Raw genomic sequence first — 72,089 nt, 5'->3', positions numbered from 1 at the left:
GCTGACTATGTGAGCAGGCTCCACTGCAGGGGCCTTCTGTAGCAGTTTGCAACAGCCTGGCAACCAATAGTTACCAGGTGAGGGAGGGAGTGTCACACTCCAGTCAGATCCTCCTAGAGGTCTGCCTTGTTGCTATCAGAGCCTCCTTGATAAATTGTTGGCTATGAGTACAGCCTCCACTCAAGACACCTGCTTCCTAGCACACAACAGCCTCTGTCTGGAGTCCTCAGCACAAAGCAGAAGTGGGGGCACCCTAACCCAAATTAATCCCAAGGGAAATTTTCCTGTTGGTGTCAGAGGCCTGAGCTATGAGGTGTGCAGGGAGGCAGGTAGAGTGCTATGGGAGAAGACTCTGCTGAAGGGGCTTTCCGTAGCAATTCACAGCCTGCTAGTCGTTGACAGTTTCTGGGTTGGGGAGGGGTTGTTATACTTCAAATGGACCCCCAGGGAGGTCTGCCTTATTGCTATCAGAGATCCCCATGTAGTAGCTTGGCTGTGGGTTGGCCTCCTCTTAAGATGCCTGATTCCTAGCACACAGCAGCCTTAGTCAGCAGTTCTCAGTGCCAACTAGAAGAGGGAGCAGATAGACCATAACTGACTCCCCAGGAGGTTTGTCCTGTTGGTTTCAGAGGCCTTAGCTATGGCGTGCACAGGGAGGCAGGTAGTGTGTTGACTTTGAGAGCAGGTTCCACTGTAAGGGGCTTCTTTAGTAATTCACAGTAAGCTTGCAGCCAGCAGTGCCTGTGTGGGGGAGATGTTGGCACACTCCAAACAGACCCACGGAGAGGTCTGTCTTGTTGATTTTAGAGCAGAAGCTTGGAGTCCTGTCTCTTTGTACAGGCAGGGGGTGTGATGGTTAGGGAAGCTGGCTCTTTTACTAGGGCCACTTCCCAGTTCATAGATTCTGGCAGCCTGCACATGGCTGGGGGGAAGGGCAGGGACAGTGGAAGAAGCAATTTTTGTACCGCGTGCAACTCATTATGGATTCATTGACTCTTGCCTATCTGTAATCCCCAACTGCTTTCCTCTGCTCTTTGATTCAGAGTCCCTCAAAGCCGAGCACTATTTCTTCATTGTATTTGTGGAGGAGTGTCAGAATGATGGTCTGTTTATGCTGCCATCTTCCCAGAATCCCATGCATACATTGGTTTCTTTAACCTCACAAAAATTACCCCACAATGACATTGAGGCTTAGAGTACTTAAATAACTTATCCAAATTCCCATGGTTAGTACGTGTGGAAGCAGAATTGTAATTCAAATAGGTTTGTTCCCAAAGTCTGGAGCCTTTCCATTACACTATGCAATCCTCAAATGTAGCTTGATTTATTATATTTCATATTTGAAGGAAGCCATCTCCAGAAAGGAGATTGGTTGTATGGAAAGACAGCTGGGGTGATGTTTAGACCAAGCCTCCATGAGGTTCCAACTCTGAGACCAAAGAGACCCCTGAAATCTCCTGATCTTTCAAAAAAGTCACGATTAATTAGCCTAACTTCAGCTTTTTTTTATGTTAGTGATAACAATCATATTAGCAATAGCTTCTTTTTATCAAGGTATTTGGCACCCTGTCACACTCTGGGTTCCCCAAAAGCAGACTCTGAGACAGGACTTGGATGCTGATAACTTTTTGAGAGATGATCCTAGGAAATACCAGCGAGGAAGTGGAGATGTGAAACAAGGAGTGGGGAAAAGGCCAAGAAAGCATGCATTAATGAGCAAGTTTATCACAGTGGGCAATTAAATTCAGTTCCACTGGGGAAGTTGGGGTATTTATCCACCACCTTCTGTCTATCATTGGTAAAAGGTTGACCTGAACACTGAAAGCTCTCATAGTGTGGGAAAAAGCCCCAGGAGAGATGCTGAGGTGCCTGAGATGGGAAACAGTCAGGGTACATGGAACTACAGCTGCAGGTGAACTCAAAGGTGACTTAGGAGATGTGTGGAGGGGAATCAATAGCATCTGCTCCATTCCTCATTCTAAAAGGAGGTTCAAAGAGTACAAGTAACTTGCTCAGGCTCACACAGCTAGTGTGGAAATTAAACCCAGGTCTGTCTGATTAACCTCAAAGCCCCTGCTCTTGATGCTACCTGAAAGCGCCTTCAAACTCATGCCACTTGTGGTGCCCCTCCCTTAACAGATCTCCTTATCACTTTGTCCCCAGGAAAATACCATCCACTGGCAAATTGGTGCTGACCCTCACAACCGACGCTTGCGAGGGGAAGGAAAATTTCGTCCGCTACCTGGAGCATGTCCAAGCCGTCATCACAGTCAACGCCAGCAGGAGAGGAGACTTGAACATCAACATGACTTCCCCAATGGGCACCAAATCCATCTTGCTGAGCCGGCGCCCAAGAGATGATGACTCAAAAGTGGGCTTTGACAAGTGGCCCTTCATGACCACGCACACTTGGGGGGAAGACGCCCGGGGAACCTGGACCCTTGAGCTGGGGTTTGTCGGCAGTACACCCCAGAGAGGGGTGCTGAAGGAGTGGACCCTGATGCTCCACGGCACCCAGAGCGCACCTTACATTGACCAGGTTGTGAGAGATTACCAGTCCAAGCTAGCCATGTCCAAGAAGGAAGAGCTGGAGGAGGAGCTGGACGAAGCTGTGGAGAGAAGCCTCAAGAGCATCCTAAGCAAGAACTAGCACCGCCGGTTGTCTGCACCACCTCCTTCCCTCCCCATCTGTGGCACCCCTCCCTAGCTCCACACTTCTGTTAGGCGCCCAGCAATGACTGTCACCCCAGACAAGTGATTCTGTCTTCTCACTCGGATGCTTCGCTCACTGTCAATGATTCCTTCATTGCAATGGAAGCAATCTTTTTTATTCTATGCCACAAATATATAGTGTTCCCACCTCACCCCCTCCATGTCCTATGTGTGACTCTAACTTCTTTACTTGTGTCATTTGAATAGGTGGTATATTGAAAACAAAACTAGGACAGCTTTCCCCTTACTTTTTTCGTATCTGAGAAGAGAAAAAGTTAATTTAAAAAGCCACACACAGGGACTTCAAGAATGTTTTTCAGTAGTCTCAATGGAGGACCTGTGATATAAAAAGAAAATGGAAGCTTATGACAGAGGGTGAGCTCTGAGCTTCGTAAACGACCAGAGATGCTGCCAGTCCTTTGGGGAAAGGTGTTTTGAACTTAGCAAGACAGGTCAGTGACATCGATTAAGGTGCCATGATTTGAAAGATGTCATTGGTAGACAGTTCTAATTATTGGATGGGGAAAGAGACTCAGAAAGCACAAGGATTGGAAATGTTACCACCAACCCCAAGGCCATAGCTCCCCTTGCCCAGCCAGCATGGTAAACACCAAATGTAAGTGCTTGGTTGTCCTGCACTGGCTGCTGCTCTCAGTAAAGGAAAAATCTGCAAGAGCAGCCCACATTACCCCCAGTTTGTATAGAGTTCATCCCTGTCCCAGTTTTCTGGGGCTCCTCACATAGCTGTCCAAAAGAAAAACAGGTAAGGCAGGTCTGGCAACACGTCTGTGAAAAGCAGCTTAGTAGTTTTTAAATCAGGAACATTCCTTTTCCTAAGTCACCTTGGGGCATCTGAATCTGATGTGGAAACCCTGGTGGTGTACTGGTTAAGAGCTATGGCTGCTAACCAAAGGGTCGGCAGTTCAAATGAACCAGGCGCTCCTTGGAAACCCTATGGGGCAGTTCTACTCTGCCCTATAGGGTTGCTATGGGTTGGAATCGACTCGATGGCAATGGGTTTTTGGTAATCTGATGTGAGAGAAGAGGTTGGTATTTTTGACAGCTTTACAAATATATACTTGGGTTTTGATTTCCAAAAAAATATAATTGGAGCGAAGTATCTGACTCCCACGTGTTAGGATTTCTTTGATGTGTTGGGGAAATAGCTTCTGTTCTGGAAGAGGTATATGAGGGGATGGAGGGCCTGTGTGAAGATATGAGCATCTCCACATGGACCTCCATCTTCTGCCAAGAAGATGAGGACTAGCTCGCCACTGGTAACTTGAAGCCTGAAGAAAGCAAGAGAAGACCTCTATTGGGAAAGCAAATGGTTACCATCTTGCCAACCACAAATCCTCAAGGGTGTTAACATACAGCCCAAAGGAAATAGCTGCCAACCCAAAAAGATACTCCACTATTCCATTACCAAATAGAAATGCTTTCTGACCTGTTGTCACTATGTTTTCCTACCCAAGGATTGGCCTCTCATCCCCAGTCCCAATGCCCACCAATTCCTTCTCAACCATTTCTGGCTCCAACTCACCCTTCCCCTGGGAGCCTGTCGCTAAGCCTAGAGTTCCTTTACTTGAAGCCAGTACTGTTCTAGGTTTCAGTTCCCCAAAGGGAGCAACTTTAAGAGAAAAGTCTGGAAAATGCCAGTCTGGAAAATACATTTTTTTCTTTTCCCCCCTATGTTAACATGAGATTGTGTCTTCTCTAACACCTATGATCTATATAATGCTTTAAAGTGTAAGAATATTTATGATTTTTTTTAAAGAAATTTATTACTTGTTGTGAAGGTCTTTTTAAACCAGTTCAGATTTAAAGAAAAAAAATAATGGAAATCATCCAAAATTCATTTCACATTAGTGGTCTGAAAATAAACCAAAGGATACTATGTGTGCATGTGTATAACTGCACACAGAAATATATACATACATATGTAGACTATATACATGTGTGTATATATGTGTGTGAATATATACACACACACTTGTATAAATGTATATACACACATTACCTAAAATGTGTGTATGTTTATTTATTGAAGAAAAGATACCATACTCATTTCTAAAAGAATATTCAAAGAATATATCAAGATTATTCTGGCTGAAGAAAAAGGCCACTGGAAATTCAGGTGAAAATGTTCATCTATTCCCATTACATCACCTCCGTAATTTTGCAGCTCTCTGTATAAACATTAAATGTCCTATATAGCAGCAAAAATATAAAATAGTTGCCCATATTTTCACAGTTGTATAATTTATGAAATTAGAGAGTAACTTATCAGCTTCTTAATCAAAATGGCAAGTTTTGATATGAGTATACAGTATATAAAAATATATATATATAGTGCTATATATAAATACTTGGTCTCTTTCATTTTTGGCATCAGTATTAACACTAAAAAATGTCTAGCTAGTGATGTTTTTATGATATTCCTGATCTTAATGCAAGAGACAGTTATTTATAGTCATTTATTTTAAAAATGAAAATAAGCAAATAATGATTAATCATGTTAACATTGTTACTCCTTGTGACAAAATTTTATAAGAAAATTTAAGACATGTAAATTAGGAGGCTCAACAATAAAATATTACCTTCCAGAAATTATGTGGGATGTGCAATATATTACATAAAAACACTTCCAACCATTCTAGCACGACATAATAAAAAGCTGCAAAGAGAAGTCTAGAAAACTTGCTTTAATAAATATTCATGAAAGGCTTATAATTAGCATATAAATCACATACAAATTATGATCTAGAGCAGCATTTTTCAAACTCAGGTGTTATAAAATCAGTTTAGGAAGGTCAAGAGCAGCATCTTTTTAAGACTAGAAGAGAACAGAACACATGTTATAGATAAGTATCATCTCCTGGGAGATCCTTGGTGATGAAAACACTCAGCTGCTAACAGAAAGGTTGGAGGTTGGAGTCCACTCAGAGGCATCTTGGAAGAAAGGCCTGGTGATCTATTTCAGAAAAATCAGCATTGAAAACCCTACGGAGCATAGTTCTTCTGTGACACACATGGGGTCACCATGAGTCACAGTCAACTTGATGGCAACTGGTTTTTATTGTTTCCTGAAATATTTGTTTGTAGAGGGTGTATGTGTGTGTGTGTGTGTGTGTGTGTGTGTGTGTGTGTGTGTACTGGCTCACAATGTAAAATACATTTCTTATTGTGGCTAATCATCAAAAATCTTTCAGAAACACTGTTCTAGAGTACATTAGTCAGGCTAGACTGTTATACTGTGTAACAACCTCAAAATCTCAGTGGTTTAACACAACAAAGATTTCTTTATCATTTACACAAATTCTACTGAGGGTTCAGGTGACTCCCCAGGGCCACAGACGTCCATACAGTGACTCAAGGACCCGTGCTGCTTCAGTGTTATGATTTTTCAGCATAATGTCCTCCAGACTCATCCATGTTGTGGGATGTTTCCTGGATTCATCATTATTCTTTATTGTTTTGTAATACTCCATTGTGTGTATGTACCACAGTTTATCCATTCATCTGTTGCTGGGCATTTAGGTTGCTTCCATCTTTTTGCTATTGTGAATAATGCTGCAATGAACATGGCTGTGCACATCTATTCATGTTACAGCACTTATTTCTCTAGGATATATACCTAGGAGTGGGATTGCTGGATCATATGGTAATTCTATTTCTAGCTTTTTAAGGAAGCGCCGTATCATTTTCCATAGCGGTTGTACCATTTTACATTCCCAACAGCAGTCTATAAGAGCTCCAATCTCCCGGTAACCTCGCCAGTACTTTTTGTTTTCTTTCTCTTTTTTCTGTGATCAGTGCCATTATTGCCAGGGTGAGATGGTATCTCATTGTAGTTTTGATTTGCATCTCTCTAATGGCTGATGATCCCGAGCATTTCTTCACGTGTTTGTTAGCCGCCTGAATGTCGTGTTTGGTGAAGTGTCTGATCATGTCCTTTGCCCATTTTTTAATTGGATTGTTTGTCTTTTTGTTGTTGAGGTCTGGAAATTTCCTATAAATTTTAGAGATTAGACACTTGTCAGATATGTCATAGCCAACATTTTTTTCCCAGTCAGTAGGTTCTCTTCACTCTTTTGTCGAAGTCTCTTGATGAGCATAAATGTTCAATTTTTAGAACTTCTCAGTTACCTAGTTTATCTTCTTGTGTTTCTGAATTTTTGGTTATGTTTGGTACCCTAATTATGTTGCATATTAGGGCCCCTAGTGTTGTCCCTACTTTTTATTCCATGATCTTCATTGTTTTAGGTTTGTTACATTTAGGTCTTTTATCTATTTTTAAAAAAATTTTTTTATTGTACTTTAGATGAAGGTTTACGAACAAATAGTTTCTCATTAAACAGTTAGTACACATATTGTTTTATCACATTGGTTAACAACCCCACGACATGTCAACACTGTCCCTTCTCGACCTTGGGTTCCTTATTCCCAGCTTTCCTGTCCCCTCCTGCCTTCTAGTCATTGCCCCATTAGTCTTGTTTTGTTTTACGGGGCTGTCTAATCTTTGGCTGAAGGGTGAACCTTGGGAGTGACTTCATTACTGAGCTAAAAGGGTGTCCAAGGGCCATACTCTCGGGGTTTCTCCAGTCTCTGTCAGGCCAGTAAGTCTGGTCTTTTTTGTGAGTTAGAGTTTTGTTCTACATTTTTCTGCAGTTCTGTCCGGGACCCTCTGTTGTGATCCCTGTCAGAGCAGTCAGTGATGGTAGCCGGGCACCATCTAGTTGTATTTAATCCATTTTGAGTTAGTTTTTGTGTATGGTGTGAGAGATCAATTTTGTTTCATTTTTATGCAAATAGATATCCAGTTTTGCCAGCATCATTTGTTAAAAAGACTTTCTCTTCCCCATTTAACGGATTTCAACCCTTTGTCAAAGAACAGCTGTCCATAGGTGGATGGGTTTACTTCTGGGTTCTCAATTCTATTCCATTGGTCTATGTGTCTATTGTTTTACCAGTACCAGGCTATTTTGACTATTGTGGCTATATAATCAGGGAGTGTGAGGCCTTCTACTTTGTTCTTCTTCTTCAATAGTGCTTTGCGTATCCAGGGCCTCTTTCCTTTCCATATAAAGTTGATTAGTTTTTCCATCTCATTAAAGAATGTTGGAATTTGGATCGGGATGCATTATGTTTCTAGATCACTTTGGGTAGTATTTTCACAATGTTAAGTCTTCCTATCCATGAACATGGTTATGTTTTTCCATTTATATAGGTCTCTTTTGATTTCTTGTTGTAGTGTTTTGTAGTTTATATAAGTCTTTTCCGTCCCTAGTTAGGTTTATTCCTAAGTTTTTTTTTTTATCTTTTGGAGGGCTATTGTAAATGGTATTGTTTTCCTGGTTATCTTTTTGGAGATCTCTTTGTTAGTGTAGAGAAATCTGATTTTTCTGTGTTGATCTTATACCCTTATACCTTATTCCAGCAGCCTTCCTGTGGGGTCTCTGGGTTTTTTTATGTATATGATCATGTCATCTGCAAATAGGGACAGCTTTACTTCTTCCTTACAATTTGTATGCCCTTCTCTTTCTTGCCTTATTTCTCTAGCTGGGATTTCCAGTACAGTATTGAGTAAGAGTGGTGATAAAGGGCATCCTTGTCTGGTTCCCATTCTCAAGCGGAATAATGTTGGCTGTTGGCTTTGTGTATATGCCCTTACTTATATTGAGGAATTTCCCTCCTATTCCCGTTTCATTGATAGTTTTTATCAGGAATGAGTGTTGGACTTTATCAAATGCCTTTTCTGCATCAATTGAGATGATCATGTGATTCTTGTCCTTTGCTTTATTTATGTAGTGGATTACACTGATTCATTTTCTAATGTTGAACCATCTCTGCATACGTGGTATGACACCCATTTGGTTGTATTATTTTTTTGATATGCTGTTGAATTCTATTGGCTAGAATTTTGTTGAGAATTTTTGTGTCTATATTTGTGAGGGATATTGGTCTATAATTTTCTTCTTTAGCTGTGTCTTCCACTGGCTTTAATATCAGGGTTATGCTGGTGTCTTAGTTATCTAGTGCTGCTGTAACAGAAATACCACAAGTGGATGGCTTTAACAAAGAGAAATTTATTCTTTCACAGTTTGGGAGGCTAGAAGTCCAAATTCAGGGCGCCAGCTGTAAGGGAAGGCTTTCTCTGTCTCTGTGTCAGTTCTGGTGGAAGGTACTTGTCATCAAGCTCCTGGTCTAGGAGCTTCTCAGCACAGGGACCCTGTGTCCAAAGGATGTGCTCACTCTCAGCTCTTCTTTCTTGGTGGCATGCGGTCCCTCTCCTCTCTGCTGGCTTCTCTCTTTTATATCTCAAAAGAGATTGACTCAAGATACAACTTAATCTTGTAGATTGAGTCCTGCCTCATTAACATAACTGCCTCTAATCCTGCCTCATTAACATCATAGAGGTAGGATTTACAACACATAGAAAAATCACATCAGATGACAAAATGGTCGACAATCACACAGTACTGGGAATCATGGCCAAGCCAAATTGACACACATTTTTGGAGGACACAATTCAATCCATAACAGTGTTACCGCAATGGTGGGTCTCAGCCACCTGCCGCAGAAGCCAACACTGAGGGCTACTCACAAGAGGGTTTTTATTGTATATCAATATACAGGAGACAGAGGGGAATGAGCTCCTCCAAAATCTGCCTCCCAGTTTGGAGGTCGATCAGAAGGTTATCAAAGTCCAAGGAATCTTGGAATGTTGGTTCCTCTGTGGGTGGCCGGCCATGTTAACCATGCTCCAGACATGTTGACCTTCTGACGCCATCCTGGTTTTGGCCACAAGATTTTTCCTTGTTCAGCACTGGTTGTTCTACCTCCCAAAGAGGAACTTAAGTTAAACTTAAACTTTTAAAACCATGGGAAAACAAGAGGGAAAAAAGGAGGAAAGTAAATCAGAATCATGGGAGCATGCAAAAGTGAACTGTGCAAACTAGGCATTAACAATATCACAATACCCAGGATGCTAGGCCTACAGTGCTGGCAATAAACAATAAATGTGAAATTCTCATGCAGCTCCTTTCAACAGCTGGTTTCACAGAATGAATTCAGGAGTATTCCTTCCTTTTCTATGTCCTGGAGTAGTTTGAGCAGTATTGGTGTCAACTCTTCTCTGATGGTTTGGTAGAATTCTCCAGTGAAGCTGTCTGGGCCAGCGTTTTTTCGTTGGGAGTTTTTTTATGACCTCTTCAATTTCTTCGTTATGAGTCTTCCGATTTTCTACCTCAGTTTGTGTTAGTTTGGGTAGTGGTGCGTAGGCATTATACTCTTTTAAGAACTATCTATTTGGGATCAAATTGGCAACAGCAACTCAAAAGATTAGATGGGAAACCTTAGGGGACAATGCGTTTATGTTAATGGGGGAGGAACAACTCAGAAAAGGAGAGTGAAAATGTACGCACAACTTGAAGAATGGAATCAACGTCAGTGAATTATACAGGCAGAAACTGTTGAATTGGTGTATGTTTGCTGTGTACAATCACAACAATAAAATAAATAGAATTAAAAAAAAAAAAAGGGCAGAACACTAATGTATCACAGAGGTAGCAACTTCCAGAAGCAACGGCTCCCTAAGGGAAGCGGCTAAGAATAAAACCTAGAAGCCTGGAGGAGAAGGCCATGGGGCTGGCACCCAGACCTTTGTGAGGGCACACACTGGTGGTACTGGGGTGTGTCAGCTTTGAGGAGGAGCCCATGGGGCTGGGACTCAAACTTCTGAGGGAGTGTGTCATGGATTGAATTATGTCCCCCCAAAAAATGTGTTATCAATTTTGCTGGGCCAGGATTCCCAGTATTTTGTGGTTGTCCTCCATTTTCTGATTGTAATTTTATGTTAAAGAGGATTAGGGTGGGATTGTAACACCCTTACTAACGTCACATCCCTGATCCAATGTAAAGTGAGTTTCCCGGGGTGTGGCCTGCACTGCCTTTTATCTTACAAGAGATAAAAGGAAAGGGAAGCAAGCAGAGAGTGGGGGACCTCACACCACCAAGAAAGCAGTGCCAGGAGCAGAGCACGTCTTTTGGACCTGAGGTTCCTGCACACAGAAGCTCCTAGTTGGGGGGAAAATTGATGAGAAGGCCAATAGAGAAAGCCTTCTCCTGGAGCTGATGCCCTGAATTTGGGCTTCTAGTCTACTAGACTGTGACAAAATAAATTTCCCTTTGTTAAAGCCATCCACTTGTGGTATTTCTGTTACAGCATCACTAGATGCCTATGGCAGAGTCTAACAGGCAGGTGGTGCTATCTCTGAGATGGGAGCAAGGCTGGTTCCGCAAATGGTGGAAAACCTGCAAATTGGAGTCAGTTGCTGCTACAAGACACTGCTGCTGCCAGGTTGAAGCAGCATCCCTGGGTGACGCTGACGGGGACAGGAAGCAAGCAAAAGGGAACAAGTGCCTTCTCCCTACCCCAGCCATTCTTTCTTCCTCTACTTCCCGTACTGACAGAGTCTACCAGGGAGCAGCTGGCAAAGCAGGAATTCAGATGCAGAGTCCCATCCCCAGCTCCACAGAGCAGAGCACAGAAGGGTGGGTTTGGAGCTGCGAAACAAGAGCTTACTAACGGGCACCCTAGGCTTCCTGTGATCATCACTCTAACAAACCACCTGCAACAGAGACCTTGTTTAGAGTCTGCTTTTGGGACAACCCAAGCTGGTTCAAACCTCCTTTAAGCCCTTTGTTGATACCAAACCTCATCAAGCAGCAGTTATCTTTGGGATCTTTGGGTTGCAAGCAACAGAATCCAACTCTAACTAGTGAAACAATATGTCAAAAGCATGTGGAGTCCCTTTCAGAATTGAAGGAAAAGCAGACGAACCAGCCAAAACCAGCCTGGGAGAAGACAGAGATTAGAGGACGTCTGGGGACCTGGCTACACTCCAGGAACCGGTAGACGGCCTCGTCATAACACCCCCACTGGAGTACGAGCACCTGCATTTTCAGTCTTGAATTCACTGGTCTCAGATTTCAAATTCCAACGAGAGAGAATCTGATTGGTGTCTCTTGGGTCACTTGCCCACCCCAAGGCCAGGGGAAGGCGGGATAGCTTGACTGACAGTCTGGTCAGGGCTGTGTCCAGTGTGGGTGGAGCAGCCTCAACACAAAATCAGGGCAGCACATACCGATCAGCTGTCTTAGGGAGGGTCCCCCCAGAAACTGACCGAGATAAGGATTCAAGGGCAAGTGGTGTATTTGAAGGGAAGCATTTATAGGGGAGCAGAAAAGTGAGACAGGGAAGGGAAAGACACATTGTTGAGTGGGTTTCTTTGGTATCTGGGGCTCAAACCCACTGGGGACCCTAGAGAGACTGGATAGGGCAGGCCCCAGGGTTATCCTAACAGAGAGGAGAGAGAACTGGGATGTTTACCCACCAGGTCGCACCCATCACTAGTTGAGGGCTACTCCTGGAGGCATTAACTCCCCAGCACTTCAGACCTGCCCAGCGTGTGGAGTAAGCATCCACCTATGGCCAGAGGGAACCCTAAGGCCTAGAGGCGCGTGTACTCTCCGTGAGAAGCCGTGGAGTGCAGGCAGGAACCAGAGCACCTAGTGTTGGGGGATCTGTGCGACGCACCCAAGCAGCCAATACAGCAACAGTTATTGGTCCCAGCTTTAATGCTCGGGGAAACAGGAGGGTAGGGAGCCAGGAAAAAGCTTCTTCATGGAGGCGGCAGGTGTGGGAGAGTCTCCTTCCTAGACCAGGCTTGAGGCTGAGTCAGGGGGGAGGTGCCGAGACATCTCACATAACATTATGACCAGCACCAGTACTTAATGCATCTCAGGTATTGTCAAAGTCCCCATGTCTTCTTGTCATCGATGCCATTGGGAGGCCCATGCTGAGCACCATGCTTACTAACAAGAAATGCTTTTTATAAAACACAAGTGTTTGTGCTTGTTTTCAGAGACCTTGGGGAGAGGAAGGGCCAGGAAATGAACCCACTCCACAGCTCCCCAAGCAGGGGAAACGGAGAGCAGCAGCCAAGAAATGAACAACTGGGGCAAATCCTGGGGCTCTCAGGGGAACAAAGAGCCCGACTGGGCCCCAAAGTGCCCACTGAGGTTTGGCCACTAGCCATGCCCACATTTCACACTCTGAGCCTAACTTTGAGGCTGAGGTGAGCCTGCCCAGAAAATGGTGCTTCTCTAGTCCTGGCTTCTGCCCTTGACCTCATCCCCTTCCATTGTCCCCCGACAGTTCCCTTTATTTCTCTTCTCAAACAGGTCAAGCCCATCCCTGCCCCAGGGACTTTGCACTTGCAGATCCTGAGGCCTAAAATGCTCTTCCCTCAGACCTTCATGTGACTGGCCCCATCTTGTCATTGAGATCACGTCGCCTCCTCCACCAGGTCTTCCCTGGACTACCAAATCCAAGTCACCAACCCCCACCCACTCACTCTAGCACATCACCATATGTGACTTCCTTCCTAGTATCATCTCTAATTTTCTCATTATTCCTCCCCGCTGGAACGTCATGTCTGTGATAGCAAGGCCATGTTGATTGTTCTCTGCTGCCTCCCTGGTACCCAGAATCGTGCCTGGCACAGAACAGGCCCCCCATTTTTTTTTTTTTTGATTGATTGAATATAATCTAAAAATGACCTTTCCAAAAATATTTTTTAAAAAACAGTTGCCATCAAGTGGATTCCAATTCATGGCGACCCCATGTGTGTCAGAGTAGAACTGGGCTTCGCAGGGCTTTCAATGGCTGATTTTTTGGATGTAGAGCGCCAGGCCTTTCTTCTGAGGTGCCTCTGGGTGGGCTTGAACCACCCACCTTTCAGTTAGCAGCCAAACATATTAACCATTTGTACCACCCAGGGACGCCTTCAAAAAGATATCCCTTGTCTTTTTAAATAACAGTATTAACTGAACAAATAGTTCAAAAAATAAAAAGACTTACTGGAGGAAAAAAAGGGTTTGCTGTGGCTGTTAATGTTAAATACACATACTGGCCAGAATTCCTAGTATGTTCTGAGCTCCAGCTAATCGTTTTCATCATTCTCTCTTAAGCTTTTAAATTATAAATATTTCACAACTGTGCAACGGAGTTGGATCTCCATCTTTTTAAAAGCACAACAAAATTATTTCTTTCTTGAAATCAAAACCTCAAAGGGATTCAGAATGAGATTTTTTTAAGCTCTACATAGAAAGGAAAGTGACTCCATTTAGTATTCTTTGTTATTCGTAACAATGGAACTACAAAATGTAATTGATGGCTCTGTCAATTTTCTCTGATGAAGTGTAGTTGTCTTGCCAGATTTTTTTTTTTTTTTTGGAGGGAGGCTAATGCAAGAATCCATTTAAGCACTTTGACTCACTGCCCGTCATGTATCTTAGAGCATCTACATGGGGGAAGCGTATGGGGTCCCTGGGTGGTGCAAACCGTTAAGAGTGCTCAACTCCTAACCGAAAGGTTGGAGGTTCGAGTCCACGCAGAGGTGCCTCAAAAGAAAGGCCTGGTGATCTACTTCTGAAAAATCAACCATGAAAACCCTATGGAGCACAGTTCTACTCTGACACACATGGGGCTCTATGAGTCAGAATCTACTTGATGGCAACTTTTTTTTTTTAACTTAGGTGTTGTTATTAGGTGCCATCGAGTCATTTCCGACTCAATAGTGAGCCTACGTACGACTGAACGAAACATGCCCCATCCTGCGCCATCCTCATCATTGTTGCTATGCTTGAGCCCATTATTGCAGCCACTGTGTCAATCCATCTCATTGAAGGTTTTCCTCTCTTTCACTGACCCTCTATTTGACGTCCTTCTCCAGGGACTGGTCCCTCCTGATAACATATTCAAAGTACATGAGATGAAGTTCCACCATCTTCATTTCTAAGAAGCATTCTGGCTGTACTTCTTCCAAGACACATTGTTCTTTCCTCTGGCAGTCCATGGTATATTTAATATTCTTCACCGATACCATAATTCAGAGGCATTACTTCTTCTTATGTCTTCCTTATTCATTTTCCAGCTTTTGCATGCATATGAGGTGACTGAAAATACCATGGCTTGGGTCAGGTGCACCTTAGTCCTCAAAGTGACTTCTTTGCTTTTTAACACTTTGCTGTTGTTGATAGGTGCCGTCGAGTTGATTCCAAATCACAGAGACCCTATGTACAACAGAACAAAACACTGCCCAGTCCTGTGCCATCCTCACAGTCGTTGTTATGCTTGAGCCCACTGTTGCAGCCACTGTGTCAATCCATCTCGTTGAGGGTCTTCCACTTTTTTGCTGACCCTCTACTTTACCAAGCATGATGGCCTTCTCCAGGGACTGATCCCTCCTGATAATATGTCCGAAGTATGTGAGACATAGTCTCGCCATCCTTGCTTCTAAGGAGCATTCTGGTTGTACTTCTTCCAAGACAGATTTGTTCATTCTTTTGGCAGTCCATGGAATATTCAATATTCTTTGACAACACCATAATTCAAAGGTATCAATTCTTCGGTCTTCCTTATTCATCGTCCGGCTTTTGCATGCATATGAGGTGACTGAAAACATCATGACTTGGGTCAGGTGCACTTTAGTTTTCAATGTGGCATCTTTGCTTTTCAATCCTTTAAAGAGGTCTTTTGCAGCAGATTTGCCCAGTGCAATAGGTCGTTCGATTTCTTGACTGCTGCTTCCATGGGTGTTGACTACGGATCCAAGTAAAATGAAATGCTTGACAACTTCAATCTTCTCTCCATTTATCATGATGTTGCTTATTGGTCCAGTTGTGAGGATTTTTTGTTTTCTTTATGTTGAGGTGTAATCCATACTGTAGGCTGTATGTAGTCTTTGATCTTCATCCGTAAATGTTTCAAGTCCTCTTCACTTTCAGCAAGCAAGGTTGTGTCATCTGCGTATCGCAGGTAGTTAATGAGTCTTCCTCCAATCCTGATGCTGTTCTTCTTCACACAGTCCAGCTTCTCAGATTACTTGCTCAGCATACAGACTGAATAAGTATGGTGAAAGGATACAACACTGATGCACACCTTTCCTGAAGTAAAAAAAATTTTAATTGGTATAAATAAAAAAATATTTTTGGACACTTAGTGAAAAAAAGAAGCCTAAAGGCAATATTAAGATTTCTGTAAAGATTCTAGTTTTGAGTAATTTCTATTTCTTAGGGTATGACACAGTCTAAGTATATGGGTGCACGTGTGTGGGTGTGTTTTGGTGCATAAGAGAGTGTGCACACAGGTGACAGGGCTATATTACAGTAAATTGAGATCATTAATAAATCTGAAAACATCTTCCCTTACCAACATAGCATACTATTTGGCACCTATGAGTCGGAACCAACTTGACGGCACCTAACCGCATGCTCAGTAAATGCTTGTTAGACTATTTAATTCACTGACCTAAAACTGCAATCTCTGAAAAAATATTAAATATCTTATGCAAAAGTACATTCAGTATGGACTACGGAGGAGGGAGCCCTGGAGGGTGACAGCTAAAGGATACAGCTTTCTTCTCGAGGTGATAAAAGTGTTCTAAAATTGATTGTCGTGATGGTTGCACAAGTCTGTGAATTTACTAAAAACCACTAAACTGTAAACTTTAAATGGGTAAAATGAGTGGTATGAATTCCATTGAATTATATCTCAATAAAGCTGTTAACAACAGAAAGTACATTTGGTACATATGCTGTGGCAGACAGTGCTGTTGCCCTGCCTGTCTGCCCTTACTGCTTCTACATATGCTGGCCTGGCTTCCAAATGCCAGCACCTGTATTTCTTGGCCCCCAAAGTCTATTTTGCTGGCTCGTGTGGCAGGCCAGAAGTACCAGAGAGTTAACGCCCCCGGAAGCAGCCCTCCCACTGATTGACAGGAGTGGGTGTATAAATACCCCAGCTCCCGCACCTCCCAGGTAGGATGAGGACTCAGTTCCAGTAGCCCACAGTGTACCTAACCAGCTAACATCTTTTATCAGCTCCCCTGCTTTCCCCGTCACACTTCTCCATCCCCCTACTGATGTTTCCTGGGTCACCTCCCAAAGGAACTACTTACATCCAAATACTTGCTTCAAGGGCTGCCTCTGGGGGAACCCAAACAGACACCTCTGATCATTTTATCTTTAACAAAACACTCATCCACCATGAGCATGCTCTTGTGCATGAAATGGAGTGAAAATATGCCAAATGTCATCAACTAGCATTTTGTGTGTGTAATTCAGACGCTGACTCTGTATCTGAGTCCCTAATGAGTCTCTGAGTGAACCAAGATGAAGAGCGAATCTCTCTTTCCTAAACAAGTATGGTTTGGTGGCTGTTTAACAGAACATACTCATTAAAATATTCATCATGCCTTTGCCCTAAGTGTGGCGGACCCACCTACATTCCCAAGGCCCCTATTAATTAGACAAAGGATGGTGCAAGCCAAAAAAAAACTTTTTAATTAAGGCTTCATTGGCAATGCCAGATGGGTCAACTATGGTCTAATCCAGACAGAAACCCTCACTCTTGTATCATTTGCTCTAAAAAATCAAAGCACTTCCCCATCCCAAAGACATTTTCTCCACTTGAGCCTGGGCATTTCAAGAGCCTTTCTCTTCCAGGTGCTTGTTTCCCTTTGGCTTTCCAATGGTCTCCACAATTATGGTGGTTTCTTCATACATCTGAATACTCTCAGTTGAAAACTCCTCAATGGATTCCACCACTTCCACCTTCTCATATGCCAAGGCCTTGGGAGGGCTTTTTCCCATCAGGTCACTGCTCCTAGCCCCATGCCCCTCAGAGTTATCCTGGTTGGCCTCAGGCTTTTGAGACTGGGGTGTAGACGGTCCCTCTGGAATGACCACAGGATAGGGCCTCTCAGTCACCTCACCCTCCTTCTGGTCATCATGCTTCTCCTCGGGCCCTTTCAGCTCTTTGGCATTCATCTCCTCCTCGTCTGTGGTGTGCTGGTTGGCGGGCTGCCCATCTTTCTGCTCCTGGGGAACCCCCTGTCCATTCTCCAAAGGGGGCTGGGGCTGCTCAGGAGTAGGCTCCACAGGGCTGTCATGAGACACAGAGTCTTCCTCGGTGGAAACAATCACCCCACCTTTGGCCGGGATAGAGGAGGGACAGAACCCGGGGTCCACATGACTGGCATCCCCTGTGACCAGCACATAGCGCCCTTTGGTATAGAGGTCAGCTGGGGGCTCGGGCTCTTTGGGGCTTCTCATCCTCTCCTTGACCATCCTGGATAGTTTTCCGAAGGCTCTGCTTATCTGCCCTCCGTCAGGCACATCCTCTGGAGCCCCTTCTTGTATTGAGGGACTTCCTTTCTCAGCCCCAGATTCAAGCTTCAATTCGCCTTCCTCCTGAAGTACCACCTGCACCTGCTTGGTGTCTTCCAGACCACGGAACGGTATGTCTTCCAGAGTTTCATCTCCTCTGTCTTTAGCTATAATCTCCTTTCTCCTTGGAACATTCTTGGGGAGGCCTTTCTGTCTTGGTTTTGCTGTTGTTATATCCTGCACAGCCCTGGTGAGATCTTAAAAAAAAAGGAAGGAGAAGAAATAATAATAGTCAGTGAAAGGGAAAGAAAATACAGTATTCATTCAAAAATATGCTCACTGTATTGGAGACAAATGCCTAGAACTGGAACAGGATTTCTATGCATGGGGCAGGAGCAATGAGAAGAGGGGCCTGGTTCTTAGCACCCAAGGCCCAAGTCGAGGTCCCAGCTCTGCCAAGAAGCTGGGTAACCTTGGACAAGTCACTTGGCCCCCCTGGGCTTCCAGAGCTGGGGGAAGGAGCTGCTGAAAGCTCCTGTTCTGACACTCACAGTCACCATCACACTGAGCATCACACAGATCCTACCGCCCTAACAGTCAGTGTGAGCGATAGCGCCTGCCGACTACAGCCCCTGCGGAGCTAAGGGCAGACACCTGGATCCACAGACCAGGCAATGGACACCCTTTCCTCAAGGGCATTCTCTCCTCCAAAGAGAGGCAGCAGAGCTGCCTGTGCCCCTGACATCCCCTTCCTCCCGAGCAAAAAGAGAAAGAGATGCTATGAAATTCAGAAACAACAGGAATTTTGTATTCCCAAGGCCACATTCATTTCTTCAGACTAGCGAAAGGGAAAACTAAGAGTTTAGGAAAATAGACAACAATCTCACCCTGTCTCACTCTAGAAGGCACTTCCGGTCCACCTCACTAACATAGTGATGTTTGAGCTTTTTCATCCCAAAGGTCTTCTCCGTCTCTTCCCCCCCCCGTCAGCCACTGTACTGAGACAGACACGCAATGGCATCTTGGTGGGTCGACTCAAGATGGAGGGGGCCATGAAACAATAAGGAGAAGGGGACGCAGAGAGGGAACACATCAGAGGAACAGACCAGTCAGGGTGCTGGCAGGGGAGTAAGGAGTGTTCGCAGGACAGGCTACATAATTTTGGAGCCCAGAACAAAATGACAATGCAGGGCTCCTTGTTCCAAGATCATTAAGAATTTCAAGACAGCAGCAGCAGAGCATAAGCCCAGTGAGGGCCCTTCTGGGGTGGGGGTGGGGGAGCTCTTCTGAGTGTGGGGGCCTTTCTAGTGTGGAGCCCCTGAATATGGGGGGAGCCTTCTGGGCATGGGAGAGGACCTTCTGAGCACAGTGGGGAACCCTCTAGGGTAGGGAGAGCGTGGGCCCACGCACAGGTCGCGCATCATGGCGCTGGCCCTGGGGGTTTGGCAGCAGGACTGCCATCCCTTCCAGCAATGTTCTGACTCTGAATCCCCATTTCCACATAAGAGACATGGATTTAAAGGCCCTAGAAATATGGGCAATTGACATTACCATCTTTTCTTTCTTTCTAACATGTTATGTTGGTTCCAAAGTGGGGAGATTAAGATGTCTGAGAACACATCTCAAAGGTGTGTGAAACCATTCCAGAAAAGACCTAATGTTAAAGGTAGAAGCCACATATACCCAACAAGCCTATTTCTGCTGGGTTTTGAAAAGAAGAGAAGGCAAACAAGAATTGAGCATCAACTCAGACCCTGGATTAAGCACCTTACATAAATAGTTCATTTAATTTGGGGAGAAAAAAATACAAGTTGGTATTTGTTTCAGTAACTTGGAGCTCAGGGATTTTTTCAGGGTAACCTGCTTCATATTCAGGAATGACACTCATGGGACAACCTATTCCCCAAGCCTGATTTTCTCCTTGCAAACTTCTTTGCTCATTTAGCACCCATGGGGCTACCTGAAAGAGGGAGGGATGGGATCCTCCTGTAGAAGCATTTAATTTCCCGATGCATTGGAAGGGAGCACGAACGTGAAGGCCAGGAAGAAAGCCACTTGCTTTTTTTCTATTTTTCACACAACAGAAAACAACAGAAGCCGGGTTGGGGATGTTACCTGTCCCGCTGAGACTAGGGCTGAGAGAGGTTCTGGGGCACTGGATGAAGAGGGTGACGGGAGTCTCCATGAAGGCGGAGTTGAGCCTGAGGGAATGAACCACAAAGAGCATGGCTGCCATCTTTATTTCACCAAGCCAGACAGACAGCCCAAAAGTGAGGGCACTACTCTCTAATACTAAGCAAAAAATGAACCAAGTTTCCCTAAACCAAGCTGCTCATTTATTCCATACAATTTTAAACAGATCACCACATATACATTTCTATACTGGATGAGGATGTAAAGGAAATTAACATTTCTTTGGGCTCAAGTCATAATCTGTGAAACACGCTTGTTGAAAAATTGTGAAGTAGGGAAAGTACATAATCTAAAAACGCCCCTTCTCTGGTGGGCAGGGTTTTTGTTTTGTCTTGGATTTAATAAAAGGGTGGCCAGTACAGGCCAAAGTATTTAAGGCAAACAGAGCATAATATCTCCAACTTGCTATTAAAAAATAATATACATTAGATGCAAGTAGAGAGAGGGAAAAATGATAGAGCAACTGGGACAAAATGTACGCAACTAGCGATTCTGCGCAGAGAGCACTCACGGGTCCCTTATTCTATTCTTGTGACATTTCTCTCCATTTGAAGTTACGTCAAAACTAAAAGTTACAAACAAACAAGATGGCTATCCAGTTACCTTTTTGTGAAGGGATGGGGGGAGGGCCAAGGGGTTGTCCCTAAAACAAAAATTTTCACAAGGACATTGAAAGCAAGTTCAAGACCTATTTTTGTAAATGTCTACATAAAGCTTTCACTGTGACAGAAACATAATTTGGAATGTTAACCATGAACAGAGAAAGAAAAAGATCATCTTGCTCCTCCTGCTAAACACTCAAGCACTGGCAGCCAAGCCAGAGCACCCCTAGTGAGGCGAGAACTGCCCCTTGTGGGCTACTGCAGGTGTTTCTCTTTTAATTAGCCTCAACCTAGAAAGGAGTCACTGGGTGGTGCAAATGGTTTATGCGCTCAGCTGCTAACCAAAAGGTCGGAGGTTCGAGTTCACCCAGAGGCTCCTCAGAAGAAAGGCCTGGCAATCTACTTCTGAGAAATCAGTCATTGAAAACCCTATGAAATACGGTTCTGCTCTGACACATATGGAGTCACCATGAGCCGGAATCAACGCCACAGCAACCTGTATGTATGTATGTAAACCCAGAAAATTAGAATATTGCACAGAAGAAGCAAGACTGAGTAGAGAATCAGAATCCTACGAGGTGGCTGTCCCCAGTCTTTTCTCTGAAGGATATCTATAGATATGGATATGAATAATGCTATGGGTTGAATTGTGTCCCCCAAAATTTGTGTTGAAGTTCTAACCCTTGTACCTGTAAATATGACCCTGTTTGGAAATAGGCGTTTTCTTCTGTTATGTTAATGGGGTCATAGAAGAATAGAGTGGGCCATTCATAAACCTAATCCTTTCTGAGTTATGAAAAGACCAGAATAGACACAGAGACACACACGGGGAAGGCAAACGTCGAGGATCGCTGAGGATGGCCGAGGATGGCCGAGGATTGCCAGCAGACACCAGAAATTAAGAGAGAGGCTTGCAGAAGGAATCAACACATCCAAGACACTGATTTGGACTATTAGCTTCTAGAACTGTGAGAAAATAAATTTCTGTTCTTTAAAGCCACTCACTCACAGTATTTTTGTTACTACAGCACTGGGTAACTAAGACAGATACGATATAGATACGGATATGTATACCCACATGCACGTGGATGTTGATGCAGACGTGGACACAGGTGTAGCTAGAGACTGGAGATGGAGATACAGACATACAGACATTTCCCAGCTGTACTGAAATGAGTGGGATTCAAGTCGCGGCTCATTTATGGAGGAGACAGACTAGACAGAGTATCCGACAGCCACATTACTGAAGGTAACAATGCTAATAACACCGACACCTCTGAGTACCCGCCATGGGCCAGCACAGAGCTAGCTCCCTCATCTCCTTTAACACTCCTGGTCATCCTATCTGCTAAGACATTTATGTCCCCAGAAGCCTGTGGGGCAAAGAGATGCCTTCCCAGTGAGGCCTCTTCTGACCACTCTAAAACCTCAAGTACTCCTACCATCACCCCCGCCATGCCCCGTCCTGCCATAATTTTCTCCACTGCACCTGTTGTACGTCAGACTCCCTAGGTTACACATTCATCCGTCTCCCCCTCTCCCACTAGTATCCGAGATGTTTTTCTGTTGCCCAGAACTGAGCCTGGCACATAGCTGTTAGCTGCCGTCAAGCTGGCCCCCAACTCATGGCGACCCCATGTGTGTTGGAGTAGAACTGCGCTCCATAGGGTTTTCAATGGCTTATTTTGGGGAAGTAGATCAGCAGGCCTTTCTTCCGAGGCATCTCTGGGTGGGTTTGAACAGCTAACTCTCTGGTTAGCAGACCAACGCATAATAAGCACCCAGTAAGTGACCAGGGCAGAGAAACGCATGCACTCCCCCCACGGTGCCCCTCCGTAACCACACCTGTTGCCTTCACTCTCGATGATGCGTTGATACCGGTCCAGCTCGTTCTTCAGGGTGTGCTGGGCGACTGCCAGCTGCCGGCAGTCATAGGAAGACTTCTCCAGGACCCTCTCGGTCTCCTCAATCTCCTTCCGCAGGCCTTCAATCTGTTCATTGTAAAGCTGGATCTCACCGTCGTAACACTCTTGAGCATCTTTAATAGCTTGTTCCAGGTCCGCTGTCTGTGGGCAAACATACAACGATAACGAAAACCATCACCCATCTCCCCTAGGACATGGACTTCTCCTAGAGAACCTAGGCTCAGGGAATGAAGTTTATTTGCTTTTCTGCCAGTAAGAGATGAGCAACGGATCACTTTGGAATCCTTAAGCCAAAGGCGAACATGAAACCTGGGCTCCCGTCTCCTGCAACAGCCACGCTGTCTGAGCTCAGCCACGATGGAACCCCACCCCCACGATGGCCAACCGGGAAAGCGAAAAATCACCGGCTCTCCATGGAATAATATCTGTAACCAAACTAAAGTGACTTCTTCACGGTTTAATGAACTCATACGGGTCTGATAGCAAAAAGTAAGTAAAAAGAAGAACACATAGTACATAGGTAAGATGGTATTTGTCACTAAAATTATTAAGGCGGAGGAGTTTCCTGTTCTCAAGCAGTCACTAAGGCGCCTGATTTTCTCCTGATTTTCTCAATGGAGCTACATATATGTTTTGGTAGCTAAAACGTGTGCATGTGTGTGCACGCACTTGTGTATACATAAAATAACATTAGGAAGATAATACTTACATACTAACCAAGGGCAAGGAAAAATTAAGGCAAAAAAGAGAAAGGGGTGGTCTTACATTCACTTTAAGAGCTTCTAGTAATGCATGAGAAGGAATCCCTGGGTGGTGCAAACTGCTAACGCGCTTGACTACTTACCAGGAGGTTGGTGTTTCAAGTCTACCCAAAGGTGCGTCGGAAGAAAAGCCTAGAAATCTATTTCTGAAAACTCAGCCATTGAAAACTCTATAGAGCACAGTTCTACTCTGACACATACGGGGTTTCCATGAGTCAAGATTCAACTCAACAATAACTGGTTAACAATGCATTGTTGTTGTTAGGTGCTGCTGAGTTGGTTCCAGCTCATAGGGACCCTATGTGTGTCAGAGTACAACTCCACTCCACAGAGTTTTCAATAGCTGACTTTTCAGTAGAACAAAACGTTACCCAGTCCTGCACCATCCTCACAATCACTTCTATGTTGGAACCCACAGTTGAAACCACTGTGTCAATCTATCTTGTTGAGGGTCTTCCTCCTTCTTGCTGAGCATCATGTCCTTCTCCAGGAACTGGTCCCCCTGATAACATGTCCAAAGTATGTGAGATGAAGTCTCACCAGGATTGTTGCTTCCAAGCAGCACTCTGGCTGTACGTCTTCCAAGACAGACCTGTTCGTTTTTCTGGCAGTCCAGGGTATATTTAATATTCACCAACACCATAATTCAAAGGCATCGAATCTTCTTCCGTCTTCCTTATTCCTTGTGCAGTTTTTGTATGCATATGAGGCAACTGAAAACACCATGGCTTGGGTCAGGGGCACCTTAGTCCACAAGTGACAGTCCTTGCTTTTTAATTTTTAACACTTTAAAGAGGTCTTTTGGAGCAGATGTGCCCAATGGAGTGCACTGTTTGGTTTCTTAACTGCTGCTTCCATGCGTGTTGATTGCGGATCCGAGTAAAATGAAATCTTTGACAACTTCGATCTTTTCTCCATTTATCATGACATCGCTTATTAGTCCAGTTGTGAGGATTTTTGTTTTCTTTATGTCGAGGTGTAATCCCTACTGAAGGCTGTCGTCTTTGATCTTCACCAGTAAGTGCTTCAAGTCCTCTTCACCTTCAGCAAGCAAGGTTGTGTCATCTGCGTATCACAGGTTGTCAGTGAGTTTTCCTGCAATCCTGATGATGCGTTCTCTTTCATATAGTCCAGTTGCTTGGATTATTTGCTCAGCATACAGATTGAATAAGTATGGTGAAAGGATGCAACCCTGAAACACACCTTTTCTGATTTTAAACCACCCAGTATCCCCTTGTTCTGTTTGAACAACTGCTCCTTGGTCTATGTATAGGTTCCACGTGAGCACAATTGAGTGTTCTGGAATTCTCATTTTTCACAATGTTATCCATAATTTGTTATGATCCAGACAGTCAAATGCCTTTGCATAGTTGATAAAACACAGGTAAGCATCTTTATAGTATTCTCTGCTTTCAGCCAAGATCCATCTGACATCAGCAATGATATTCCTTGTTTCATGTTCTCTTCTTAAACCCACTTGAATTTCTGGCAGTTTCCTGTTGATGTACTGCTGCAACCGTTTTTTAATTATCTTCAGCAAAATTTTTCTTGCATGTGCTATTAATGACATTGTTCAATAATTTTCTGTATTCCGCTGGATTACCTTTCTTTGGAATGGGCACAACTATGGATCTCTTCCAGTCAGTTGGCCAGGCAGCTGTCTTCCAAATTTCTTGGCACAGATGAATGAGCACTTCCTGCGCTGCATCCATTTGCTGAAGCATCTCAATCGGTATTTCATCAATTCCTGGAGCCCTGTTTTTCGCCAATGCCTTCAGTGCACTTTGGACTTCTTCCCTCAGTACTATAGGTTCTTGATCATATGCTACCTCCTGAAATGGTGGAACATCAACCAATTCTTTTTGAGACAGTAATTCTGTGTATTCCTTTCATCTTCTTTTTATTTATTTTGTTGTTGTTGAGAATATGCACAACAAAACATACACCAACTGAACAGTTTCTATGTGTACAGTTTAGTGACACTGATTACATTCTTCAAGTTGTGCAACCATTCTCACTCTCCTTTTGAGTTGTTCCTCCCTCATTAACATAAACTCACTGCCCCCTAAAGTTCCTATCTAATCTTTTGAGTTGCTGTTGTCAATCTGATCCCATCAGCTAGTTCTTAAAAGAGCATAATGCTCAAGACAGATCATTTTTACTAGTTATGCTAAACTACTGTTGGGTTTTAAGATGACTTCAAGAGATATTTTTGGTTTAACGTTTAAAGAGTATCTCAGGGCAATAGTTTCAGGGGTTCATCTACCCTCCATAGCTCCATAAAGTCTAGAGTCCATGAGGATTTCCAATTCTGTTCTACATTTTCCCCCTTTTGATCAGGATTCTTGTACATAATCTTTGATCTAAATGTTCAGTACTGGTAGCCAGTCACCATTCAGTTCTTGTGTTCTCATGGCAAAGAAGGCAGTTATTCATGGAGGCAATTAGTCACACATTCCATATTCTCCTACTATTCCTGACTCTCCTTCTTCTCTGTTGCTCCAGGTGAATAGAGACCAATCGTTAGTCACTTGCAAGCTTTTAAGACCCCTGGCACTATACAATGAACTAGGAAGTAGAACAGAAGCACTAAACACGTTATTAGGCCAATTAACTGGGATGTAACGTGGAACCATGACCCTATACCTCCAAACCAAGGAACCAAGTCCCATGAGGTGTTTGGTTGTACATAAGCAGCCTCAACAGCTACTCTTTTTTTTTTCCATTGTAAATATATCTATCGCCCAACTTTTGCCAATTCAACTTTTTACACGTGTACAACTTTTTTTATCATTGTAATTTACCTGAAGGTTTACTGAGCAAACTGTTTTCTTATTAAACAATTAATACACATATTGTTTTGTGACGTTGGTTGCCAACCCCACGACATGTCAACATTCTCCCCTTCTCGATGTTAGGTTCCCCATTACCAACCTTCCTGTCCTCTCCTGCCTTCTTGTCCTTGCCCCTGGGCTGGTGTGCCCATTTAGTCTCGTTTTGTTTTATGGGCCTATCTAACCTTTAGCTGAAGGGTGAACCTCAGGAGTGACTTCATTACTGAGCTATAAGGGTGTCCTGGGGCCATACTCTTCGGGTTTCTCTTGTCTCTGTCAGACCAGTAAGTCTGGTCTTTTTTTTTTTTTTTTTTTTGGTGAGTTAGAATTTTGTTCTACATTTTTCTCCAGCTGTCCAGGACCCTCCATTGTGATCCCTGTCAGAGTAGTTGGTGGTGGTAGCCAGGCACCATCTAGTTGTGCTAGACTCAGTCTGGTGAAGACTGTGGTAGTTGTGTTCCATTGTCCTTTGGACTAACCTTTCCCTTGTGTCTTTGGTTTTCTTCATTCTCCCTTGCTCCAGATGGAGGTGTACAACTTATTGATAGCAGTTACAATAATGGGCTGTGCAACCTTACTCTTACTCAATGCAACTTTTCCATCACCATTAGCCTCCTCTCCCCCTCCTTCCTGCCCCTGGTAACTGCTAATAAACTTTGATGTCTCTACATTTGCTTTTTCTTGTTCTTTTTAATATAAGTGAGATCATACAATATTTATCCTTTTGGGATTGGCTTATTTTGCTCAGCATAATGTCTTCAAGCTCCGCCCATACTGCAGCATGTATCAAGACTTCATTTCTCCTACTGGCTGAGCAGTATTCCATTGTATGTATGTACCACATTTTGTTTATCCATTCATCTGCTGATGGGCATTTAGGCTGTTTCCACCTTTTGATTATTGTGAGTACAGCTGCAATGAGCATTGGTGTACAAGTCTCTTTCGGAGTATCTGCTTTCAGGTCTTTTGGGTAGATACCTACGAGTAGAATTGCTGGGTCATATGGTAGTTCTATCTTAAGTTTTTTGAGAAACCGCCACATTGTTTTCCACAAAAGCTGTACAACTTTGCACTCCCACCAGCAATGGATAAGGGTGCCAATTTTCCCACATCCTCACCAACATTTGGTATTTTCTGTTACTTTTATTTATTTATTTATTTATTTTTATCTTAGGCATCCTAGTGGGAATGAAATGGTATCTCATTGTGGTTTTGATTTGCATCTCCCTGATGGCTAATGATGCTGAGCATCATTTAATGTGTTTAGTGGCCGTTTGAATGTCATCTCTGGTGAAATGTCTATTCAAGTCCTTTGCCCATTTTATGACTGGGTTATTTGCCTTTTTGTTCTTAAGCTGTCAAAGTTATATATATATTTTGGTTATTAGATTCTTGTCGGCTATATGGTTTCCAAAAATATTCTCCCAGTTGGTAGTTTGTCTTTTCACCTTTTTGGTAAAGTCTTTTGATGAACAAAAGTTTTTAATTTTTATGAGGTCCCATTCATTTATTTTGTCTTTTGCTGATTATGATTTTGTTACCATATTAGATAATCCATTGCTGAAAGCTAGGCCTGACAGCCTTGTCCCTGCTTGTTCTTCTAAGAATTTTATGGTTTTAGTTTGTACATTAAGTCCTTAATCACTTTGAATTTGTTTTTGTGTATGGTGTATTTCATTTTTCTGCATGTAAAAATCCAATTTCCCAGCACCATCTTGTTCTGATGCTTCCTGTGTCGTTCAACTTTTTGCCCACAGAATCCTTCAATATTGTAACTCGGGGCTTGAATTTTTTTCTTCAGTTCTTTCAGCTTGAAAAATGCCGAGCGTGTTCTTCCCTTTTGGTTTTCTAACTCCAGGTCTTTGCACATTTCATGATAATACTTTACTTTGTCTTCTTGAGTCACCCTTTGAAATCTTCTGTTCAGCTCTTTTACTTCATCATTTCTTCCTTTCACTTTAGCCACTCTGCATGCAAAAGCAAGTTTCAAAGTCTCTTCTGACATCCATTTTGGTCTTTTCTTTCTTTCCTGTCTTTTTAATGACCTTTTGCTTTCTTCATGTATGATGTCCTTGATGTCATCTCACAACTCACCTGGTCTTTGTTCATTAGTGTTCAAGGTGTCAAATCTATTCTTGAGATGGTCTCTAAATTCAGATGGGATATACTCAAGGTCATACTTTGGCTCCAGTGGACTTGATTTACTTTTTTTCTACTTCATGTTGAACTTGCATATGAGCAACTGATAGTCTGTTCCGCAGCTGGCCACTGGTCTTGTTCTGACTGATGATATTGAGCTTCTCCATTGTCTCTTTACACAGACATAGTCGATTTGATTCTTGCGTATGTCATCTGGCAAGGTCCACATGTACAGCTGTCATTTATGTTGTTGAGAAAAGGTATTTCTGATGAATAAGTCATTGGTCTTGCAAAATTCTACCATGCAATCTCCATTTGTCCCACCCAGGGACTCTCTCATGATGTGTCTCCTGATGTGATGCACTGGGAAGGACGCCTCACTTCTAGGGTGTTCCTGCCACAATGCATAACCTCAGTCTAATCCTTGAGAAAACATCATGGAAACCCAAGCTGATGGACATTCCATAAAACAACTGCCCCGGACTCTCCAAAAGCATCAAGGTCATGAAAGACAAAGACTGAGGACCTACCCCAGACTGGATGAGACTAAGAAGACACAAACACTCAAGCAAGTAAAATCCAGGATCAGAACAAACATCACTGAACATCACTGGGGTAACTCATAAAATTTTAGTAAGATCTGCAGATTACTATATCAATGCTATTTCCTGGTTTTAATAATTGTATGTGATTATTAAGGAGCCCCAGTTAAGCATTTGGCTGCTAACCAAAAGGTTGGCCATTCAAACCCACCCAGCAGCTCCACAGGAGAAAGACCTGGTGATCTGCTCCTGTGAAGACTGCAGCCTAGAAAACCTTATGGGGCAGTTCTATTCAGTCACATGGGGTCGCTATGAGTTGAAATCAACTCAGCAGCACCTAACAACAACTGCACTGTGGTCCTTAAGGTGTTAACATCTGGGGAAGCTGTATGACTATTATCCAGGAAATCTGTGTGCTATTTTTGCAACTTTTTAGAAATCTAAAATTATTTCAAAATAAAATAGCGCCCTTTCTATTTAGGCTAGTTTGATGAGGTTTCTGTTCCTTAATAAAAAAAATCTTGATTTAAACAGTTGCCTGTTTTGTCAAAACCAAATCACGCCCAGTGACTCCTGGTACAGCCATACGTGCTTACCCATGCCAGACTGTTCACTGGGCCCATTACATACTCTAATAAATGCTCCCAAGAAATAAAGGGATTTAAAAGACTCTTTTGAGGCCTGAGTTTCAGAGACAAGAAGCCACCCAAGAATGAATGAGTCACAAAGCCAGGCTTTCCACCTCCACTGAAGGGTCAGGGCAGAGACCAGCAGGGGCAGCATGGAGGGTGTTGCAGTCCAGCACAATGGTCTGTTATCAAACCTGAGCTTTCTCCCATCCGTGCAGCAAAGAGCTGGTGCCCACAGCACCTACACTTAGAAGTATGTATTTTCGACAAACAAATTTCAAGAAAAAAGAGATCAAGGAAACCTATAGACTAAAAGAGACTTAAGAAACATCAACCAATTACAGCCAGTGGCCCTTATGCGGATCCCCATTCAAACAAACTACAGAAAAAATTACGGAAAAGGCTGCATACTGTATGATTTCATTTATAGGACATTCTGGAAGAGGCAATTCTATAGAGATAGAAAATAGATCCGTAGTTGCCAGGGGCTGGTGGGAAGGAGAGCTGCCTACAAGGGGCAGTGCAAGGGCATTTTGGGGGTGATGGGACTGTTCTAGATCTTAACTGTGCGGGCAGTTACACCACTGCATGCGTTTGTCAAAATGGACAGAACCGTGCACTAAAAAGGGTAACATTTACTCTAGATACATATCTGACAAAGGTCTAATCTCTAAAGTCTGTAAGACACTCTAACACCTCAACAACAAAAAGACCAAAAATCCATTTAAAAAATGGGCAAAGGATATGAACAGACACTTCACCAAAGAAGAAATTCAGGCAGCTAACAGACACATGAGGAAATGCTCTCGCGCATTAGCCATTAGAGAAATGCAAATCCAAACTACAATGAGATACCATCTCACCCCAACATTACTGGCACTAATCAAATAAACAGAAAATAACAAATGCTGGAGATGCTGTGGGGAGGTTGGAACTCTCATGCACTGCTGGTGGGAATGTAAAATGGTACAACCAGTTTGGAAAACAATATGTCACCTCTTTTAAATGCTAGAAACAGAAATACTATACAATCCAGTAATCGCACTCCTAGGAATATATCCCAGAGAAATAAGAGCCATCACAGGAAGAGACATATGCACATCCCTGTTCACTGCAGCATTATTCGCAATAGCAAAAAGATGGAAACAACCTAAGTGCCCATCAACAGATGAGTGTATTAACAAACTGTGGTACATGCACACAATGGAGTACTACCCAGCAATAAAGACCGATGATGAATCTGCAAAAATTCTCACAACATGGATGAATCTGGATGGCATTACGCTGAGTGAAATAAGTCAATCACAAAAGGACAAATACTGTATGAGACCACTATTATGAAAACTCAAGGAAAGGTTTACATGCAGAAAGAAACAATTTTTGATGGTTACGTGGGAGGGGAGGAGTGGGAGGGAAAAACACTAACTAGACAGTAGAAAAGTGGTTAACTTTGGTGAAACATAAGAAAGTATACAACACTGGGGAAGTCAGCACAACTTGACCAAGGCAAAGTCATAGAAGCTTCATAGACACATCCAAACTCCCTGACGGACCAAGTGTCTGGGCTGAGGGCTGGGGACCACGGTCTTGGGGGTACATCTAGCTCAACTGGCATAACATAGTTTATAAAGAAAATGTTGTACATTCGAGTAGTGTGTGGGTCTTAAAAGCTTGCGGGCGGCCATCTAATATACATCTATTGGTCCCATCCTATTGGGAGCAAACAAGAATGAAGAAAACCAAAGACATAAGGGAAATATTAGTCCAAAGGACTAATGGACCACAAGTACCACAGCCTCCATCAGACTGAGTCTAGCACAACTAGATGGTGTCTGACTACCACCACTGACTGCTCTGACAGGGATCACAATACAGGGTCCCAGACAGAGTGGGAGAAAAATGTAGAACAAAACTCAAATTCACACAAAAAGAGACCAGACTTACTGGTCTGACAGAGACTGGAGAAACCCCGAGAGTATGGCCCCCATATACCCTTTTAACCCAGAACTGAAGTTCTCCCTCAGCCACAGATCAGACAGCTCTATGGAACAAACAATAAAACACATGAGGAAGTGCTTCGTAGTTCAACCACGTACGCCTGCCCAAAAGGAAAGACGAGAAGGCAGGAAGGGACAGGACAACTGGACGAATGGAAATGGGGAACCCGGGGTGGAGAAGGGGAGATTGTCGACACATCGCAGGGTTGGCAACCAACGTCACAAAACAATTTGTGTATTCACTGCTTAATGAGAAACTAATGTGCTCTGTAAACTTTCACCTAAAGCACAATGAAAAGAAAATTTACTCTCACCTCAATAAATAAAAAATTACGAGACAAGTGGAAATGTAATCACTGACTGGACACTTGATTAAAGAATTGTTAATGCTGAAAGGTAGTTTAATGGTCTTGTGGTTGTGTTCTATAAAGGGAGCCCTCATCTTGGAGAGACATAAGGATATATTGACCGATAAGATGATACTATGTCTGGGATTTGTTTCAGAATTACGGGGAGGCGGGGGAATCATGAGGATGTAAACGATATAAGAGGGGCTGTGGATTGGTAATTGTTGAAGATGTGAATGGACACATGGGGCTCGTTGGACTATTCTCTCACTTTTATAAATGTCTGAAATGTTCTATCACAAAGAGTAAAAGAAAAAACTATGTATGAAAAGTCTATTATCCCCTTTGGGTACGGAATCCCCAGCCTGGGGCGAGAGCAACATGCTGGCAAGATCTAATATGTGTGAACTCATCCAACCTCCTAACGATGTTATGAGGGAGGAGCTGTTATTATTCCCACTTTACAGATGAGGAGACTGAAGCACACAGGCCAAGTGACTTGCCCATAAAACCACAGCAGGATTCCAACCCACCTGTACCAGGTCTGAGACCCTTCCTAAAACCACAGACCTCCCTGCCTCAGCCCCTGCCCCCAGAACCCCTTAGAAAACTCCCCATTCCCCCATATTAACAGGCCAGAACCACATGCAGGCCACCTTGGATCAGCACTGTCCCCCTGAAAACACTGGGGACTCACTGTGACCCCACAAGGTCCCTCCCCAAGTGCTTTTACTTAGTAAACTTTGAAACTGTGAATAAAATAGCCAAGGCTTGCAGCAAATTGGGAAATTAGAGGCTAGGAAAAGTCATCTGTAACCTTTCTACCCTACAGGGCAAGTATGATCTTTTTTTATCTCATGAGTCAGTGGTTTGTTATTTGTCTGTCTGTTTGCCTTCTGGTAGGTGGTTTTTTTTTTTTCATGAAGGACACATGTCCTATACATACTGTCCCATACAGTGCTGGAAGATGAGCCCCTAGGCTGGAAGGCACTCAAAACACAGTGGCTGCAACAATGGGCTCAAACATACCAACATTCGAGATGATGGTACAGGACCAGGTAACATTTCATTCTGTTATGCATGGGGTCCCCATGAATTAAGGGAAACAGCGACAGCTACCAACAACAGAACGGGACCCAGACCGACCTGCTTGGATCTCACATTCCGGGGAGGGAGAGGGAGGGAGGCGGAAGCCAGGAGTGATCTGTGTTCAGTTCCAGAGACATGCCCAGGGCGTCATGGTGCTGGGGGGGTGTCAGAGAAGCTTCCAGGAGGAGGTGGGGCCTGTCTGGGTACTAAAGGACAGAGACTTCCAGAAAGTGATCAGCAAGGGGCAGGTGCTAGAAACTGCATGAGGGGTCAGAAGAGGAAGAGGAGGAGAGGGCACCCCACAAACTGCCCAGACTTGCTGCGGGGAGAGGCACTGGAGACAGGCAGGCAGGCCGCGGGCCCTGCTGCAAATCCTGAACTTTGTCCAGAGGGGTGCAACTGGAGATTTCTGCGCAGACCATTTCTATCGCTTGCTCTGTGTCTGCCGGCCCTCTCCCCCCAGCACGCCTTAGGGAGCTGAGGGCAGGACCCCCACACTGTCCTCCACATGATGCTCTGCAAAATCACAGGGAGCCTGGCAACAGAGGCTGAAAGAATCAATGTGCAAGCGTGGCTGGAGAGCTGGCCTGTACACAGCCATGGGTCAACAGGGATCCAGGACAGCTGTCGAACAGGGAGCACCCATCCGGATGGCTGAGCTCCGGCCTCGGTCCCCTCAGGCCTCCAGAGTTCAAGGTCTTTTTAAAACAGGAAACTGAAGAAATCAAGTGTCCTTGACTGATTACCACTGCCGTCAAGTCGATTCCGACTCATAGTGACCCTATCGGACAGAGTAGAACTGCTCCATAGGGTTTCCAAGGCTGTAACCTTTATGGAAGCAGACTGCCACATCTTTCAAACTGCCGACCTTTCAGTTAGTAGCCAAGCACTTAACCACTGTGTCACCAGGGCTCCTTAAAAAAAAGCAAATTCATTGCCATCAGGTCGATCCTGACTCATAGCAACCCTATGGTACAACTGCCCTGTAGGGTTTCCAAGGAGTGGCTGGTGGATTCAAACTGCCGACCTTTTGGTTAGCAGCGAGGCTCTTAACCACTGCACCACCAGGGCCCCTACACACTGTCTTACCAAAACGTACCACTAGATGGCGCTAACTGCCTTTAATGAAATATGCTATCAGGGCGGTTCAGCCTTTGCAATTAGCGTGGCATTTTTCACTTCCTTGTCACAGAAATTATCAGTTGATGCGATTCAGGGAACCAGAATTGCCTGTCCTTTCTCTTGCACCGGTAAAATGTGTCATCCCCACGGGTCTTGCACATGGTCTGTGTTCAGCTTACTTGAAGGAGGGGCCACCAGCTCCAATCTTGGGATGTTGTTCCTTCCATCCTGTGGATCAGTGTTCTCACTCTTGAGCCTGCATCATCATCTGGAGGGCTTCTTAAAACAGACTGCGGGGCCCCACTCCCTGCAGTTCCTGAGTCAGTAGGTTGGGGTGGACCCAAGAACTTGCATTTCTAACAAGTTGCCAGGTGATGCTAATGCTATTGGTCCAGGGCCCACACTCTGAGAAGCCCTGCTGTGGAGGATTCTGGAAGCATCAGATGTGAAGCCCTAACCATAGGCAGAACCAGCTGCCACGGCTCTGCCAGGCTGGAGCCCTCAGGCTGCAGGGAGCACTCACACCACCACCACTGTGTCCCCAGTCACAGTGGCCATGCTGAGGGGCTGGGCCACCAAATCTCCTTTGCAGCTCTCAGCTTAGCTACTCCATTGGGAACCCACTAAAATCTTTCTATCAGCACAAAGCCTGAGCAGACTTCTGACCCATACAACTGTGAGATAATAAATGGTCGTTCTGTTTTTTTGAAGCCCCTAAATTTGCAGTAATTCATTACAGCAGCAATACAAAACGAATTCCAATTCCAGTTGCTGTCGAGTCAATTCTGACTCATGGTGACCCACTGTGTGTCAGAGTAGAAGTGTGCTCTATAGGGTTTTCAGTGGCTGGTTTTATGGAAGTAGACTGCCAGGTCTTTCTTCCAAAGTGCCTCTGGGTGGACTCAAACCACCAACCTTTTGGTTACCAGCCAAGAGTGTGAACTGTCTGCACCTCCCAGGGCTCCAGATAACTAACACAACTTGTATTCATTAGCCCTCCTGCAAGATCTTGTTATTTAATGTAAACGTATTTATTATGCTATATGAAATGGTTTTATAATATTTTGATAACTGTTCCAACACGATTGGTTTCCTTTTAATTGTACCTTATTTTATACCTTCAACACCATTTTTCTGAAAGGAGTCCACGGGGTTGATCAGATGCCAAAGCCAGAAGGTGGCATGGCACAAACGAGAAAGTTAAAATCCCTGCTTTAGAGAAATGGCAGCATCTGAGTAAACTGGTAAGTCTTGTGGTAGCAACCAAGGGTAGAAACGGGTGGCCAGCCAGATGGTTTTGCTCTGTATTCTCAGGCCCTAAGTTAATCTTTTATGAAATTTCTTATTTTTACACTCAACATAGAGAGAGAAACACTCTTTTTGCCTTGGAACTGTAGTTTATCACATGAGGCTGGGCCCTTTCATCTTTCTCGGTATTGAGGGAAGCGTTTTTTTCAACTTCATCACCATGACCACAGGAAGAAACACACTTCACACTGTAAGCTATACACACCAGACAAATGTGAGTGCATTTAAACAGGTTCCACAAAGCAAATCCTACCTTTGTACTTGCAGCGTGCTCTCTTATTTCTTATTCTATTTTAGTCTAGTGTTGTCGATTTCTTTTAAGGCCAGTTGATTCCACTGAATTGATTTTACAACCCACAAATGAAACTAACAACAATAACGAGTTCTCACTCACTGTTTGAAAAAATACTGGTCTTGAGACCAGGAGAGGTCTCGCCTCCCACTTCCCTAATCACTCACACGCACCTACACACTCACACGCACCTACACACACACACACACACACACACACACACACACACACACACACACACACAACCTTCCTGCTGTCCTTTCAGGCCCTCAGGGGAAACTGCACATTATCTAGGAGCCACACTGAAGTGTTTAGTGCCTGAGCCACGGTTTGTCCATGTAAGGACTAAGGACATACTCCATGTCTAGAGCTGTGATCTTTACTTCAGGGGACAATCACCAGACCCCACTGGCCCTCAAAGAGCTGCTGTGCAGGGAGAGGTGGGGAGAGAGGTTTGTGCAGTGCATGTGGAGGTGGGAATAAGGATATTTTAACTCTAAGGTCCCAAAATGACATCCTGAGCAGATCTGGAGGGCACTGAGTATCGACTGAAAGTTGCCGCCTTTAGTCGTGGCTTTTAAAATTACATCAATTTTGTAGACGTTGGTAAAGAACCCTGAGTGATACAAACGGTTTGCGCTCGACTGCTAACCCAAAGGTTGGCAGTTCAAACCCACCCAGCGGTACTGCGCAAGAAAGGCCTGGTGACCTGCCTCCATTAAGATTACAGCCAAGAAAACTCTATGGGGCACAGCTTGACTCTGCACACATGGGGTCGCCTTGAGTTGGAACTGACTGACGGCAACTAACAACAACAAGGCGGCACTGGTAGAATAAAGACAGAGGAACACATATCAGCAAACATTCTAGGTTTTCTGTTAGAGTCAGATTTTTACATTTTTTTTCTCTTGCCCCTTCCATGAACTTGTCAAACTAAATGTCGGTTTACTTTTTGATTTGGAAAACATGGCTCCACAACCGTGTGACGGTACTGTATTCTACCCCAACATTCTCCATCAGAGTGGCCAGGTGTACAGTCACAGGAGAACCTGAAGGAACGACAGAGCAAACCGTGAAACTCACTCGCCAAGAAGGAAGGTCACAAAAACAGGAATTGAGATTTTCTGTTGTTTAGTTTTCAAATTAAGCTTCATCAAAAAAAAAAGGGGGGTGTGTGAGAATGTCTGACTCTTACAGGTTTGTAATCAAAGTCCAAAGGAGAGGTTGTGAAGGTATGAGAAGAGAAACAGGAAGCACAGACCCCAGAGAATGTAGGATAAAAATCCTAAAACCCTGCTGTCGTCTAGTCGATTCCAACTGATAATGACCCTACAGGACAGAGTAAAACCTCCCTACAGAGCTTCCACGGCTGTAAATCTTTACAGAAGCAGACTGCCACATCTTTCTCCCATAAGGTGGCTGGTGGGTCTGAACTGCCAATTGTTTTTCTCAGTTAGGAGCCAATCATTTAACCACTGTGCCATCAAACCAAAAAAAAAAAAAACCCAAATCTGTTGCCATTGAGTCAATTCCAAAAAAGCAGAACTGTGCCATAGGGCTTCCAAGGAGCAGCTGGTGGATTCAAACTGCAGACCTTTTGGTCAGCAGCCGAGCTCTTAACCACTGCACCACCAGGGATCCTAAAAATCCCAATATGTGTCCATTTCCTTACTCTTAAAAACAAGTTGTTGGGGCCAGATGAGTCACTTGTGTTAGACATCAGGACAGCACTACCCTTGGTGGGGAGGTGGTGACTGAAGGGGAAATGCGGGGAACTTCCAGGGGCCCGGGAATTGGCGTCACCAACTGTCGTCATTTGCCCAGGACTCCGTTGGTTTTAGCAGTGAAAGTCCAGTGTCCTTGGAAGCCCCCCAGTCCCGGGCAAACCAGAACGATTGGTCCCATATATAGAATGCTCTGTCTCTTCAGCTGAGTGCTGGGTACATGGGTGCATGCAGTTTGCGGAAATTCATCAGCTGAATACTTACACACTTTTCTGTAAGTATGTTACACATTGATGTAGCGTGCTGTGAAACCCAACCTAATCCGTTGGGCACTCACGCACATGGCGCCACCAACAGTGAGCAGCGGGAAGTGGGGTGCAGAGCGGTACCTCAGCCTGCAGCCTGGACCTCTGCGTCTGCAGGTGGGAGAGGGTGGCCTGGCTCTCCTCCAGCTGGCTCTGCAGGGCAGCAACTTTCTGTTCTGTCAGGAGCTCCTCCTGCAGAAAGAAGGCCAGACTTAGCTGTCACTCGCACTTGGGCCTCTGAGGACTTCACTTCTGAAATCCAGAGAGGAACAGACAAAGGAGGTGTAGGGCCCACACGGCCACTGTGGCACCTTTCTGCTTGGTCTTCAGTCACTTCAGAATCATCAGCTGCTTGTGAGTGGAAAATGCACGAGACTACATCTCAGGAGACCTGAGCTTAGGCTTGGCTGTTCTCAAAGCCTTGTTTTTCTCTTCCGTGAAAAAGAAAACTCAATTTTGTTCGGCTCGAATTCTCTGTGTCTATGGAAGACGGAAGGGAGCAGTGGGGTTCAGTGGTAGAATTCTCACCTCATGGAGGAGACCCCGGGTCAATTCCTGGCAAATGTACCTCATGCGCAGCCACCACCTATCTGTAAGTGGAGGCTTGTGCGTTGTTATGATGCCGAACAGGTTTCAGCGGAGCTTTCGGACTAAGTCAGACTAGAAAGAAAAGCCTGGTGATATATGTCCAAAAATCAGCCAATGAAAACCCTATGGATCATCTGCAACCAATCATGGAGACAGCACAGGATCTGGCAGCATCAGGGCCAAACGGACAGCAGCTAACAACACACAAGTAAGTCTGGTCAGTCTGAACTCTGAGCTGTCAAGTCGTGCTAAGACTTCATGGCAGGAGTCGAGCTGTTGGGGCTCCCAAAGGTGAGAGGAAAGCAGGGAGCCCTGGGGAGCAGCCGAGGAACTGTTAACACTTCTTAGAACGACCTGGAAGGAGGGGAAAATCCTGCCTTGACCCCTGCACGCTCTGCCCAGCGGGCGCCCCTTTCCTGACTGGCCTCTCCACTGTCTATTCAAAAATACAAGCAATCCCAGGATTACAAACAAGCTCCGCTCCTGAATCTGTCTTTAAATCGGATTTATATGTAAATCGGAACAGTTATGTACGGTTTTTTACCTAACATCAGTTAGTCAAATGTTTGTGTTAGTATATAGTACAGACTTTACCTTTCTATGCATAAAAAAATTAAACACTTCTAGATACATGAAAACATCTTTAAGGTACTAATACAGTAATAATAATAATGTTTTGATATGTGTCACAAAGTAGCACCTGTTTTGTTATTATGAACCATTGAATGTGCCTCAAATTTTCATATAATAGGTTTTATGGGGGTTGGCTCATAACTAAGGGTTGTACACAAGTCGGGTGTTCCTAACTCGGAAAGTCCCTTCTCTCAATTGCTTCCCAAAGCCTGGCTGCACAAGAAGAGTGCCTTCTTACAGACATGCCCATCTGAAGCCACTCAAAACAGAACACAAATACATACACCAAGTGCTCACATGTCCAAGCCCACACGTTCACAGTAGCCCTCGACTCTCAAACACCTAGCAACGCTGCGGGAGCACAAGCACAGACTCTTAGAACGCTGGAGCAAGAGCAAAGGAAGCAACAGTGACTCCAGGTCCCAGGCTGACCACATGGAGAAGATGGGCTGGAGACATAACCCGCCAAAGCCCTCACCTGTTCATTCCTACGTTCCTCAGACCATGGAGGCATGGATCTCTCTTGGTGTCTCGTTCTGTGTCTCTCGCTCTGTTTCCCTCCATCTCTGTGTTCCTTGTTTCTCTGTCTCTCAGTCCCTGTCTCGCTGACTCAAAGATGTGGACAAGTGGGTAGCTGGGAGCAGAAGGAACTCATATCCCTGGGTCCTGACATAAGAAGGATGCGCAAAGATGCTAGCTTTGCAAATTCTAGACGTGCAGCCTCAGCATGGAGGGAGATGCAGGCAAGCACATCACACCACCTCCCACTCAGCCTCTGGACTGGGGTCTGGCCGGGCCTCTGCTCGCTGCTTAGCAACTATTCATTCATCTTCATGCCCCTCCCCATCCCCACCTGCCGGGTGCCCAGCACAGTGCCCCACATACAGTAAGCCTCAGGCCTCACATACTTAAATCGAAAAGGAAGCAAAACAGCCCTGCAGCCATCCACCGGTGGCCAGCCTGGCACTCCACAGGCCACGGTGCTCTGGGCTTATAAGCAATGCCACAGACAACCTGCAGACAAAGGTGGCGCCCTGGGGCCACCGAGGAATGGGACAGAAACAAGACCGTGCTGTCACCATGTATCAGCACAGACAAAAAGAGCATCACACCGTCACAAAAATGACCAAACATCCCACTCTCCTCATTGACATGCATGATGCTGTTTCCTTTACCGAATGCAGTTTTAGCGGTACTCCATTCCTCCCGCCTCCAAGGTGTAAATTACTAAGATTAAGGTACTGGATCATAGGACCAGCCCCCTCTTTCTGAGAGCACCCAACCCAGAGCGAGCCCCTGCTTACTTGACAAGGTCAGCAAATCAGCTGCCATCGAATCGACTCTGGCTCATGGCAACCACACGTGTGTCAAAGCAGAACTGTGCTCCACAGGGTTTTCAGTGGCTGATTTTTTGGAAGTAGATCACCAGGCCTTTCTTCCAAGGCACCTTTGGGTAGACTTGAACCTCCAACCTTTCAGTCAAGCGTGTTAACTATTTACACAATCCAGGGACTCCCTGCTTAGGTGACCCCTCCCCAAAAGCACCTGACACAAGCCAAGCTCCTATGCCAGTCCCTCCCACACCCTCTTGCTGATACTCTTCGGTTCTCCCCACATGCGTGCTCCCTTGCTGCAGTAAACAGCACACCCAACTGTCTCTGACCACAGGGGTATCTCCAGTGGGCTCTGGCTGGTGGACACTGATAATCACTGCTTCACAGACACATTAGCTAACTGGCCTGCTTTCCCAGGGATCACACTGGTTGAACCCTCATTTGTGCAAAAGTGACTAGCACATTTCCTAGGACAGTAACAAGAACCAATGAAAGTAACCTGAAAGCAACCACCTAACTCGTATTTAGAATTTGTGAGCTAAGACTAATAAAGAATGTAATGATTTCTTAGCGCTTCTCAGACCTGAATGTGCAAGCAAATCCCCCCAGCGTCTTGCTGAAATGCGAGTTTTGACTCAGCGGGACTGGGGGCAGGGGCTGGGGAGCCTGCATGTCTAACCAGCTCCCAGGGGAGGCCAATTCAATGATATTAAAGTAGGTTCAGACAACCTCTATATTCTCATAATGTAGAAGAATTTTGTAATAGATTATAAGATTTAAAAGGTGCACTCCAATGTAGAACATCTTTGAATGAGAGGGGAAATGAGTGAAAAATAAAAATCAGGTATCTGGAAAGGAATCTCTGACAAAGAAAATGAAGGCTTAGGAAAAACTATCTCAGGTCTTTGTAGCCGCCTTGGTTACATTAATGAACAAAAGCAAGAACCTGAAGTGGTAACTAGGGGGCAATTTAGACAAGAATATCCTAATAAAGGCTAAAAAGGTCACTTTCCTTCCTCTTAGATGCTATTTGGCAGAGTTCAAAGGTGTGTTCTAAAATAAATTTTGGGATTTCTTTAGCTTTGATGTAAAAAATTAAGATAGAACAAAAGCTCAAGTAACTAGCTCTACTGGCCCACTGGTTGTCAAGCATATCTGCATGTTGGCATCCCCAGGGAGCTGAAAACCACTGAGGCAGGGCACTGCCTCCCTGGAGTGTCTCTTTAATCTACCTGGGGCGTGGCCTGAGCACACTTCCCAGGTGATTCCAAGGGGACCAGGGGTGAGAACCACTGTCCCTGTCATCTGTGCAAAACCCACTGCCTCAAGTCGATTCCAACTCATAGCACCCCATAGGACACAGTAGAACTGCCCCATAGAGTTTCCAAGGAGCAGCTGGTGGATTTGAACTGCTGACCTTTTGGTTAGCAAGCAAACACTTACCCACAGAGCCATGAGGGCTCCCATCCCTACAAAAGGAAGCAAAATCTTACTAGTTGAGCAGTCCACCAAACCAGCCCACCACACCCTCCAGAGAAGGTGTAAAGTTACATTTTTTGTTTTAATTTGCATCCTTTTCCATTTATTTCCACATATATCATATTATGGAGCCCTGGTGGTGCAGTGGTTAAGTGTCTGGCTGCTAACCAAAAGGTCAGTAGTTTGAATCCACCAGCTGCTCCTTGGAAACCCTAGGGGGGCAGCTTTGCTCTGTCCTATAGGGTCACTATGAGTTGGAATCGACTTGACAGCAATGAGTTTTTGTATCATATTATGCATCACAAAATACTAGAAATAACATTAGGAAAAAAATACCATCCTGTTGAGCAGCGAGAGAGCTACGTGAAAAAGAAATTTGGAGCCTGGGAATAATGTTTTACATCCAAAGCCTCATTAAAAAAAAAAAAAAAAAAAAAAACAGCTTCAATAATCTCTACCCTTTCCAAATAGTTCTTTTTTTTAATAATTTATTTTATTTATTTTTTGTTGGTGTTGAGAATACACACAGCAGAAACACCAATTCAAGTTTCTACATTTGCAATTCGAGCTGTGTAACTATTCTCACCCTCCTTTTCTGAATTGTTCCTCCCCCACGAACATAAACTCTTTGCCTCTTAAGGTTTCTATCTAATCTTTCAAGTTTCTGTTGTCAATCTGATCCCATGCAGATAGATCTTAAAAGAGCATTATGCTCAAGGCAGATACTCTTTACCAGTTAAACTACTACCTTTCCAAATAGTTTTCATGCCAGACTCACTCAGGGGCAGATTATCCAATAGGCAAGGCAAGCATGGTGCTTACCTTGTTTACCAAATCATCTGTAGTGACCAATTTCACTAGATTAGTAAGTATGCACATGTAAGCCCAGTTTGTGTATGCTTACTGGGCCATCTGCCCCTATCAGGGATTGTAAATTTGAAAAGATGCTTTGATTCTGTAGGAAGGTGCTGTGGGTTGGGACAGAGACGGATGCCAGCCGTACCCAGAAGCAGAATCTTTGGTGTGGTGAAAAAATGTGAAATCGTTCACTACAGATGGTCTGGGAAGCAACGCAATCTGCTCTTGGCTCCTCGCTTTATCATTAGCAGAACCAGGTCTTGAAAACATGCTCATAAGCCTCTGAGGCTCTCTATGTTCAAAATTTACAGTCAAATTAATAAGGGGAACAAAAAACCCAATTAAAAAAAATGGGCAAAAGATTTGAACACATTTCTACAAAAAAGATACCTGAATGGCAAATAAGCACATGAAAAGCACTCAACACCATTAGGCCTTAGGGAAGTGCAAATTAAAACCACAAAGAGAAGCACAACACACCTATTAGAATAGAAAGAAAAAAACAACTGACCCATCAAGTGCAAAGCAACAAGATCTCTCACACAGAGCTGCTGGGGATACATCAATGGCACACCCACTTTGCTTCTTTCTTATAAAGGATACAAGGAAGAATCTGTTGCTATTCAGTGAATTCATACAAGGTAGAAGTCCCATAATTCTCAAAAGGAAATACCAAAGAAAATGGTCACGGACACTTTATGTCCTCAGATGTCTAAGTACCAGTGTTCACAGTATGAGCTAAAAAAAAAAAAAAGTTAAAAAGAACCCATGAATACAAATTTATATTCAGATTTGGATACCAACTAGGAGTAGGGAAGTGGTAAACACAGCTAGCTGCTCCCCTAACAGTTCTGCCTGACACGTTTCCCTCGGTCTCCCACCAGGTGAAGCAGGTCCAACGAGAGGTGGGAGACACATCTCCACAAACGATTTCCCTCAGGCCTGGTTTGCTTGCCCAGCAGCTGTGGCTCCAATTCTTACCTCAGCCGTTCCACCTAGAATGGTAGATGCTTGAGGAGTCATCTGTACGATCTGCTGCAGGATGCTGACGTAGGTCTGAATTTCCAGAAGATTCTGTTGGGGGATGGAAAGCATCGTTGTTAACACTTGAGCTGCCTGAGTTTTTCCCTCTAGCACTAGACGAACCTAAAGGATGAATACGTTCACCAGTTTCACCATCACAACTAGGATGGACTGTGAACAAGATGACGATGAAGGTGACTCTGCTGTCACTCCTGGTCCCGCCCACCATGTGCTGTCACTGTAGTGGATGTCTCATGTCTGGTTTAATCTTCACAAGAGCATCAGGGAGATGAATAAACCGAGGCTTGGTCTACTCTGGAGCCCCAGGGTGCTCAGCTCCTGATCAAAAGGTTAGAGGTTGAGTCTACCCAGAGGCACCTCGAAAGAAAAGCTTGGCAATCTACTTCTGAAAAAGAACCACTGAAGGCCCTACAGTGTGTCTACTCTGACACATATGGGGTCACCATGTCTTAGAACTGACTCCATGGCAACTGGTGATACAGCCCACCAATCACAGGTTGAAGGGGCAGTAATTCCCCAGCACTTCCCTTTAAGGGGAGCCCTGGTGGCACAGTGGTTAAGAGCTCGGCAAAAGGCCAGCAGTTCAAATCCACCAGCCACTCCTTGGAAACCCTATGGGGCAGTTCTACTCTGTCCTCTAAGGTCGCTATGAGTTGGAATCGACTCGACAACAGCAGGTTTTTTTGGTTTTCCCTTTAAGACAGGGCAGCCATCAGCTGCACAGAGAAAGCCCTGAGGTGAAGGGATGTGGCTGCTGGCCGCTGGAGGCGCGCCAGGGCTGGTGCAGAGGTCAACTCCTGGCATCAAGGTCAGGAGCCCCCAGGTCAGCTACACTCACTTAACCCACACAAGAACGGAGCTGCGAAAGAGATGCTAGCATCTGCATTTCAAAGATGAAGACAATGCTCAGAGAAGTTAGGCCACTCACCCGTGGTTATATAGCTCCAGGATCTGACCTCAGATTGGACACTGGCAGTCTGGGATTCTTGCAGTACACAGAGGCCCCCCAAAGTTGTGACAGAGCAGAGGAAGGGTGCAGAGCACTACATAGAGGCGACTCCTGAATGCCGTATGTTCCCTTAATTAACTGGCTCAGAAGCAAAGCTGAAAAGCAATGCCCCTGCATGTTCAGAGCTGAAATAGTCGACAGAGTTGTAGCTTAGTCAATCCGTTCTACATACAATTACTTTGCAAACTTGTAAAGTACTATGTTGATATTGGTTCCCAATACCACCCCCAACACACAGGTGCACACACGTGTGTGTGTGTGCATGCATACACAAGGAGCTTGCTGACTCCTCTGCATACAGCTGGCTAATTAAGTGCTGTCCAGTGACCAGCCCAGCACCCATTTGGTTCAAGGGAAAATGCACTCAGAAACGGAGCCCACTGTGCAGTCTCAGTGTTCAGCCTGAGTAGCCTGGACTTGTCTAACCAAACTCAAACTGGTTTTTTTCAGGCAGGGTGGGCTTCAGAAGGATCATGGTTACCTTTTTGTACCTGTCCTTTGCTGCACTGATATCGTCCTGCAGAAACTGGGCTTCGATTTGAAGGCCAAGGTTATACAGTAAGGCTTCATCTGCTTCCTGTGATAAGAGAGAAAGAATCACATATACAATCTTGGAGGGTCCTACTGTGAAGGCATCAGCACGCTGGCGTACAATCAACCAGATGTATGAGCACATGAACCACCTGGGTGCACTTCTAGCAAGGTATTGTGTGTTTTTTATAAATTGAAGGTTTGTGGCAACCCTGCATCGAGCAAGTCTATTGGCACCATTTTTCCAACAGCATGTGCTCACTTCATGTCTCTGTGTCACATTTTGGTAATTCTTTCAATATTTCAAACTTTTTCATTATTATTATATCTGTTATGGTGATCTGTGATCAGTGATATTTGATGTTACTATTGTTAACTGTTTTAGTGCACCACAAATCATGCCCATATAAGACGGTGAACTTATTCGATAAATGTTGTGTGTGTTCTGACCGCCCCACCAACTGGCCGTTCCCCTGTCTCTCTCCCTCCCCTCTGGCCTCCCTATTCCCTGAGACACGACAATATTTAAATTAGGCCAATTAATAATCCTACAATGGCCTCTAAGTGTTCAAGTGAAAGGTAAAGTCACATGTCTCTTGCTTTAAATCAAAAGCTAGAAATGATTAAGCTTAGTGAGGAAGGCATGTTGAAAGCCGAGATAGGCCAAAAGCTAGGCCTCTTGCATCAAACAGTTAGCCAAGTTGTGAATGCAAAGGAAAAGTTCTTGAAGGAAATTAAAAGTGCTATTCCAGTGAACACACGAATGATAAGAAAGTGAAACAGCCTTACTGCTGATATGGAGAAAGTTTTAGTGGTCTGGATAGAAGATCAAACCAGCCATAACATTCCCTTAAGCCAAAGCCCTAACTCTCTTCAATTCTATGAAGGCTGAGAGAGGTCAGGAAGCTGAGGAAGAAAAGTCTGAAGCTAGCAGGGGTTGGGTCATGAGGTTTAAGGAAAGAAACCATCTCCTTAACATAAAAGTGCAAGGTGAAGCAGCAAGTGCGGATGTAAAAGCAGCAGCAAGTTATCCAGAAAATCTAGCTAAGATAATTGATGAAGGTGGCTACACTAAACAACAGATTTTCCATGCAGCTGAAACAGCCTTATATGGGAAGAAGATGCCATCTAGGACTTTCATAGCTAGAGAGAAGGTCAATGCCGGGCTTCAAAGCTTCAAAGCACAGGCTGACTTTCTTGTTAGGGGCTAACGCAGCTGATGACATTAAGTTGAAGACAGTGCTCATTTACAGTTCAGAAAATCCTAGGGCCCTTAAGAATTATGCTAAATCTACTCTGCCTGTGCTCTACAAATGGAACAACACAGCCTGATGACAGCACATCTGTTTACAACATGGTTTACTGAATATTTAAGCCCACTGTTGAGACCTACTGCTCAAAAAAAAAAAAAAAAAAGATTCCTTTCAAAATATTACTGCTCATCGACAGTGCACCTGGTCACCCAAGGGCTCTGATGGAGATGTACAGTACATCAATGTTGTTTTCATGCCTGCTAACACAATATCCATTCTGCAGCCCATGGATCAAGGAGTCATTTCAACTTTCAAGTCTCATTATTTAAAAAATACATCTCATAAAGCTATAGCTACCATAGAGAGTGATTCCTCTGATGATCTCGACAAAGTAAACTGGAAAGGATTCACCATCCTAGATGCCGCTAAGAACATCCATGATGCATGGGAGGAGGTCAAAATATCAACGTTAACAAGAGTTTGGAAGAAGTTGATTTCAGCCTTCATGGATGACTTTGAGGGGTTCAAGACTTCAGTGGAGAAAGTAACTGCACGTGTGGTGGAAATAGCAAGAGAACTAGAAGTGGAGTCTGAAGATGTGACTGAATTGCTACAATCTCATGATAAAACTTTAACGGATGAGTTGTTTCTTATGGATGAGCAAAGAAAGTGGTTTCTTGAGATTGAGTCTACTCCTGGTGAAGATGCTGTGAACACTGTTGCAATGACAACAAAGGATTTAGAATATTACATAAACTTAGTTGATAAATCAGTGGCAGGGTTTGAGAGGACTGACTCCAGTTTTGAAAGAAGTTCTACTGTAGGTAAAATGTTACCACACCAGCATCACATACTACAGAGAAATCTCTGATGAAAGGAAGAGTCAATCGATGTGGCAAACTTCACTGTTTTCTTATTTTAAGAAATTGCCACAGTAACCCCAACCTTCAGCAACCACCACCCTGATTAGCCAGCAGCCATCAACATCGAGGCAAGACTCTTCACCAGCAAAAAGATTACGACTCGCTGAAGGTTCAGGCGATGGTTAGCATTTTTTAGCAATAAAGTATTTTTTAATTAAGGTAAGTACATTTTTTTTTTAGACACAATGCTATTTCACACTTAACAGACTACCAAAAAGAAAAAAAAACAAAAAACTCATTGCCGTCGAGTTGATTCCGATTAATAGATACCCTATAGGACAGAGTAGAACTACCCCACAGGGTTTCCAAGGAGTGCCTGGTGGACTTGAACTGCTGACCTTTTGGTTAGCAGCCATAGCTCTTAACCACTATGCCACCAGGGTTTCCAAAAGACTACAGTATAGTGTAAACATAACTTTTATATGCACTGGGAAACCAAAAAATTTGTGTGACTTGCTTTATTGAGATATCTGCTTTATTGAGGTGGGCTGGACTGAACCCACAATATCTCCGAGGTATGCCTGTATGTAACAAACTCACCAAACTATCTGATAATTCACTGACTTTTACCTCATTCATCTTGTTTGAATAAATCAAATTGGTATAAAAGAATTGTTTATTCTCTTAATAAGACAGCACTCTGTTGTATGAAATTGAATTAAATACTTCAGTGTGTTTGGTGTGATATTACAGGTGAGTGTTACTTAGGCCCATCAGGACCACCACCACTCACCAGAGATGCCTCTGCCATCCACCCCTGCCAATACCTGAACCTTTGCTTATTAGTCTACTGAATTTTAAAAATCAGTGGATTTTTACTAACTTACTAAAGACTTGTTAATAAGCATGATGAATGTTAGGAATAGTCTTTCATTAATAAAGATAGATACATGGTTTGGCTAAAATATCTGAGACACTCCCATTCTTGAATGAACAAAGGTAAGCCAGTCAAGGTATGTGGATTGGCCAAGATCTTTTTGAGACATTTCTATCCTTCCACAAATAGGGTTAAGGTTCCAGTGAGGTCTCTGACCAGCACTATGGGGAAAGGCGCTTGATTCATTAATTGTTCCTATAAAGGACCACTGGTGCGTGAAGATTTTTGATTGCTTGATGCAGACTACAAGGACATCAGAATTCTGACTCTGGACTATTGTAGCATCCACCTTGAGTGAACTTTTCATGCAAAGGGTTGTCTTAGCACCTAAACCAACAGAGAGCTGGGACCTCATGGAGCCTACCGAACAGGATGTTTGAACTTTTGGGGCCCTGCATCAGAAAAAAAATGTTCATTTAATAAATACCCATCTGAGAATTTGGTTTAAAACTTTAGCAAGACCGTAGGGGATTAACTAGCCCTAACCCACCTCAAACTTCTACTTTCCCTATCCAGAATAACTTCAGAGTTGTTTAAGAACAAATTGGCTCAAGTCAAACTGCAACCATTAGGAATGTATAGTTAGGCCTCCGTATCCATGGGTTCCGCAAATGAGGATTGAAAATATTAAAAAAAAAAAAGAAAAAGTGATGTGTAGGCATCCCCCCTGCTGTAGCTCCCACTTTCTCACAGATCCTCCCTCAGTCTCTCTCCAGCTCTCATTGTTTGAGCATTGTTCGCCTCACATACAGGCTTCTTTGTCCCGTCATTATTCCCTAAACAATACAGTATAAAAATCATTTACATAGCATTTACATTGTATTAGGTAGTCTAAGTAACCTAGAGATGATTTAAAGTATACAGGAGGATGTGTGTAGGTTATATTACGTCATGTTATAGAAGGGACTTGAGCAATCCCCCATTGATATCCAGGGAGGACTGTATCTTAAAGCATTCCCTTCTGCATAAGGTTCATCAAGTAAAACTTAAGTTATTCTAATATGGTATTGTCCAATAGACGTATAATGACAACCTCAGACATCATTTTACATTTTCTAGTAGCCACATTAAGAAAACAAAAAAGAAACAGATGGAGTTCATTTTAATAATATATTCTATTTCACCCAATATCTCAAAAAAATTACCATTTCATCATGCAATCAATATTAAAAAAACGATACTAATAAGGTAATTTTACGTTCTTTATACTAGGTGTTTGAAAACTGGTGTGTGTTTTAGGAGAAGAGGCACATCTCATCCGAACTCTCCACATTTCAGCCGCCATATGTGGCTGGTGCCTCCCACATGGGAGAGCACAGCTCTGTGGGGTTAATTTTAAAGCACAGGGGAAAGTCTCATTCATCCTCAGTGTCTCCTCCAGAAACTTCAGGGTGAATTGCACCAGCCTCTTAACCCTCTAATCCCCAGTTACCAAATCCTTTCTTCTGAAGACTCTGAAGCCCCTCCTTTTGGCACTAGGGTTCCCAACACTGGGCGACCATGTAAGGAACGCAGACAGAGGGCGGAGCCGGCTGCCTGTCTGATTCTGACTCATGGCAACCCCATGTCAGAGTAGAACTGTGCTCCATAGAGTTTTCAATGGCAGATTTTTTGGAAGCAGATGGCCAGGCCTTTCTTCCGAGGAGCCTCTGGGTGGACCCAAACCTCCAACCTTTCAGTTAGCAGCTGAGCACTTAATTGTTTGAACCACCCAGGGACTTCTCAGAGGAGGGAAGGATACCAGTATCCAACACTGGCTCCTCACCCAGGATCCCCCGGACTCTCCTGCCTGTTTTCTCAGAGACTGGACTCACTCCTCTGCCCTCAAGTCGGACCTCTGCCCCACTGCCCTTTGGGAGAAGCAAGTGCTTGTGGGAAAATCATTTCTTTAAAGAAATCCACACATGGTCTCAAGTGTTTTTTTGTTTGTTTTTAAAATCAGAAGTAAAAGAATGAACCAAAGTACAAAAAGGCATGTTTCCAGGTACAGAGCTCCAAACTGGGTTCTAAACAAAGGTGAAATCTAATTATGGGTATTTCGCTTCTGGGTTCATTTGTTTGATTACTTAACCAGTCACTGGCATTTAATGAGCTCTGCCTTCAGGAGCTGACAACTCTTGGGGCTTAATGACGGGTTCCCAAACCCTGTGTCACCACTGGGTTGGTTGCAAAGAGTTCAGGGTCTGGTTTCTTCTTTGGGAAGATGCACACTGCCCCGTCCCTGGCAGATCAGCCCTCGTGGATGATGCACATCTGCAAATTAAGGCGCTCCTGCCCCGGGGAAACTGGAGACACCCGCTGGGGATCCTGGTGTTTGGCTTTTGAATTACACAGAATTATCACATAAACCCTGGTCAAGCCCCTTTCATGAGAGAAACAGTGGGAAAAAGATAGCCCAGGTGTCTTTCTAGCAACAGGAAAGGGCTGAAGAACCAGAAAGATCCTGGGTAATTTACAGACTCAAAGGAAAAACAGCCAGGCCTCAGGCAAGACAGGAATCAAGGCAGTCCCAGGAATGTAAACGAAAAAAACGAAACTCAGTGCTGTAGAGTCGATTCCGACTCATAGAGACCCTAAAGGACAGAGCAGAACTGCCCCATAGAGCTTCCAAGGAGCGCCTGGTGGATTTGAACTGCAGACCTTTTGGTTAGCAGCCATAGCTCTTAACCACTACACCGCCAGGGTCTCCCCCAGGAATGTAAGCAGCAGGAATTAGTGACACTGAGCCTAGAATGACACCCCTCCAAAAGACTTCATCTCTGCCTCAGAAATCAGATTTCTGGGAAACAGCTGCAATTGGCCAGGTGGGTCACATGACCATCATTTTGATTGACAGTCCCACCAGGACCACAATGATGGAAAGGAAAATCAACCCCACCCCTTTCAGGAGGAGTGGGTCATTATGGAAGTCATTCCCCACCCTGGGGAGGAGGACACTCTCTTTGAGAGGCATGGCGGAATCTGGGGCAGAGTGGGGAGGTGTGGGGTGAAGACAAGGAACCAGCCACTCTGGATATTCTTCTACCCTCCTTCTGCTTCTCTGAAGACTTTGGAGGGTGGGAGTGGGGTGGAGGATTCTTAATCGTCTTAATTTTTACCAAAAATCCATCCACAGTTTATCCACAATTACTGGAGCTGAAGAACTGGAAATAGGGCTTCAAGGACCCTTTGTGTTATTCCTTATAAAGGGATTAAATACTCAGAATTTTAGAAATAGAAGGGACACTAGAGGTCACTGGTCCTCAAACTTTTTTTCAAGCCACAGGTGTCACTCTTCAAATACATCTCATGGAGTCAACATATAAAAGGGCAAAGCAGAGATGCTCCTCATGGCGGGCATGACAGGGGACCGAAAGCACTCCCTTTTGCCCAGCAACCCTCTTCCCTCAGAGGCCTTCAAGCAATTCACTGGAACCGGAGGACTCTGCAAATGCAGTGAGAAAACTAGACTCTCATTTTACTGATGGGGAAGCTAAGGCCACACAGATCAAGTGGGTTCAAGGTCCCAGTTAATGGCTTTGGTGGTTCAGGGGTAGAATTCATCCCTCCCATGTGGGAGACCTGGGTTTGACTCCGAGCAAATGCACCTCATGCATGGCCACCACCCATCTGTCAGTGGAGGCTTCATGCTGCTACGATGCTGAACAGGTTTTTGTAGAGTTTCCAGACTAAAGTAGACTAGAAAGAAAGGCCTAGCAATCTACTTCCAAAAATGAGCCAATGAAAACCCTACGATCACAAAGGTCCAATCTATAACCGATCGTGGGGATGGCGCTGGACCGGGCAGCTTTTGTTCTGCTGTGCGTGGGGTCGTCATGAGTGGGAGCCAGCTCCACAGCAGCTAAGAACAACGCAACATTCAGCTAGTTAATGGAAGTTAACGAGACACAGTGGGGCTGGAACCTGTCTTGGGCTTCTCTCTACTAGTCAAGTGCTGACTCCTGACCCCTACCCTTCAAGGTGCCTGCCGTTATTCCCTACCTACCCTAGGATCATGCCAAAACAAGCTGCTTCTGGGTCCCATCAGCCAAGCCTTTAAAACTCTAATGAAAATTTCTTGTGGTGATAATAAAAGGCCAGTCAATATTTGTCCTTCAAATAGGGACTCAACCAGGTGCTTCTGTAAGCATATTCTCTCGCTTTGAAGGCAATCATCTGATAAACTACCCCAAAACCCCCCCAACGGTGAGTAGGTGCCAATGGAATGTACAGTTGCTGACATATCGAGTAGAATTCATTCAGAAGCATTTTCTTTTGTTTGCACAAGGACTGAGAAATGTGTAGATGCTGTGTTTTTATTATGCTTTGGATGCTGTCAGCTGTATTTTCTAAAGCTCCACCAGCAGAAGCCTCTAGATTTTTCACAATGAGACTCTGAGTCAATAGTCTAATTTCAGAAACATTGTTCAATATATCCTAAGCCTGATATTGTGTATGGTCTAAATCTAGACCAGTGGTTCTCAAAGCATGGTCCCTGGACCACATCACCCGGGAACTGGCTAGAAATGCAAACTCTCTGGCCAATCCCAAACCAACTGGAGCAGAATTTCAGGGGTGAGGTCCAACAATCTGATTTTAACACACCCTCCTGGTGATGCTGATGCACACTCAAGTTTGAGAACCACTGGTCTAGACTAGTTACAACCACTTTTGAGAAAGGGATTGGAGAAATAACTAGAGTCCAATTAACCTTTAAAACCAGCCTCCCCAACCCATTCACAGGGATTCTAGAAACTCCATTTTAAACCCACCTGCTAAAAAAATAAACAAACAAATGGAACCCATCTGCTAAAGAATTGGTATTCGAGTTTATTAAGATAATCTAATTAACTAGGATTTAATTAAAACACGCTTTTACTTCAACCATGCACATCAAAAACCTTTCCAAAAATGTAAGGGTCACTTTCCTTGCAGCTGCTAATGCTGTTCTGAGGATCACGTGAGCCAGTGCAAGGACTACCCCAGCTTCCTGCATCCGCATACTGGCATATGGATTTCTGCTATATGCCAGCACCACCTGTGCTATTATTCACACCATATTTTTATTTTAATTGATTCATTTTTAGATTTATTTCAAAAGAAACTTTGTATGTCACCTACTTTAAATAAAAGGCAATTATAACAATAAATTCACAACTATTAAAAAATTGTCCTCCACGCGCCATCTAAAATCACCTCCCATTTCACAGGTTATGCATCTACTTTTGGGAGAAAACTCAGCTGGCATCTGTCATGTCACGTGCTCCACAATAAGAATGGCAACCTACCACGTGCCAGGCAAGTCACACACATTATGATGTCATTTAATTCTCACTAGGCACATCAACCGACTTCCACTCCTATGTGGTGAGGGCTATTTACCCACAGATAAAGAAGCTGAGGCTCAGAGAGATAAAGCAATTCGCCCAAAGCCCTGCAGCGGCACGAGGGTCCTATGAAAAGGCTCTACTCCTTGTTTGCACTGAGCAGCTCATTTGTGGAAAGCAGCATCCTCCTCCGGACCCAGGCAACAGTCACGTCCATTCCTTGTACTGACTTTCACCCACGTTCTTGGTAGGTTCTTTCCCCAGAACCTTCATGATATTCCTATGGGGCTGATAACTTCAGGCATCCACACTCTGTGTCACAATATATGTGAAAGCATTATAGCCATTTTCTCTGGGTGGTGAAATTGTGGATGCCTTTTCCTTATTTGGAGCCCTGGTGGCACAGTGGTTAAGAGCTCAGCCGCTAACAAAAAGGTTGGCTGTTTGAATCCACCAGCTGCTCCTTGGAAACCCTACGGGGCAGTTCTACTCTGTCCTAGAGGGTCACTATAAGTCAGAATTGACTCGACAGCAACGGGTTTTTTTTTTTTTCCCCCTTATTCTTCATTATCTGTATTGTCTTTTTTATACTGAGACTACGTTTCATGGAAGTTTTGAGCTTGATTTTAAATTCAATGTCACTTTCCAACAATGGTAAAAAGAACTACATTCTTTCTCCCTCTTCTCTGAAGAGTAAACAAGATGGCACTGGTGTGAGTAACAATCTTAGAGGTAGTCCAGAGAAAGTCCTCCTTGCAGTGAGGATAAATACTCACAAAGCAAAACGGTGGTAGCGTTGGGGATGGGGCACTGGGGAGGGGGTTTGAGAGGGATTCAATCAGCATCTAAGTGAGGGATGTTAGATATCTAAGTTCCTGAAGGCGGTAGTCTGTGGACAAGATGGCGGCTCCATCTGGCAACCTGGAATCACCACCAAAAGTAAGAATGCGGACAAGCTACAAGTATTCAGCCAAACAGCTGGGCAGTGTAGGATGTTAAGGCCAAAATCTCAGTTCGGCCTTTCAACAGGCTTTAGGGACCCATCTCTACCTCGAGGCCAACCACTGAGCCTGGGCCACTTAGGGCTCTCCTTAAGCACATTCTCACAGCCTCGGGGGCTCATGTGTGCTGGCTGGCCAGAGACAGCCCCAGTTTATGTCCACTGACCTGCGTAGTCATTGACAGCACCCCTTTCATACAACTGTCCTGGCTTGGATAATACATTATATGCTCACCCAGAGAAAGGGCATAGAAGCATCATGCAGTAAGTAACATGGGCAAGGCTAAATTTAGTTTTCCTGGATTCTAGTTCTGACTTTCCCACCAACTAGCAGAACAGCCGTAGACAACAGAGACTGGACAAACGCCAGGGATGGCAAACATCCTGAACTCACCCTGGCTGTCTGAAATGGTTGCCTGGAGTTCTTTGTGAAGAACTCAAAGGCAAAATCTAGACACAGCAGGAAAGGGTGAATTTTACTGGCAATTCTGAATGCTGACTTTTGTCAGCAATTCTGATGAGGTTACAGGCATGAGGATGATAGACCCTGTGCCCTGAATAAGCAACCCTTCAACTAAATAGTCTCCATGGGCCCTTCCGCTCCAATATTTGTGCTCTGAAATGAGCAGAAATGGGTTATGCTTACAGCTATTTGCCATCCCTGGTTTTGTCCAGCCTCTGTTGTCCAGGATAAGTTCTCCAGGCTAAAGTAAAAAATCCGATCAGTTAGGATGATGATGGAGGATCCAAGAAAGGAAACTGCCTCTGCAAATGACAACCCCACACACCCCTACAGGAAGGCCTCTAGCAAGAAGCTAAGAATCCAGATGGTCCCCCTGTGGCTACTTTTCATGCTCTGTGAGAGGGGAGCTTGAGAGGAAATGGAAATTTCTTCCTCTGTTCTCTCAAGAGTTTTCCTGTGGAGAAGCAATCTCAAGAAGACAATCACTGGATTCAAATAACCAACCACGGCCCAAAGCAAGATCCTTCCGAAGTTTGGTGTTTGGTGCCAGTATGTCTGAATGGTAAAGTACCAGCTGGTCACTGCAATGCTGGCATGTTTTGGCAGTTTGTTGTTGTTATTAGCTGCCTTTGAGTTGCGCCCAACTCACGCGACCCCACGCACAATAGAACAAAACGCCGCCTAGACCTGCGCCATCACCATGATCAGCTGCGGATGGGTCTGCTGTGATCCACAGGATCTTCACTGGCTGATTTTCAGAAGTAGGTTACCAGGTCTTTTTTTCTAGTCCATCTTCGTCTGGAAGTTCCACTGAAACTTGTTCAGCATCATAGCAACATGTAAGCCTCCACTGATAGACAGAAGGTGGCTGCGTATGAGGTATGTGGGCTGAGATTCAAACCCAGGTCTCCCACGCAGAAGGTGAGAAGTCTACCACAGAACCACCATTGCCCCATCACGGCAGCTTAACATCACCTATAAGCTTAATAGATATATTTCTAACATGAAACCATGTATACTGTATTAGAACGGTATGTGTGCATCTGTGTATGGGTGTGTGAGTTCACACACAAAGACTTAGTTGAAATTAAGAAGTCAAGAAAGAGAGTGACAGCTAAGGAAACTGGCGAATCCTAAAGTAGTAATACAAAGAGGAGATAGAAGAAACGATCATTTCAGCCATTTAGTTCAATGCTGGTAATTAACCTACATAAATCCAGGACGTGTTCAGCTCACCTTGTTAAGCCGTTCAAGCATTTCTTTTAGCAGCAGTTGACATTCACACTCGTTTTCATACCTGAAAATTGGACACATAAATAAGAGTTGGGCAGCTTCCCTGATTTCATATGTGTTGATCACACAATCAGCACACAGTTTTTCTAAGATGAGTACTACACTGTCTCCTTTAAGGCTGAAGTGACAAATTCTTCACTCTAAAGCAGTAAGTAATGCTGAATCTCCTAGCCCACTACTTTCCAACCTTGTTCACATCACAGTGCATGGAGAAAGGGATAGTATTTGCACAGTACATGGGGTCACTGGAAGCAGTATACTCTGTCCTATAGGGTCGCTAGGAGTTGGAATCAACTCCACGGCAACAGGTTTGATTTTTCTTTTTTTTTGAAATGGACCAGGAGTCTACAGCCTGGGGGCTCCAGCACCGCGCCTCTACCCTGCCCTTCACCCTATCCTACACTACCAGCAGCCCAGTCACCCTGAGGATAAGGAAATCCCTTATTGGCACACCTGGAACCCAGTGCAGCAGTGAAACAGAGACTGGGAGGTGGCCCTACACAACCTACAGCAAACACCACTAACCTGACCTCAGTGTGGATTTCCTACACTACTTTATTTATTGATACGTGTAACATATGTCAGTTTTTCTGGATTATGTCATTTATCCTCACAAAACCCTTTACAAGAGCAGTTATTGTTACACCTGTGTTAAAGATAGGAAAATGGGAACTAAGAAGCTTGTCCAAGGCCTCAAGCAGATGCTGTCAGTACTTCACCTGTACACCGAAGGCTTTCCTCTGGACCAGTGAGCAGGACAGGCTGGACTCACCAGAGGCAGTGCCTCGGCGAGCGGCCCTCAACTTCTGAAGGATGGGGAGTTGGTGCATAAATACCCCAGCTCCCTTGTCCCTTACTTGGGATTACTGAGATGTGTTTTACACTGGCTCTGAGAGCCCCCACAGGTTGGTCTGCAGTTGCCCAAGATGGTCACTTGCTTGCTAATGCTCTCAGTACTAGCTTCTTCCCCTTCCCTGTCTCCTTTCCCCACTATCCTACTGGAGCTCTGAGGCCATCTGCCAAATAAGCCACTTGGTCCTCAAATCTCTGTTTCAAGGCTGGCTCCTGGAGGACCCCAAACTACGAGAGCCATGAAGTCAAAATTCATACTTGTCTGACACCACACCTGTGCTCTAACAACCACACCACCAACAGAAGCAACAGATACTAGAAGCAGGTGTATTTTTTCTTCTAGTTAATTTATTTCCTTGACTTCTAGAAAATAATGGGGATCATTCTGATCAGAGTGAGGGTTAACTTTGGAAATTTCATCCCTTGAAGAGAGAAGGTCCTTTCCAAATGACCCCTCCCTTCATCCCTGTACAGAGCCCCTCAATATCCATTCTTCCCTCTTCCACAGGGTTAGAACTCTTGATGTTTGGTGGGAACACGGCTGCCTCGAAGGAGACTGTGTTTACCAGCCTTCCTTGCAGCTAGGTCTGACTAAGTCATGGGATGCAAACTGTTTAAGTGTGTGTGGCAGCTTCCAGAAATCTTCCATTGCCCTTTGCCTCTTCTTCCCTGTCTCTCTTCCGCATCTCTCCCTCCACCCTACAGGCTGAAACATGGATGCTGTCGAATACTGCTGAGCAGCATTCTAAACTGCTCTCCCAGACCTTACACAGAGAAAAACAGTCTTCCATCTTGGATAAACCACTGTCACTGCCAAGTTTATGTCATTTGCAGTGGAAACTAATCCTAGTTAACACTCAGCCCAACCAACAAAACATAGCTTTAGATGCCCATATTCACAAACGTGAAAAGTATTGGAACTGTTTTCTCAGAATTAAAGTCCTGAACTCAGGGGAGGACAATCAGGAATGTGTGCACAGTTTTAAAGCCATCTAAGAAGTTCAGTTAGAACCAGTAAGCAAAACGTACTTGCACAGGTTGTACATTTCACACCAGGATGTCACATTTAGCCATTTCTTTTGTGTGTGGCTCTAATGGACCCAGAAATTATCTTTATGTGGATAATTAGCTTTAAGAATAAAACTTTTAACAAAATCTAATTTTCTCATTGCTCTTACCTGCTAGGAATATCTAAGAGTTTCTGTAGCTTAAATGCATATTTGATAAATAGTACACTAAAGTGGTATCATGGGTAATATACTATAAAGACAAGTCTGTATACTATATTAAATACAAGTGATTTCATTATAAAGAACTCATATGGTCATATATATTTACATAAATAAATACATAAGTAAACTCATTTAAAAAACACTTGGGCTTCAATTATCTAATTATCTTAAATAAATTATTTGTGGTTTTCAATAATTGACAATTGACTCTATTCATTGTATTTGGGTACTTTTACTTATTTTTTAGTTCTTGTCTTATTTAGCCTTTGTTTGATCTTCTGAAGACCTGATTTTTGAAATTATTCAACTACCCAGGTACAGAATATGCCTAAATGCCTAATGCTGAAATAGAACCAAAGCTGCGTACACCTTCCCATTTCTGCCTTATTTTCACCTGGCTTTGGCTAGTCATCAATTCACCTCTGAAATGTAAAACCAAACTGAGAATGCGTGTGTGTGTGCGCGTGTGTGTACGTGTAATTTTTATAACAAATTTCAAATCCCACTACCACAGTCAAAATATCAAAACCTCTGAGCAGTGGCTGGGAATAAATTAAAGAAAATTTTCACATAAGTTATAGAACCTGAAGAACTGTTCTATGATGGGCAGGTAACTCAGAACCAAGTGAAATCAAGGAAAGACAGGGAAAGCTCAACAGGGCCTTCCTTCAAAGAGGGCTCCTGGGAGTCACACTTGCCCAGTGAAATCACAGCAGACCATGGCCTAACAACCAGGTAAAGACAATTCTGGACCTAAGGTATCCTGAGAGCTGCCCTGAGCATCTGAACCAGTGTCCTCTTCCCTTCACTTTGGAGAATATGTGCTTCATCTGAATGTGGTCCTACCTCTGGGCACCATTCCATAGGAGTCCAAGAACGGCCTCTCTCCAGGACATGCTGTTCTGGAAAAGCACGGGCCCAGGGCAAGAAAACCCAAGTTCGAGTCTTACCACAGGCCCTCTCTAAGCCTCAGCTTCCCCATGAAGGGGATTTCCAGGTCCCTTTTCCAGCTCCAAATCTGTTTCTGTGGATCAAAACCAAAAAGGTTGATAGGAATTGAATCATCAATGAATATGATTTGATAAATGTGCTCCGTGTACTATGTTGAATAACCTGCTGAAAATTGGGGTGGAGTAGGTGGAACTTCAACAAGTTTGGAGAAAATACTCTGGGTACTCCAGATCAGGGTTCCCCTAACCTGACTGTTCACTGGAATTACCCACAGAGCTTGTCAAAAATTAAAATTCCTAGACCCCCGCTTGAGGTCCAGGGTAGGGCCTGGACATCTGTATTTTTTAAATCAAACTAATTTATATAATTCTAAATGGATAACTCTCTTACATGGTGTCATGGTTTGAATTATGTCCCCCCAAAAATGTGTGTATCAGTTTGGCCGGGCCATGATTCCTGGTATTGTGTGATTTTCCTATATATTGTAAATTCTGCCTGTATGGTATTAATGAGGGAGGATGGGCAGCAGTTGTATTAGTAAGGCAGGACTCAGTCTACAAGATCGGATTGTGTCCTGAGGCAATGTCTTGAGATATAAAAGACAGAAGTGAGCAGTGAGACAGGAGGACCTCATACCATCAAGAAAGCAGTGCCAGAAGCAGAGCGCATCCTTTGGACCCGGGGTCCCTATGCAGAGAAGCTCCTAGTCGGGGGGGGAACATTGACAAGAAGGCTGACAGAGAGAGAAAGCCTTCCCCTGGAGCTGACACCCTGAATTTGGACTTTTAGCCTACTTTAATGTAAGGAAATAAACTTCTCTTTGTTAAAACCATCCACTTGTGGTATTTCTGTTATGGCAGCACCAGATAACTAAGACATATGGTTAAGCAATTTTTTAAAAGATATAAAAATGCATGCAGTTACAAGTCTCCGTCCCACATCTGTCTCCGTTTGTCCAGCTCCTACTCCCTTCCCCTCCACAGGTAGCCAGTGTTATTATTTTTGCGGGTGTTTGTGTCCAGAAATTCTCTACCCTTATGCAAGCAAAAAAAAACTTTTATTCTTTCCCCCCTTTCTTTTTAAAAAAAAAAATACTATTCCTTTTTACAACTGCACAGTATTCCATTGCATGGATGAACCACAATTTTATCAGCCATCACCTACTAATGGTCATTTAGGTTCATTCCAGACTTTTGCTATGGCAGATCTGTTAGAGGGTATCTATAGAACAAACTCCTTGAAGTGACACTCCTGAGTCAAAGAGCACGTGTGTTTATAACTTTAAAATATGTTAACAATTGCTGAGCAAGTTTTTTGTTTTTCTAACAATTCCTTGGGTGATTTTAACCCACAGGAACAGTGCCCTGAAGCAGGGCTTCTTAAACATCACTGTTTAATTTCTTAAACTAGGAATCACCTCTGGATCTTGTTAAAATACACATTCTGACTCAGGAGTTCTGGAAAGGGGCTGAAGGTTCTGTATGTCTAACAAGCTCCTAGGTAATGCTGATGCTGCTGGTCCATAGACCACACTTCTGAAGAGCAAGACCCTAGAGGACACATTAAAATATAATTCCAGGTGTCAGCTGGGATGTGATGAAAAGACAATTAATTAGACATAGCATGCCCAGGACTTGAATCCCAGCCCCAGTGCAGCAATTTATCAGCTGAGTGACCTTGCCCCAAATCCCTACATTTTCTGAGCCTCAGTCTCCTAGTCTGTAAAACGGGCAGTACTGTCTATAACAGGATAAAGTTGTGAGGAGTAAATATGTATGAATCTCGAAAACACCGTGCTGAGCAAGAGGAGCCAGACATATAACACTGCATACTGTAAGATTCCATTTTTGTGAAGTTCTAGAACAGGCAAAGGAACCCCACGGTCCAATGGTTAAGCACTCTGCTGCTAACCAAAAGGTTGGCAGTTCGAACCCACCCAGCAACTGGAACCCATCCAGTGGCTCCGCAGGAGAAAGACCTGGTGATCTGCTCCCATGAAGATTACAGCCTAGAAAACCCTATTGGGCAGTTCTACTCTGTCAGATGGGTCACTATGAGTTGAAAATCGACTGCAGGGCGCCTAACAACAACAGTACAGGCAAAATTAATCTATGGCGATAGAAATCAGAACATTGAGGGCCTCTGGTGGGGCGGGGGACTGGGAGGATTGACTGGAAAAGGGCAGGAGGGAACTTTCTGGGGTGTGGAAATATCTTGCTTGTTTGGGTGGTACAAGGGTATATAACCAAAAAACCCAAACTCGTTGCTGTCCAGTCCATTCCGACTCACAGCGACCCTACAGGACAAAGCAGAACTGCCCCGTAGAGTTTCCAAGGAGCCCCTGGTGGATTCTAACTGCCGCACTTAACCACTACGCCACCAGGGTTTCCACGAAGGTATACACATTTGTCAAAACTCACTGAACTATGAACTTAATATCTGTGCATTTTATTGTATATAAATTATATCTAGCTTTAAAAATGCATAAAAAATTAAATGACACCATTTTATATAAAAGGGCTCTGTAATCTGTGAAATGTCATCAAAATGGAAGCTAGTCTTATCTTAAAGAAATGTGCCACGTGCGTGTCCCTGGAAAAGATAAGATCATCAGCGCCGGGAGACCAGAAACCGCCCTCCAACCCGGGTCACAGCGTCCTCCCGTACCCCCGGACCCGCCGACGCCCTGCCTCAGTTTCCCCCCACCGCGAACGCTTACTTGCTCCGAAACTCGTCGAGCGCGCGCTGCGCCTCTGCGCCCTGGCGCTCGAGCCGCGCGCGCTCCGCCGCCAGGTCCCGGACGCGCTGGCGGCTACCCTCAACTTGCCGGGCGAGGGCCTCCTCCGGGTCGGGCAGGTTGCCCAGGCACCGGAAGGCGTCCAGCTGCCGGCGGAGGACGGCGTGGCGCTGCTCGAGTGCGCGGGCCCGCTGCACGTAGGCGGCCACGCGCTGGCCGAGCCCCTGCACCGCCGCCAGGCTCTGCGCCGCGCCTGCGCTCGCGGACAGGCCATCCGGCTTCGAGGAGCTCGGCGTCTCCTCGGAGCGCTTGTACTGCTCCTTGAGGGTCTGGAAGACGTAGCTGCGCCTGTACATGCTCATCTGGGTGCTCAAACCGTCCCTCCACGAGGCCCCCGCCGGCCAGCAACCTGCTAAATAAACACCGGAGGCCCCCAGCAAGTCGCTGGGACGTTCTAGAGCCGATCAGCTGTTGAGCTCAGCTCCACACTGTCCCCAGGCTCCAGAAGAACAAAAGAGCAGCGGGCTGGCTTTTGTGGGCTAGATTAGCAGACCACAAAAGCTGTCGGGTTGGAAGGTTAAATGGTCAATGAGCTCTTTGTTCGGTGATGGCTAAGGCCTTTGGCTTCATGATTGAATGGAGGGTCAGGAGGCCAAGAGAGACAAGGCTTTTGTGTGTGTGTATGTGAAAATATACACAACAAAACATACACCCGTTCAACAGTTTTTACACGTACAGCGCATTGACAGTGGTTACATACTTCACGTGGTGTCACCATTCTCCCTACCCCTGCCCGTATTGTTTCACCACCATTAACTTGGACTTTCTGCCCCCTTGAAAGTTCTCACCTGTGTTTTAGTTACTGTTGTCTATTTAATCTCATATAGATAATTCTAAAAGAGTGCAGTGCTCAAGGCGAACATTCTTTATTACCTGAGCTAAATTGTTTAGTTTAAAGATGATTACGTGGGATAGTTTCGGTTCAAATGTTAAAAGTTGTTTCCAGGCAATAGATTTTTCCTCTAGTCTCAATGTATCCAGTGAGTCTAGTTTCCAATAAGAATTTGAAGTTCTGGTCCACATTTTCTCCTCCCTTAGATCAAGATACAACTATTGGGTCCTTGATCAAAACATTGAGTGATGGTAGCCGGGCACCATTCATTTCTTCTGATCTCATGGCAAAGGAGGTAGTAGTTCATTAAGGCAATTAGACCTTCTCCAATTCCTGGGTCTCCTTCTTCCTCTGTTGCTCCAGGCAAATAGACACCAATTGTTGTATCTTGCGAGGCTGCTCGGCTTTTAAGACTCCAGGCACTACCCACTGAACTAGGAGGTACAACAGAAACTCTGAAGACAATTTTGGGCCAAGCCTTTGATACAAGAAAACTATTCCCATGAGGTGTTTATTTGTATTTATGCAGTTTCAACAGCTGCAGCCTTTCCTTCCTCTTTTTTTTGGCTGCTGTTTTAGCTATAAAGTTATATACAGTAATCTATTTGCCATTTAAGGAGCCCTGGTGGCACCATGATGAAAGAGCTAGGCTGCTAACTGAAAAGGTCAGCAGTTGGAACCCAACAGCAGCTCCGCAGGAGAACGAGCAAGTTCTCCCCTAACATGGTGAGGCTGAATTGAAGAATGCACGGCAAGATGTTGTTATTAGCTGCCCTTGACTCGGCCCGGATTTATGGCAACCCTATGCACAACAAATAGAAATGCTGCCTTGTCCCGTGCCATCTCCATGACAAGTGCGTATCTGTCCATTGTGATCCATAGGGTTTTCTTTTCACTGGCTAGTTTTCAGAAGTAGATTGCCAGGCCTTTCTTCCTAGTCTGTCTTAGTCTGGAAGCTCCACTGAAACTTGTACAGCGTCACAGCATCACACACGCCTCCACTGAGGTGGTGGGTGTGCATCAGATGCATTGGCCAAGAATTGAACCCAGGTCTCCGTGTAGAAGGAGAAAATTCTGCCACTGAACCCCTCGTGGCAAGAAGGGTCCCCAAAAACAAAACTAGAAAGGACTGCTGGGCTTCTAATTCGTTGCAGTGGACTGAACATGGGCAGCGTCTCTACTTCTTTCCCAAACCCTGCTAAAAATGGCAGCAAAGACTTTCTTTAGATTAAAATTCCATTAGGAGAACTGAAGAAAAGATTGCAGTGGACAAGGTATATCAACAAGTTTTCTGAAGGCTGAACAGAGATAGGTTAGTGACTAAGCAAAGTGGAGAAAGCTAAACTAGAAGTGCCTGCAGAGGGAAACGGGAGAGAGAAACAAGCTGATTCAGGCTTTCGGAAAGCTCAGGAAATGGAGGCACCAGATACCTCAGAAGGTGAAGGTGAGTGGTAGAGCTAGAAAAATAGATAGTTGGCTGAGATTCTGTATAAAGAGCATTTACAATTTCAGATCCCCTACTCTAGTACTGCAGGCATTGTGGTTCAGAGGTAGAATTCTCACATTCCATGCAGGAGACCTGGATTCCATTCCTGGCCAATGCATCTTCCATCCTCAGTGAAGAACTGTGTTGCTATGATGCTGAACAGGTCTTAGCAGAGCTTCCAGACTAAGACGGACTAGGAAGAAAGCCCTGGAAATCTACTTTCAAAAATCAGCCTGGAAAACCCTGTGGATCACAACAGTCTGATCTGTACCCGATCATGGAGGGCACAGGCAGTGTTTCATTCCATTGTGCATGGGGTTGCCAGTTGGGGGTTGACTCTATGGCAGTTAACAACAACCCAGTTCCTGCACAACCAGCCAATGACCCAAGCCCCATCATCCTAAGAGATGTGGAAGTTGAACCAGAGAGGTCCTGAGTTCAAGGACACCAGGTACAGCCAAGGGCAGGGATGATATTAAAAACAAGGGGATTAAGGGAGCAGATGCATAGTGAAGGGTAAGCTGTACCCTCCCCCACTTCCCATTCACCCTTCACTCCCAGGAGGTCGCCTGCCATATATTTCACCAGGCAGATTTGGGGATTAGTCTATAGAGAAACTGAATTACTTCAAAGAAAAAAATCCTCCAGATACTGAATTTGGAATGTTGGTCCAAATGCGGAACATGGTTGTGTGGTCCAAGGTAACTGAAGCCCAAGCCACTGATCATCAGACTAAGATCCCTTTTATAATAAAATTTTACTTATCGCAGCATAGGATTTTTGTCGTTGCTGTTAGGTGCCGTTGACTTGGTTCCAACTCATAGCGACTCTATGTACAACAGAACGAACACTGCCCAGTCCTGCGTCGTCCTCACAATTGTTATTATACTTGAGCCCATTGTTGCAGCCACTGTGTCAATCCATCTCATTGAGGATCTTCCTCGTTTTCGCTGATCCGCTACTTTACCAAGCATGATGTCCTTCTTTTTAAATCTCTCTTTTTCACTCCGATTTTTGTCTTTGAAACTTAATGTTTTTCCCAAAAAGTATAGATTCTCCAAGATTTATGTAACTAGCAATTCCATTACTTCATCATGCTATTCTGACAAACAGCTGTTGATGGTTTTAAAAGTGTAAATATTTCTTACTAGAAGTTTACTATAATTGGTAAGCTTTTCATTTCCTATAGTATAAGAGATTAAGTTGGTGTAGTTAGTTCTTCTCCATAGGATTTTTGGCTGAGTTGTGATTTTGGAACTTTCTATTGAATTCTATTTTTAATTGGTTATAAAACATGACAAAACCAAAAAACCTATTGTTCCGAGTCAATTCCAACTCATAGTGACTCTATAAGACAGAGTAGAACTGCCCCATAGGTTTCCAAGGCTGTGATCTTTACAGAAGCAGACTGCCACATCTTTCTCCTGCAGAGCAGCTGGTGGGTTCAAACTGCCAACCTTTCGGTTAGCAGCCAAGTGCTTAACCACTGTGCAACCAGGGCTCCTTATAAAAAGACAACCAGTGCTAGTGCACAGCTGGATTTCACTTCTACCTGGTTATCTTAGATTGGGTCCCCCAGAGGCGGACTCTGGGACAAGGATTCCAATGCAGGTAGTTTATTGGAGAGGTGGTCTCAGGAAGCGCAAGAGGGACGTGGAGAGAGAGATAGAGAAGAGATGGAAGGCAAAGCAGGGTACATTATCAGGTAAGTTACCTTGTGGGGAAATGGTAATCCTAATCCTGCAGAGACTCTGGGAGACTGTGTAGAATAGGCACCTCCAAATCACCCCACCAAGAAGTAAGGGAGCTGGAGATTCCCCAGCAAGTCTCACTGGTTGAGGGCAGACCCGTGGGGTCCAGTACTTCTGACCTGCCACATGGGGGGCACCAGGGGGCTCCATATGGACTCCTACTCCAATGGCCAGACTCAGCCGCTGACAGTGGGAAAATGGGCCAGCCAGCGTGGAGATGGCCAGGACATCAACAGCTCTCCTACAACAGTGAGAGGAGGCCAGCAATCTTCATTGTTCCTCCCTGTCCCTACGTGGTTCCTACACTTACTTCCTGGGACTAAAGGACTCCCTCACAAGCCCGGTTCACTTTTTCCTGTTTAAGCAGATAGCAACAGGTATGTGTCTATACATTATACACTTATACAGTCTTAATAGATAAGCGAGGTACTCATATGCGTTAACATTTTCTCACTTAATAAAATCACCAAAAAATTAAACATTATTTATTATATTCATTCTGGTTTTGTTTTACAAATATTTTTCAGAAGACACTGTATTCACTTAAATTTTGATCACTATCATAAATAGTAGTTTATAGGCTAACTTGTCTTAGTTAAGCATTATCTTCACTCTGATTATTTTATGTGCACATTCCAACATGGTCAGTGGGTAAAAACTTCCACCCAGTCACATTAAATTAGCAAAAGCAAGTCACACGGCTCCACCTAACTTCAAGTTATGCTCAGAAATGCAGTCCCGCCAGCTACCTGGAAGAAGAAAGGGTAGGCATATTTGTCAAACACCCTAATGACTGCCCCCATGCTGGGAGATTATTCAGTGCAAATAGAGGTCACACAAATGAGGAAGAAATAGTTGTTGAATGAATTTCTTAATTCAAGAAACATGTAGAGATATATCCTACCAAAAAAAACCCGAACCAAACCGGTTGCCATCAAGTCGATTCCAACTCATAGCAACCCATAGGACAGAGTAGAATTGCCCCATAGAGTTTCTAAGGAGCAACTGGTGGATTCGAACTGCTGACCTTCTGGTTAGCAGTCATACACTTAACCACTACACTACCAGGGTTTCCACAGATCCCACACGACTTGATAAATGATCAGCTATGGAAGAGTTATGGTAAGTATAGTCCAATGGCAGTGTTTGGGGGTAGGCATGGAATAGGTGTTTTTAGAAACGGAGAGATCTAAGGCTAAATTCTGGTCCCATTACTTACTAGCGTTAATAAGGAATTTAACCGAGTCTCTGGTCCCAGTCTGGGCACTGGTAAAGTGAGAATGGTCACTTACATAAATAAGGTCACCATGCATCCCGGTTTGCCTGAGACATGTTTTCACCCTTTATCTCAGCATAATTACAGGTAGCACCCTCTTTCACCATCAAAAGTATCTTGGTTTGTCCAAGAAGGACACAATGTCTCTTAAGCAGTATTCTGGCCTGCATAAGCTCAATGTACAGCCTGAATCTAATCATAGGGAAATATCCAGACAAATTCAAATTTAGGATAACTCTGTTAATAGAAATGAAACTACTAAACCAGTTGCCATCGAGGCAATCCTGACTCATGGTGACCCCATGTGTGTCAAAGTAGAACCCTGCTCCACAGGGTTTTCAATGGCTGATTTCTTGGAAGTAGTTTGCCAGGTCTTTCTTCTGAGGCACCTCTGGGTAGACTCAAACCTTCAACTTTTCAGTTAGCAGCCAATCGCATTAACCACTTGCAAAACCCAGGATTCCAATAAAAACAGAAGGAGGACAGTATTCTTCAAAAATATCAGTATCATAAAAGACAACAAGAAGCGATAGAAATGTTCCAGGTTAAACGAAACTAAAGAGATGTGACATCTAAATGTAATAATCGATCCTAGACTGGATCCTGTACTGTAGGGGGAAAATGCTCTAAAGGATATCCTTAGGTCCATTGACAAAACTGGAAAATGGACAGTAGCTTAGATAAAATGATTGTATGAAGGTTAAATTTACTGAAGTTTATGACTACACCATGGTTATGTAAAATAATATCCTTCTTAGAAAATACACTCTGAACCATCTAGGAGTAAAGAGCCACGATGTATGCAACCCATTCTCAAATAATTCTGAAAAAAACTACATATGTAAATAGAGGCATACGTGGAAAAATTATATGGAGAGACATAAGGGACATGGGTCAAACCGTGAACAGTGAATCTGAGCAAAAGGCATATGGATGTTCTTAATACTGTCTTTGCAACCTTCTTTGAAAGTCTGAACTTATTTTCAAAAACATTTTTGAAAAGTTTAAGTCAAAATCAACTCAGTGGTACTAAAAAACAACATGAACACCTTGTAAATAAAGCACTTTGCAGAGGAGGCATTGAATAAATATTACTTGCTTTACTTTACAGATGTCTGTATGGTAGCAAAGAGAGAAGGGGAGGGGGAGGGATAGGCAAATGGTTTAGCCAACTGTGCAGTAACAATAGGAGAAAATGATATATAACCACTGAACAATTTTAATCATGACATAAATAAAAATGTCTATTACAAACATGGTAAAGTACAGGGTCATCGAAAAAGAGGAAGACCCTCAACAAGATGGATTGACACAGTGGCTGCAACAATGGGCTCAAGCATAACAACAATTGTGAGGATGCACAGGACTGGGCAGTGTTTCATTCTGGGGTACACAGGGTTGCTATGAGTTGGAACTGACTCAGCGGCACCTAACAACATAACAAACGTGAAGGGGAACAGAAAATGAAAATACTACATGCATAGTGATTACAGTCATATAAAGTTATATCCATACACAAGTGAATATACCAGCTTTTATGTTCAGCACTTTTTAAAAAAAATTTTACTGTGTTTTAGGTGAAAGTTTACAGTGCAAATTACTTTCTCATTCAAAAATTTACACACAAATTGTTGTGTGACATTAGTTGCAATCCCTGCAATGTGTCAGCACTCTCCCCCTTTCCCTTTACAGCCCAGGGTTTTCCTTGTCCATTCATCCAGGTTTCCTGTCTCTTCTTGCCTTCTCTTGTTTGCTTTTGGGCAGGTGTTGCCCATTTGGTCTCACACACTTGATAGAACTAGTACGCACGTTCCTCACGTGTATTGTTGTTTGTTTTATAGGCCTGTCTCATCTTTGGCTGAAAGGTTAACTACAGGAGTAGCTTCAGTTCTGAGGTAGCAGGGTGTCTGGGGCCCATAGTCACTACTCACCAAAGTAGCACGTAGAACATACAAACTATGTTATGCCAATTGACATAGATGTCCTCCTAGACCATGCTCCCCAGCCCTCAGCCCCAGCAAACTATTTAGACACATCTAGGAAGCTTTTATGACTTTGCCTCGCTCAAGTTGTGCTGACTTCCCCTATATTATGTGTTGTCTTTCCCTTCACCAAACTTAACATTTGTCTACTATCTAGTTAGTGATTTCCCCTTCCCAGGCCTCCCCTCTCTCATAACCATCAAAGATTGTTTTTTTTCTGTGTATAAACTTTCTCCTGAGTTTTTATAATAGTGGTCTCATACAATATTCTTCCTTTTGTGGTCGACTTACTTCACTCAGCATAATCCATGTTGTAAGATGTTTCATGGATTCATCTTTGTTCTTCATCATTGCATAGTATTCCATTGTGTGTTTACCATAATTTGTTTATCCATTCTTCTGTTGATGGGCACTTAGGTTTTTTCCATCTTTTTGCTATTGTGAATAATGCTACAATGAACATGGGCGTGCATATGTCTATTTGTGTGACAGCTCTTATTTCTCTAGGATATATTCCTCGGAGTGGGGTTGCTGGATCATATGGTATTTCTATTTCTAGCTTTTTAAGGAGGTGCCATATTGCTTTCCATAGTGGTTGTACCATTTTACATTCCCACCAGCAGGGCATAAGAGTTCCAACGTCTCCAACATTTGTTGTTTTTTGTTTTTTTGATTAGTGCCAGTAATGTCAGGGTGAGATGGTATCTCATTGTAGTTTTGATTTGCAGTTCTCTAATAGCTAATGATTTTGAGCATTTCCTCGTGTGTCTGTTAACCACTTGAATGTCTTCTTTGGTGAAGTGTCTGTTCATATCATTTGCCCATTTTTTAACTGGATTATTTATCTTTTGGTTATTGAGGTGTTGAAGTATTCTAAAGATTTTAGAGATTAAACCTTTGTTGGATATGTCATAGCCAACAATTTTTTCCCAGTTTGTTGGTTTTCTTTGTACTCTTTTGGCAAACCCTTCTGATGAGCATAAGCGTTTAATTTTTATGAGCTCCCAGTTATCTAGTTTATCTTCTGGTGTTTGTGCACTGTTATGGTTTATATTCTATTTATGCCATGTATTAGGGCCCCTAGTGTTGTCACTATTTTTTCTTCCATGATCTTTGTCATTTTAGGTTTTACATTTAGGTCTTTGATCCATTTTGAGTTAGTTTTTGTGAATGTATGTGAGATATGGGTCCTGTTTCATTTATTTACAGAGAGACATCCAGTTTTGCCAGCACCCCATTTGTTAAAAAGACTGTCTTTTCCCCATTTAACGGACTTTGGTCCTTTGTCAAAGACAGCTGACCATAGGTGGGTGGATTTACGTCTGGGTTCTCAATTCTGTTCTCTTGGTCTATGAGTCTGTCCTTGTAGCAGTACCAGGCTGTTCTGATTACCATGACTGTATAGTAGGTTCAGAGATCAGGTGATGTGAGGCCTCCTGTTTTATTCCTTTTCTTCAATAATTCTTTGCTTATCCAGGGCCTCTTTCCTTTCTACATAAAGTTGGTGATTAGTTTTTCCATCTCGTTAAAGAATGCTGCTGGTATTTGCATCAGAATTGCATTATATCTGTAGATTGCTTTGGGTAGAACTGACATTTTCACAATGTTGAGTCTTCCTAACCATGAGCATGGTATGTTTTTCCATTTATGCAGGTCTCTTGGTTTCTTAGTGTTCTGTAGTTTTCTTTGTTTAGGTCTTTTAGGTCCCTTGTTAGATTTATTCCTAAATATTTTATCTTTTTAGGGGCTATTATAAATGGTATTGTTTTACTGATTTCCTTTGAAAGTTCTCTTTGTTGGTGTACAGGAATCCAACTGACTTTTGTACATTGATCTTGTATCCCACTACTCTGTTGAACCTTTCTATCAGTTCCAGTAGTTTTCTTGTGGAATCTTTGAGGTTCTCTATGTATAAGATTCATATCATCTGGAATAGGGATAGTTGTACTCCTTCTTTTCCAATCTGGATGCCTTTTATTTCATTTTCTTGCCTTACTGTTCTAGCTAGGACTTCCAGCACAATGTTAAATAGGAGTGGTGATAAAGGACATCCTTGTCTTGTTCCCCTTCTCAAGGGAAATGCGTTCAGCCTCTCTCCATTGAAAATGATGTTGGCTGTTGGTTTTGTACAGATGTCCTTTCCTATACTGAGGAATGTCCCTTCTACTCCTGTTTCATTGCGAGTTTTTATCAGGAATGGGTGCTGGACTTTATCAAATGCCTTTTCTATATCGATTGAGATGATCATGTGATTCTTCTCTTTTGTTCTATTTATGTGGTGGATTACCTTGATGATTTTCTAACGTTGAACCCTCCTTGAACACCTGATATGAATCCCACTTGGTCGTGGGGTATTATTTTTTTGATATGATGCTGAATTCTACTGGCTAGAATTTTGTTGAGAAAATTTGCATCTGTATTCATGAGAGATATTGGTCTGTAATTTTCTTTTTTTTGTGGTGTCTTTGCCTGGTTTTGGTATCAGGGTTATGCTGGCTTCATAGAATGAATTCAGGAGTATTTCTTCCTTTTCTATGCTCTGAAATAGTTTGAGTAGTTGTGGTTTGAGTTCTTCTCTGAA

General features: G+C 43.9%; 2 protein-coding genes across 3 annotated transcripts in view; one reads left to right on the top strand and one right to left on the bottom strand.

Moving 5' to 3' along the window:
• Positions 1 to 2,859, top strand: part of PCSK2 (proprotein convertase subtilisin/kexin type 2) — a 318,518-nt gene extending 315,659 nt beyond the window's left edge. For both annotated transcript variants that reach the window (XM_004376450.2, XM_004376451.1), the window contains one exon: positions 2,164 to 2,859. In XM_004376450.2, the coding sequence (XP_004376507.1) occupies positions 2,164 to 2,650 (487 nt within the window). In that variant the 3' untranslated portion in view covers positions 2,651 to 2,859. The remainder of the gene's footprint in view (positions 1 to 2,163) is intronic.
• A 14,346-nt stretch (positions 2,860 to 17,205) lies between these two features.
• Positions 17,206 to 62,477, bottom strand: BFSP1 (beaded filament structural protein 1). The gene is given in 8 exon segments (XM_004376484.3): positions 17,206 to 18,206; positions 20,065 to 20,150; positions 22,590 to 22,810; positions 37,843 to 37,950; positions 43,632 to 43,724; positions 45,185 to 45,280; positions 56,293 to 56,353; positions 62,104 to 62,477. Coding segments are annotated over 8 exon segments (2,040 nt in total).
• Positions 62,478 to 72,089: the final 9,612 nt, after the last annotated feature.

Source organism: Trichechus manatus, unplaced genomic scaffold, assembly GCF_000243295.1.
Source record: "Trichechus manatus latirostris isolate Lorelei unplaced genomic scaffold, TriManLat1.0 scaffold00042, whole genome shotgun sequence".
In the NCBI taxonomy this organism is placed as follows: Eukaryota; Metazoa; Chordata; class Mammalia; order Sirenia; family Trichechidae; genus Trichechus; species Trichechus manatus.
This window is presented reverse-complemented; position numbering and strand designations above follow the sequence as displayed.